The sequence below is a fragment of the Callospermophilus lateralis genome, chromosome 12, assembly GCF_048772815.1.
Source record: "Callospermophilus lateralis isolate mCalLat2 chromosome 12, mCalLat2.hap1, whole genome shotgun sequence".
Classification (NCBI taxonomy): domain Eukaryota; kingdom Metazoa; phylum Chordata; class Mammalia; order Rodentia; family Sciuridae; genus Callospermophilus; species Callospermophilus lateralis.
In genome coordinates, this window is record NC_135316.1 from 80,328,245 (window position 1) to 80,379,245 (window position 51,001).

General features: G+C 39.0%; 1 protein-coding gene and 1 pseudogene across 2 annotated transcripts; one reads left to right on the forward strand and one right to left on the reverse strand.

The window, feature by feature from the left end:
* Window positions 1-11,663: 11,663 nt before the first annotated feature.
* On the forward strand, window positions 11,664-47,430 carry Smad9 (SMAD family member 9). Of its 2 annotated transcripts, XM_076872447.1 has the most exons (7): window positions 11,664-11,709; window positions 17,990-18,134; window positions 18,224-18,591; window positions 23,613-23,870; window positions 29,246-29,467; window positions 38,923-39,179; window positions 44,144-47,430. In XM_076872447.1, the coding sequence occupies exons 2-7, from the start codon at window positions 18,007-18,009 to the stop codon at window positions 44,285-44,287; spliced, it is 1,377 nt and encodes a 458-aa protein (XP_076728562.1). In that variant the 5' UTR covers window positions 11,664-11,709; window positions 17,990-18,006; the 3' UTR covers window positions 44,288-47,430. The 2 variants fall into 2 exon arrangements, with proteins under 2 accessions (XP_076728562.1, XP_076728563.1); XM_076872448.1 differs by lacking the exon at window positions 11,664-11,709 and having other exon boundaries at window positions 18,042-18,591.
* LOC143411930 (small nucleolar RNA U13) lies at window positions 24,060-24,155 on the reverse strand (annotated as a pseudogene).
* Window positions 47,431-51,001: the final 3,571 nt, after the last annotated feature.

The following is a 51,001-nucleotide window of genomic DNA, read 5'->3' on the forward strand; positions in this document are numbered from 1 at the left end:
TTATGTTTGTCAATTTAAAATGAAGTAATTTCAAATCTATTTTATAATTGCACATTACTCTTTGATTTAGGTAACATAAAATAGGAAACTGCAATTCTTCTCTTTCTGTGATAGTGACTGGAGTCTGAATCCTTTGACCTTTGCTAAGATGGTTCAAAATAACCCAGAACCACTAACTTTCAAACTGGTCAGGAAAACGGAATTTCTTTCACATGTATTAATATATGAATATAAAACCATGTCCAAATCCTTCTAGTGTCTTTAGCTTAAATAACTGTACTAGGTAACATTCCCTAGGATAACTTTTTTAAAAAGTACTAAATTTTTTATGCCTAGAATTAAAACTTACTTCATGTGCAGTCATTAGCTGAACAAGTTCTCTCTGAATATTTACATCTACACTAAACACATCTCTTTTTCCCCCCTGCAATTCTATTTCATTTGTACTCAACAGTGATCCAAATCTAAAAGACTTTGTAGTAATTGTGCAGAATCATGATTTATGTTAAATCAGTGGGTGTCTGCAGAGGGTAACAGAAGATATTTTACAATGTCTGCAGATAATTTTAAGTTGTCACATTTGTTGGGGTGGGGTCTACTGGTATCAAGAAGGTATAGACCAAGTAGGATGCTTTAAACTTTCATCAGTGCACAGAACAGTTCCCCAGGTGAGAGACCAAGTCTAAATGTCAGGAGTGGTGAGATTGAGAAACTTGTGTTAGATCCTTTGATGGATACAGTTTTCATGGCCGCTCAGATTGCAGTAAGGGATATGGTTCCAGACAATGCCTTGTCTATGGGCAATCACTGTGCATATGAGTGTAGAGAGCTGAGGCTCATTAAAAAGAGATGAGCAGGGCCTGTGGCGTATGTCTATAATCGTAGTGGCTCAGGAGGCTGAGACAGGAGGATTAGGAGTTCAAAGCCAGTGAGGCACTAAGCAACTCAGTGAGACCCCATCTCTAAATAATACAAAATAGAGCTGGGGATGTGGCTCAGTGGTTGAGTGCCCCTGAGTTCAATCCCTGGTACAAAAAAAAAAAAAAAAAAAAAAAGAAGGGGAAGGGGAAGAGATGAGGATACAGAGGAAGATATAGGTTTGAGGAATTAGCTGACCTAAAGCTAACCAGTGCTGGCAGGAACTGACTGCAGCAGATGGAGGTTAAGTGGTAGGAAGGTAGGCAGTTTGGAGCCCCCTCCTTACCAGGCTATTCAGGAAAAACTGATAATCATCTTTCCCATGGAAACTAAGAGTAAATGACATAATAAATATGACATAATAAATATGAATGGTATATCAATAAGGGTTTTTCTCCTCTGCCATCTTTTTAATGGGTTTGCTCAGGATTCTAAGTGAGAGTGGAGGTTCAAGGGACCCCAGCCTCAGGTGAGAGGGATCTCCACTGGGTCCCAATCAGTGTGCCACAACACTGGATAAGTGGGGATGAGAATCACAAAGTGTCAGGCAGGGAGGTAACATAAAATAAATAGATCAGAGCAACTCCATAAGTGATGGGCTTTGAAGAGGGGAGAGGAAGAGATAAGAAAGCAGAAAGGCATTAAGGAAGACTCAGAGCCAGGAAGGTTCGTAGTCCATAATGAATAATTTAGCTCTTGGACTAATGGTTTCACATTAGTTTTGTAAAACTTTATAACTTGTGGATAATGGATGCTCAATAAATACTTGTTTTTAACCTTCTTGGTCATCGTTCTAAGACTATTCTGGTTATAGATTAGAATTCTTATTTTTTTGTTAATCTTTGATAGTTAAACCAAAATCTGCTAAGAAATATCCTTAATTTTATGAAAGGAACCATGATATACATGTCCTCTCAGATTCTGTTTTAATTAATTGTTTTATTTTGTAATGTTGGATGCATTCAAAAGAATATGTGCAGCATTTATAAAAGTTATAATGGAATATTATAATAACATAATATAATATAACAATGTAATATAATAATATGTTATAATATCACTAATGTCACATCTCTGCCTCTTACCCAGAAGTATTATTGTCTTGAATTTTGTATTTTCTTTGTCTTGACTTTTAAAATATAACTCAATTACATATGTATGTATCCCCATGGTACTTAGTGTTCGTTTTTGCACTTTATAAAATTGATTTTGCACTTTATAAAATTGATTTCATATTCATTACTTCTAGGCTCTGCCTTTTACAGTTAACATTATGTTCCTCAGATTAATCTTTGTGGGTTTAGTTAATGTATTTTTATACTGTATCATATCCATTATGACATTATTTCATCATTCTGTCTATTCATTATTCCAGATGAGGAATGATTAGATGATTTCTACATTCTTTCTATTTTAAAGAATTCTGCTATGAATGTTATACTGTGTGAAATAGTTTACTTAAAGAATTTCCTTCCAAACTTTTTAATAACTATAACCCAACAGGACATACACACAAATCTCTGTCTTCAAAAATAAATTAAAAAATAAATAAATAAAAAACAAAGCAAACAAACAAACAAACAAAAACTACTGTTTTCCCCTGCTATGAGAAATGACTGATAAAATCCAGTCTATATTTTAAAATGCTGGGAGAGACCTGATACATTGATTTTATTTATTATTTCTACCTGAGATTATATTCCAGGTTGTGGAATCGCTAGGTCTTATTATGATATGCAAATTTTAACTTTATAAGATGATGGCAGATGATTCCCAAAATGGGGTATCCAAGCATTCCTACAAATTCTTCTTAATTGTATCCTTATCAACACTTGGCATTTCAGACAAAGATAGGTTTTCAATAAGAAGTATTAATTTGGCAAATGATATGAGCACGTATTAATGTTTTTTTCTTATATTCTAATTTGACAACTAAAAATTTCTAGCCCAGTAAAGTGCCAGTGTTTTTAGAAGACTGCACAAGCTTGAGTTGTCCTATATTTGATTTGAGCTCATGCATAGGAATATCCTCACATTTTCTTTGCTTAAAAGTGCATCTTGTTTATTATTCTCTTTGCTTTGCTGATCAAGGGTGCAACTATTGGTATAATTCAGTTGTGGTTTTGGGCTTGATTATTTTGAAGTTAAGTGTCTCTGAAAATTATCTGCTAAGTAAAACTCAAACCTACTGAGAAAACATATTGTTCTGCTGTGGTATGACATAGGACTAAGAATTTTATGGACATTTAGTGAGATTAGTTTTAAAGCTCAAATGTTTGGTTAAATTTAAATAAGTAGGTTGTTGGATGAAATGTTTGTGTTGATTTTGTCAACACATGCACTTTTGTCTCTAAAACTTGGATACGGCTTAGTTTAGTGAGTTTATGGGACTTATCATCTTTTGGAAGACTGAGCATGTCCTTCTTGATATTTTCTTTAATCCTTTTAGGGTACGATTTCTGTAAGCTGGTCTATCCCCTCTTGGCTTCTGCTGTATTTCATGATTCTTTAGTATATAACAACTACTTGTTCATCTAGATGCAGTGACTTAATCTGAACACTTCATTTCCCTCTTCTATTTTTTTTCATATTTTTATTGGTGCACTATAATTATACATAATGATGGGATTTTGTTACATATTCATATATGCACACACTTTAACAATATAATTTGGCCAACCATTTCCCAGTATTCCCCCTTTCCTTCCCCTTCTCTCTTCCCCTGGTCCCTTTTTGCTCCTCTACTGATCTCCCTTGGATTTTCATGGGACTGTCCTTCCCTCCCTCAATCTTTCTTTTCCTTCTTCCTCTCTAGCTTCCATGTATGAGAGAAAACATTCTGCCCTTAACATTTTGAGTTTGGCTTATTTTACTTAATATAATGTTCTCAAATTCTATGTATTTTCCTGTAGATGACATAATTTCCTTCTTCTTTATGCCCTAATAAAACTCCTCCTTTGTGTGTATGTATCACATTTTCTTCATCCATTCATCCATTGACAGACACCTAGGCTGGTTCTATAGTTTGGCTATTGTGAATTGTGCTGCTATAAACATGGGCAGGCACGAATCATTGTAGTGTGATGACTTTAATTCTTTAGGATAAATACTAGGGAGTGGAATAGGTGGGTCATATGGTGGTTTCGTTCCTAGTCTTTTGAAGAGTCTCCATGCTGATTTCCATAGTGAGGTCAGCCACGACTGTGTCAGGCACTTTGCTTAACAAGTTTCTGAGCTGGGTGATTCTACTAGAAGTTATACTCCCCTGCAGTGTGATCTTTTGAGTCAGTGGTACAATCAAGCCTCATCCCCCAATTATGCCATATTATATATATTTCATCATTGTCAACAAAACTATTTCCCACATGGTGTGGCATTCTGTTTTCTTCTGTGTTTGTCCAGCTTGATAAAGTACAGAGCTCATTGCTCACTTAACGGAGCTCACTTATCCCAGTGCTATTTCAGAGTTTTGTTTTGTTTTTAATTTCTAGAATTCTTTCCCAACATTGACAATCCACACTGTAGGTCCAAAGAGGCACTTGCTTATGTGGTAGTCATGTAACAGTAAAAGGAGTGGATGAATCTGCAGTGCAGAAACATTAGGACTCCAGTTGATGTCGTTTCCTTAGTTATATCAAACCTGTGTTTTCAGGGAGTTCCACCTGGAGAAAATGGTGGTGACCTGGAGCAGTTCTGGTGCTGGTCCTGGAGTTGACCCAACTCACATCCAGGGAGCCAGGGAAGCTGTCCTGTGGGTACCAGTTAGCTAGTGGGTCTCACCAGGCCTTTTTTTAAAAAAAAATTAGTTGTAGTTGGACACAATATCTTTATTTTATTTATTGTTATGTGGTGCTGAGGATTGAACCCAGCGCCTCGCATGTGCTAGGTGAGTGCTCTACCGCTGAGCCACAACTCTAGTCTCCCTCACCAGGCCTTTATTGTAAGAAATAAACGTTGTTTCTGGACTGCTCCCAGAGTTCTACAGATGTCATTTCATTTCTACCTATAGATAAAAATTTTAAAAAGTAAAATGTAAAATATCTTCTTTTCCCCAGTAAACCTTTTAGGAAGGGCAGAAATAGCCCTCAGATATCTTTTATGACATTCTAAAGACTCTCCGTATTTGAAGCAGGTCCATGGCACTATATTCTGACTTGGATGGGGACTCTGGGAAACCATGTGCATTTTGTAGCGTGTGGCACAGCATCCAGCACATGGCAGAGCCTCAATGAGTGCCTGTGAAGGACTCAGATAATGAACGAGAGCCTTGAGAAATAGTTCAGGAAGGCTTCTGAGAGGATATTTTAAAGGACTTTTTACAAATAACCTCTACTCCTAAGCAGTAAAATGTTCTTGGTAGTACAGGCAAAATGTCCATTTATCCTTCCTGAGGTGTGTATTTCTCAGAGGACCCGTGTGGGAGGGAGGAGAAGGGAAAGGTGATGGTTGTTGTTTGCAACTGTGAACTGCAGGCTGGAGTTCAGGAAGTTAATACATTTTTTTTCATAAGTTCCATAAATGTGATTTGTGTGTTGGCAAAGAAGAGATCCTGAATAAAATATAAGGGATATTTTTTGTTATTGTTGTTCTTTTTTAGTTATACATGACAGTCAAATGTATTTTGACATATTAATACATACATGGAATACAACTTCCCATTCTTCTGGTTGTACATGATGTGGAGATACACTGGTTGTGTAGTCATTTATGCACATAAGGTAATAATGTCCAATTCATTCTACTGCCATTCCTTTTCCCAACTCCCCTCACTTTCCTTCATCTCATAGGGGATGTTTTCAAAGACATGCTTTGTCCTCGGTGTGGAGGGGCTGTGTGGCACTCTTCTCTCCATGCAGGTGGCTTAAATTCCCCATTTGGGCTGAACTACATTTGAGAAAGAGAGAAAGGAGGGGGAATACATATCTTAGAGGGGAGCCCATTTCTCTTGTTCCTACATGTTCTTCAGGGTTAAAAAATGGGATCCAAGTTGTTTTGAGGTGACTTTACAACAACCAGAAAAAAGTAAAAAATATCAAGTTATCTCCAAAACCAATTTTAAGTACTTATTAAAAAAAGAAAACTATCCATTTGCCATATTGGAGCTAAGCTATTCTGCATGGATATCATCTGATATTTAGAATAATACAGCTTATCTGTTTTCTGAAGGAAATGCTGGGAACATTTTTAAAAAGGGGGTTCGTTGATGATGGCCATAAAATAATACTGTATTGGTTACACAAAAGCTGGAATGGTTGTAAAATTCTTAAAGTTTTAAGGATGTTTGGTGTTTTGATGGGCAAAGGGTTTATAAGATAAAATGTCCTCAAAACTAATTTGATTTGTTCTACAGTTTGCTGACAATGATATTCTTTGGTGCCCAACAAAAATATTTAGATGGTAAGATGGGCATGATATAATTTTAAGGTTAAAATTATATTTGGAAGTAGAAATGTAAAGTGAGATCTCTTAATTCTACCAAAGGATCTAGATGGTTTCTGGCTACAGAGTTCAATATAGCTTTAGGAGTCAGTTTTCTAAAGCTTAGCAGTTAACTCCAGGAACTACAATGTAGAGAGCTTGGTAAATATTTACTGAATGGAAGGCTATTTATTCCTGAATGTGAATCAGGTTTTTGTAAATGGAACCATGCTTTTACATGTATTATGACTTATTTTGTAAGACAGATAATCTTTCCCAAGTTTATATTTGTGGTAAATTCGGATTTTCATGGGTCAGACATGCTTGGACGAAAGTCATCTTGTGTTGCCTAAGATATGGTTTATTCTTTTCGAGGTTGCTAAGAAATTTTTTTTTTAAAGAGAAACAGTTATTCACAAGTTTATAAACAATTCAGTAAAAATAGATTTCTAAGGATCTTCAATTTGTAATTCATAAATCATTCATGCTGAAATGCTTGGCCTTGTCTCCTATTCTCCTTGAGAATGTGGGATGTTTTATAAACACATGAAGAGTTACAAATATACAGTGCAAGAAAGAAAGAATTGCATTGTTAGTAATGGGATGATATAAATTTATGTACACATGAGATTTCAATCAAAGCAATTTAATACAAATAAAGACTGAGGTCTATATTAAGAAAGGGCTCTGGGTGACAGAGTATTTTGTTGCAATGTTGTTTGGGTTCTGCTGCTCCTTAAAGGCCATTTTGGTCCTTTTACATTGTTCCTCTGCTTAGTTCTGGCTCTCTTAACGTTTTAGGACAAGTAAGAACTCCCAATAAATGGTTTGCACACTTTTAATCCCAGCAACTCCTGAGGCCAACCTGGTCAACTTGGTGAGACCCTGTCTCAAAATAAAAAATAAAAGGACTGGAGATGTAGCTCAGTGGTAAAAAGACCCTAAATTCAATTTCCAGTTCCAGGAAAGAAAAAAAAAACAACAACAAAAAAAAACCCAAAAAAAAAAACTCCTGATAAATGGGTTGTTCCTGTGTGTGTAAGATGATCACTACTTACTGTCTATCCAGAAACCCAGAACTTATCTTGGGAGTGAAAGAAGTATGGAGTCACATTTTAGAGCAAAGAGAACATTATTTTCTGAATGGATAAGGGAAATTCAGTCTTCTATAGTCTTAGCAAGAGCTGGACCAAGATATTTGGGCACTCCAGAGACTAATCAGATGGTAATGCTTTGAAACACGTTGGATAGAAATATGCTTTGTTAAAAAGCTTATTAATATGCCACCTGTTTTATCCATTCATCTATTGAAGGATATCTAAAAAATGTGGCATATATACACAATGTAATTTTACTCAGCAATAAAAAAGAACAAAATCATGGCATTGGCAGGTAAATGGATGGTGTTGGAGAAGATAATGCTAAGTGAAGTTAGCCAGTCCCCCCCCAAAAAAACAAATGTTGAATGTTTTCTCTGATATAAGGAGGTTGACTCATAGTGACGTAGGGAGGGAGAGCATGGAGGATTAGATGAATTCTAGGTAGGGAAGAGGAATGGGAGGGAAAAGAAGGGGGCAGGAGATTAGCAAGGACGGTGGAATGTGACAGACATCATTATCCAAAGTACATGTATGAAGACTTGAATTGGGTGTCAATATACTTTATATACAGAGGTATGAAAAATTGTGGTATATGTGTGTATTAAGAATTGTAATGCAAAATAAATACATGTGTAAAGGCATATAAAGAGACATGGTGTGTAATAAGAATTGTAATGCATTCCACTGCTGTCGTATTTTTTTTTTAAAAAATAAAATCAATAAAAGATAAAAGAAAAAGCTTATTAAGAAGAAATTCCTCTATGAGTTTTCTTGTGAAGCAGAATCAGTGCTTGGCAAAACAATAGTCAAAATATTTCCCACTTTTCTGCAGACCTCTCCTCAGTTTTCCATTGTGATTTTTCTGGTAGAAGCATTTTCCTGCTGATACAGAATGCAAAGTGAAATGTTTTCTACGCTTCTTCTCCCCGGCCCCTGTGACTTTTGCAGGGTCAATAATGTGACCAGTTTTTGTGCATCCTTGGAGGGATGTGAAAGTACTTATCTTTAGTCCCTTGTTCTAAGCCATTTTATTAAAAGGATTCAGAAGACAAGTTACTCACTGCTTTCTCTAAGGAATGTGAACACCTATGTTACCATTTCAGAACTTCTGGCTTCCTCACTTGCCAGTGCCAAGTGGTCAGCTCATCACAAAAAATACTCAGGAGTGTTATTTTTTTCCCCACTTGAGGGCACCACCTACATTTGTAGGAATGTGACCAGTTTGTATTTTGAGAGTTGATCGCAGTGATATTTTTTTTATATGTATTTTCTTTTTGATTTTTTTTAAATAAATGACAGCAGAATGCATTACAATTCATATTACACATATAGAGCACAATTTTTCGTATCTCTGGTTGCACACAAAGTATATTCACACCAATTCGGGTCTTCATACATGTACTTTAGATAATGATGTCCATCACATTCCATCATCATTGCTAACCCCCTGCCCCCTCCCTTCTCCTCTCACCCCTTTACCCTATCTAGAGTTTGTCTATTCCTCCCATGTTCCCCCCCCCACTCCCTACCTCACTATGAGTCAGTCAGTCAGAGAAAATATTCGGCATTTTTTGGAGGGGATTGGCTAACTTCACTTAGCATTATCTTCTCCAATTCCATCCGTTTACCTGATGGCAGAGATATTTTTCCAACTCATTTTCCCCCCACATACTTGCGAATTCATCCAGCTCTAGCTGTCCCCTTGTGTCATGAAGGGAAGTAAGTCTGATCATAGTGGACTCTGGGACTGGACTGGGCAGGCTAAAAGGTCAGGACTCATGTTTTGGAGAGCAGAAGTACTTTTTCTGAAGGTCCTTGGCAGAGGGTGACCTTCACAATGGCTTTGTTGTCAGCAGTGCTGGCTGCTGGCCCCTGTGGGAACAAGCCTTTTGCTTCCCATCCAGAACACACTCCCACTCCCAGTCTCACTCAAATCAGCCTCTGCCCTGAGACTCTTGCAGAGGAAACGTCTCGTCTTGCTGTGACCTGATGGACACCCCGCCTGCATCTGCTCCTGTTCTCCTTTCTTCCCTTCTGTTGTCCTCCTCCCTCTTGTGCAACATGAATCTCTCCTTCTCACTGATTAATGCCTCTCAGTCTATAAGATGCCTCTAGAAGCCCCATCACATCTCCTTCACTCCCTTCCCATCCTTCCCTCCACAAGCAGCCAGTGCAATCATTTAGAAATGCAGTCAGATCACTTAATTCCTTTGCTTGCAAAACCTATTCAAAGGCTTCCTTCCTTTGCACTTACAGGAAAACCTGTTTTCTGTATGATGCCTTCCAGGCCCAGCCTGGGCTGCCTCCAGCCACTGCCTGCTGACTCCTCCTGGAACTCAGGCTTCATTTCCTTCATTTACCCGGATGCACCCAGTCCTCCCCACCCCTATGCTGTGCTCTTCGCTCTTTCTTCGGCAGTTCTCCTGCAGTGGCTGTCCTTTCTCATCCTCCTGGCTGAGTTGTTTCCCCCTCAGTGCAGTCTTCGGCCGTAGGTCCACATGAGTTCCTTGCCCCTCCATCCATCCTAACACCATGTTTGTCTCCTGCATAGTACTTCATGGATTGTCAATCCTTCCTTGTTAAATATCCATGCAAATTTCTAAGCTCTGGAAAGGCAAGGGCCATGTCTGCTTTGCATTTAGTAGTTATTCAGAGTAGGCAGAAATGTTGAGAGAAATGAAGGAACCAATGGTGATTGACAGACACAGCTTAACTCTGGTTTATCCTTTCCTTTGGGACATGGAGCCAGCCCTGCTGTTCTTCCACTTTCCCCCTTCGAATTGCCATGTTCTGGAGAATGAGGGGCCTGGAGAATGAGGGGCCTTCCTGCCATCCAGGCTCCTTCCAACATTGTCTTCCCTTTCAGTCCAGCTCAGGCCCAGCCCTGGGTGCTGGGCTCTTTCACTCTCAACCCATACCTATTGAGGAGACACCCCATGCTGCTTCTGTCCCATCTCTTTGAGGAGGAAGGTGGTGTTACAGGGGGAGGTTGAGCATCTGAGCCAGACTGCCCAGGTCTGAATTTCAGCACTACCACTTGCTTCAGGTGTGCCTTGACCTACGATGGGGTCATATCCTGATAAACCCATTGTGAGTTGATAATATCGTAAAGAAAAAATGTAAAAACACAAGACACAGTATCCCCAAAGTGCTGGCAGCATAGCATGTGGAGACTGTCAATCCTTTCCCCTTGTGATGGCGAGGCTGCCTGGGAGCTATGGATTCTGCTGCTGCCCAGCCTCTTGGCCTCTTGAGGTAGGTGTGGATGGTGTATTGCTAGCCTGGGAGAAGATCAATATTCAAGCTTTGAAGTACAATTTCTACTGAATGCGTGTCATTTTCACACAGTTACATAGTCCAAAAAAATCATAAGTCAAACTATGGTGAGTTGGACCCCTCTATAGTTGTATGATCTTGGGCAAGTTACTAGATCTCTGTGTGCCTTTGTTTCCTCATATGCCAGGACAGAGATAAGTGTACATAAGAGTAAGTGTGCATAAAGAGTAAGTGTACATAAAGCACTTACCAAGAGAATACTCAGTGGTTTTAAGCCTTTTTTTCTTTCTTTTCTTTTCGTTTTCTTTTTTTGTGGTACAGGGAATTAAACCCAGGGGTGCTTAACTACTGAGTTTGTAGTTCTTTTTCTTTTTTTATTTGAGGCAAGTAGGCTTTTTGAGGCTCTCTCCTGGCACCAGTTAGTGAGATTAACCAGCTCCTCTCTTTTGTTCCTTAGTTCGTTCACTTTCTCTCACTTTCTCCTTTTCTTCTAATTCAGTAGGTTTTAAAAATCTTTGGGGGTAGGTCACACAGGCTATTTGGATATTTTGAAGAAAAATACCTGGACTGTCTCCCCAGAAAAATCTATATTTACACTATCACCCAGTGTTATGGTTTGGATGTGAGGTGTCCTCCAAAGCTCACATGTGAGACAATGCAAGAAGTTTCAGAGGAGAAATGATAGGGTTGTGAGTATCTCAACCCAATCAGTATTACGTGATACCATTCCTGCGTCTCAACCCAACTAATCCCTGATGGGATTAACTGAGTGGTAACTGGAGGCAGGTGGGGTATGGCTGGAGGAAGTGATTTATTGGAGGCATGGCTATGGGGTATATATGTTGTACTTGGAGAGTGAAGTCTCTCTCTCTCTCTGTGCTTCTTGATCACCATGTGAGCTGCTTTCCTTTGCCAAACTCTTCCATCTTGATGTTCAGCCTCACCTCGAGCCCTGAGGAATGGAGCCTGCTCTCTGTGGATTGAGACTTCTGAAACTGTGAGCCCCTAAATAATGCTTTCCTCCTCTACAGTTGTTCTGGTTGGGTCTCTTAGTCACAGCGATGAAAAATCTGACTAAAAAACACAGAATAAGCAGATAATTCAGAGATCCAGAGGTGCCCCGAGTCCTCATTATAGTAATGCATCTCTGTCTTCTTCTTTGATGCTGTGGACTGAAGGTCTTCCAGCCTGCAATGAGATGCTCATTGGTACACCCGAGAACTGGGACTGTCCCATCACAGATTTGTAGGAAACCTTCAAATACAGGTGGGAATTTTCTTGTCCAGAATATGACATTTTGATACCATTCTTGTGTTTATCCAATTGCATGAAATTAAATTGATATGCACACAAGGTATTTTACATTTTACAGTACAACCTTATGGTTGTTACTCATTTGGAAACACATGGGGATGCCAGGCTAGACTAAGTGAGGACAAAGTTGACTTAATCAGACATTTACTTCTGTATGTGTGTGTTTTAAACAAAGTTTCTTTTAAAATGTGTACAATAATGAGACATGCTATATACATGCCAATGCTGATAATAGCAGCCACCTGTTTTCTAGGTTGGTGTTCTTTTGGATATGTTTTTAACATTTTTAAATGCACATCTTATTGCTTAAAATTACTAGTGTACAAAAAGTGCTACAGAAGCCATCAAGAAAACAGTCTATTTCCGGAATGGGATTAAATTTTCCTTTGGAAAATGTGTTCACATTCTAAGTTTGGTTAGTAAACTTTTCTAGAGGGGAGGCCAAGGTATTCTTAATGTTGGCCATGGATTTTTTTGAGGGAGGATTAGAGAGGCAAAAGTGATAAAATTGAAAAAATTAAAAGACAAAGATGTTCTGACGTGGTGGTAGTCTCTTCTTTGGGTCCTTGTAGAGCAGAATGTCACCTGATACCGGGGCTGACAGCAGTGTGTGGTCTGGCGGATGATGGACACTTCCCTTGGCCACATTGACCACAAAGCAGTGCCCATGAAAGAATCTCAAAAGTTCCATGTGCTCATTGCTTAGCCCTGCTCCAGAGAAGCCTATCAACATATTCACCTTAAATAGTTTTTTAGAAATTTTTTCCCCACAGGATTAAAAATCCTTAATTGACTCTTCCAAGGAGCCCCAGTGAGTAAAAAATAATCTTTAGTATGCGAAGGGAAGTTGGGATTTAAACTGACAACTTATTACCAAAAAAAACCCCCTGTCTCCCAAACTTTTATGTAGTCTGGTAAATTATTTTTTGTTTTTTTTTTCATGGAATCACATACAGTTAAGTCTTAGTGTGTGCATGTGGCCAACCCTGCTTTTATTTTAAGTGGGCCTGTTTATTTAAAAAAAAAAAAAAGAGAGAAATTGTTTTGCTCACTCAGTTGGAGTTTATTGTAAAACTTGGACGCCAGGAAAAGAAAGAAGTACAGTTTTGGTGCTGCAATTATGTGAAGCAAGCCACAAGTGACTCAGAGCAAGCACAGCCATGGTACTTTTTTCGTTCTGCCCAAAGACAGCAAGCTCCAATGGTCAGCAGAAGGCATTTGAGCGATCTGGGGTTATGAGTGCCAGATGACGCACCAACTAATAGCATCAAACACAGTGACACCAAGCATATGTTTTTACTCCTATCCCTTTGCAGTCACAAAAGTAATTCCAGGGCTGGGGATGTAGTTCAGTTGGTAGAATGCTTGCCTCACCTACACTAGGTCGTGGGTTCAATCCCCAGCACCATACACACACATAAAAAGTAATTCCAGAAAGAAACAACTGGAATACAAAGTAGAAACTGTGTTGTGCTGCTTGCTGGATGACATTTGTTATTCCAAGGGTCAGTTTGATGCTTGTGGAAAACAAGTTTCTGTTTTGCCCTGCTCTGTGCTTCAGAGCATCATGCATGAAAATCTCACACCAGCGGTAGTGGTGTGGCATCAACGGCAGTTGAATGAGTCATATGCTCCCATGTGGCACATCCAGCCAATAGCCATGTAGTCATGGAACCACTGTCACCCATGCAGACGCTGAAGCAAAGGCTGAGCCCATCCAGATCCACAAATAAGAAAATACGGAGCTGCAGAGAGACCACGTGACTTGTCTAAAACCACACAGCTTGTCTGTGGCAGGGTTGCACCATTCTCTTGTGAGACTAGAACTGCACAAGGAAATCTTGGACTATTTCCCTGGTCTACCAAGTCAGTTTTATTAACTGTAATTTTAATCCTTTGAAGTGCAGTTCATTTATCCTATTAGGAATCCTTCTAGAGCCTTCCAGGTTGAGTAAGAATTGTTCATACACCACCATCTCCTCCTATCTTTCATAGCTCTTGCTATCTTATGTGGGAATCAACTGGCTAGTTTCTATATAAATACCTCGGGTGCATTTATCTTTATATAAGGTGCCTTGTTTGTTTGTTTTGTTCTTCTTTATACTTTATTAAAACAGCATAACTGTAAGAGCAGAATTAATTGACCCTCTCATTTTTGCAACAGTAGTTTTTTTTTTAGCTCCTGTGGAAGTGCTCTATTTTAGTTTATGTGAGCCTGGGCAGTGGTGTCTTCAGGAGCCATGGTAGGCTAGCATCTGCAGTCTATGGGCATTCAACTCTATGGGCAAAGCTATTGGGAGCCAGGTTGACAGTACTGAGCAGATGGGGACAGTTGGAGACCTCACTGTTGATGCTAATGTTATGGCTAGTTGGGGATAAACAAGAGGCCCTTTGTTCTTTTAATGGCTAAAATATAGGAATGAGAATGAATTTATCTTTATGAAGCTTAAATGTCTCTGCCTGGATAAACAGAAGTTATTTACATAGACAAAAATCTTTGTGAGAGTCCAAATTTGATTTATTTTATAGAAACTATTAGCACAAACAAGAACCTTAGTGTTTGTGGGTTTCTAAGTTTGATTCACTTTAATACTTATTTCTTCTATAAAAAATACACAAAACGTACAAACAAGTATAGAGAATCATCTTTTCAACTTCAGTGTACCCAAAGTTTAACTTTTTACTGTTTTCTCTTCTGTTACCAGGAAGTCATTATTATGAATTTGGTGTTTATCATTCTGAGATTCTAAATTTAACTCTTGGGTCTCCCTTAATGCAAAGGCCTCTGTTTAATTGGACAGGAACTGTCTTGCAACTATAAAATCTTGGTTTTGGAGCCACTGTGAGACTACTTTAATTATTTTAAAGGGGCAGTGACCTCAGACATCAGAGAACCTAGATTCAGGAGGATTAAGAGCTAAATTAGCTTAGAGCTTTTTAGATCCTAGATTCAGTATTAACTGGGAATTCCCCAAGGAATGCATGTCACTAATCAAGGTAAACCTCAGAGAGTTTGAGGAAATGTATGGTTGAGGAGTAATGCTTTTTAAGTAGTTTTGATTGCAAGGTACAATAAGAAAAGTAAATAAATTTTGCATTTTGAACTCATATTCCACATATACCACAAATACCACACATACACAGAGCATATGCCTCTGAATGAAAAGTTGGAATGAGCTTATACACACGTACTTTATTACACTTACTCTTTCTTTGTTAGCTGTCCTGCAACATAGTCTGTTTTGTTTTGTTGGTTTTCCAAAAGCTATTTTGTTCTGATGATAAATTGATTTCACAGGCCATTAGATAGAGAGGAACTCACAGTTTAAAAAAAACAAAAAGCAAACTCAGCCCACTTTAGCAAACTGTCATTTGCTCTATACAGCAAAAGTTTTTAAGAAGGTGTATTTAGTTGAACTCTAGTGAACATTTTTATAAAAGGCTTTTCTCTACCACTGACCTAAACATAAAGATTGATGCTGCAACTTACGAACAACAAATCCGATGTAATGCTAAGCAGTATCTAAAGCTCTGTAAGGGTTCGGGTTCCTCTGTGTCATGCCAAGTCTCCTGAAAGCCCCTCAACCCTACAACCACTGCTGTGAAGCGACCTGTCTAGAAAAACGTAACTTGAGCACTCTACTTTATAAATTCACAAATTGTTGAGCCAAAAATCAACCTTGCCAAATAAAACTGGGTCTGTCAAACTGCTAACTGAAAAATAACAACTTTTGAGTCCTTAACTCTCCTTTCATCACAGCTTACTTCTGTATAATCCTAAATAAGGTCCACATGAGGAATCCAGTGATGTAAGCATTGCATCCTACTCATTAAATCTCATTGATTTTCTCCCATCGAGAAATTTCCTCTGTCTCTACATCCAGCCTCAATTTTTTTTCTTTTTTTCCCCCAATGCTGGGAGTTGAACCCAGGGCCTTGTGCATACTAGAAAAGTGCTCTACCAATAAGCAACATCCTCACTGTAGTCCCAGAAACTTGCAAGGGAGACAGGAGGCCTACAAGTTCAAGGCCAGCCTCAGAAGCTTAGAGAGACCCTGTCTTGAAATTAAAAAAAAAAAAAAAAAAAAATAGAAGAGCTAGAGATATGGCTGAATGATAGAGAACCCTTGTGTTCAATACCTAGTTTTTTTTTTTTTTTGGTTGTTGTTGTTTTTTTAAAGGCACACTATAGTACTGGCAAGGGTTCGGTTTTTCTCTCCACGGAAGCAAAGGAGAAAATTATATTTAATGCATATTAAACAAGCAATTGTCGGAGATTGTGAGCTACACTGATTCCCAGAGATTAAAATGAGTCAGCTTTCTTCAAACTGTGTCCAGAAGCAGCCACTCTGAACATTAATGAGGTGGCTGGTTTTAAAATCTGGAAGAAAGAGGAGGTTTTGTTTAAGCCAGTGCTTTCACAGAGGAGGAAATGCAGTTCTGCCCCAGGAAACTTCAATGGGTCTGTTGAATACCCAGGAAGTAGTGCCACCTTCAGATGAAAGGGTAAAGAATCCAGCTGATCTTCAGCAGAGTATCAAATGTGAGGACAGCACTTCTTGGTGTTCACATCTATGTATGTGACTGTGTGGGACTTGGAGAAAAGCACTCTTTTTTTTTTTAAATTTTTTTCTTAGAGAGAGAGAGACTTCTTTAATATTTATTTATTTATTTATTTTAGTTTTCGGCGGACACAACATCTTTGTTTGTATGTGGTGCTGAGGATTGAACCCGGGCTGCACACATGCCAGGCCTCGGAGCGCGCCACCGCTTGAGCCACATCCCCAGCCCCGAGAAAAAGCACTTTTCAACCCGTTGTGTTCTTATGACCTCTGTTCACTGTAGAAGTTATGGAGAACTCCAATAACCCGTATGTGGGTTTGTCTGTCAGTGTTTTCCATTTTCGGAATTAAAACTGAGACATTTTTAGAACTACTTATTGATTCATTAAACATAATAAATCTGGGCTGGGGTTGTGGCTCAGCGGTAGAGCACTCGCCTAGCACATACAAGGCTCTGGGTTCGATCCTCAGCACCACATAAAAATAAATAAATAAAATAAAGGTATTGTGTCCAACTACAACTAAGAAATAAATGTTAAAAAAAATAAATCCATTACATATGAACACAAGCACATTATTCTACTAAAAATTATGTTTTCAAAAGGACTTTAGTGAGAAGAGTGCCATTGTTTTCTCTTTGCAGATCTCTTTAATGCCAGGTGGAGACCCAGATTCTCATATCCCCTTCCGCACACAACCTATTGTGATCTATTGTTTTGATTAAAGAGCAGGAAGTGGATTTAGCTCACATAGATATGTAATTTGGAACTCACAGCCCCCTGAAAGAGTCTCAGGGACTCCCAGGTGAATCCTGGGACATAGTTTTGAGAACTGCTATCCTATCAGGTAGTTTGGAAGAAGATAGGTTCAAAAGTGGCTGTTCCCAGTGGGGAGACTACAGTGATCCTAATTATGTTTTTCCCTTTTCATTTGTATATATGTCATACAATGGGGAGGGGCAGATGACCTGTGCAACCTATAAATGAAGAAAGAAGGACTATATTGCTGGAAGAGCACAGGAGCTTAGAAACCCAGGTGGAGAAGTTTACACTTGGGAAATCAATGAACCGAATCATTTCTTAAATAGGAAAATGACTTGGTCCAAATTAGGTTTGGGAATAAATGGAGGAGGAGGGCAGAAGGGAAGTCAGAAGTTGCCACCATGATCTGAGGGAGTCCTTTATACCACAAGGTCTAGACCCCAAGTGTTGGGTAAATGGAGAGAAAAGACAAACTCTGAAAGAGGTTTTTAAGGCCAGTGACTAAGACCTGGATGAAGGGATAGGAGGGAGGGCAGTGTCAAAAAGATGATTGAATTTTCAAGTTAAAACATTTAAACAGTGTTTCCTTTTCTGAAAATCACCCTGATGAAGCTCACGCAAGTCTCACTTTGTTTTTCAGGGTTGGCCAACCCATGCATGGGCTTAGGAAGCAGTCAGCACAATTCCCAACTGGAATCAGTCACAGTTGCTTCCAGAAGAAAAGGCAAATTTGTACCTATGCCCTCCCTGGAGAGTTCCTGGCTGCTGACCAGCTGTGAAGGGCCGTGAGTCCGGTTTCTGTGTGGGGGGACGTCTGTGGCCCACCTCCTATGCACTCCAGCACCCCCATCAGCTCCCTCTTCTCCTTCACCAGCCCCGCAGTGAAGAGACTGCTTGGCTGGAAGCAAGGAGATGAAGAGGAGAAGTGGGCAGAGAAGGCAGTAGACTCTCTAGTGAAGAAACTAAAGAAGAAGAAAGGAGCCATGGATGAGCTGGAGAGGGCCCTCAGCTGTCCTGGGCAACCCAGCAAATGTGTCACCATCCCCAGGTCCCTGGATGGGCGCCTGCAGGTGTCCCACCGCAAGGGTTTGCCGCACGTCATTTACTGCCGGGTGTGGCGATGGCCAGATCTCCAGTCCCACCATGAGTTGAAGCCATTGGAGTGCTGTGAGTTCCCTTTTGGCTCCAAACAGAAAGAGGTGTGCATTAACCCTTATCACTACCGCCGGGTGGAAACTCCAGGTGGGTTTTGTTCATGATGTCCCAGTTTATTTCAAAGTGGAAGTTAAAGTTCCACTGGTGGAGAGTGGTGGGGTACCCACAAGACCAGGACTTCTACCTATAGAGAGAAGAGAGGGAGGTTTGAAACTTTTTAGGGATGAATCCAAAATTTTGTAGTCAGGAAAACTTAGAAAAAAATATATATTTTAATTTCAAAGTATATGGAAGCTTTATGTGATTTTGAAAAATGCATTTTATTTTGATGAACTTTGGAGAAATCATCATGACCTTTTCCTAATTCTTAAGGCCTTGGAAGGGCTTAAAGTATCCTGGAAAATGATTACCCCCCCGCCACACACACACACACACACACACACACACACACACACTGAACTAAATGAACTGAATTGATCTTTGATTTGTATTGAGCTGAACCAAAGTTGTTGGTTTGTGCTTCCACTTTGTTCAAGTTTAGATAAAGGGAAGTTAGCTCATCTCTGGATTTGAAAACAGCTAGAGAAAGAGTTGCTGAAAATTATTTCAGGACTAAAAACACCAGGGGCCAGGGTTGGGGGAGATGGGTGGTTGTTTTTAAAGACATTTTTTATAGTGCTGGGGTTTCTACCTAGTACCTCTCACAGGCTAGGCAAGTGCTCTGCCACTGGACTATACCCTCAGCCCTTAAATATGGTTCTGCCCATAGAAGAGTACTGTTCTAATACTCTTCACATATCTGTATGTGTGTTTCTGTATATTTCACCCCCATTTTGGAGAAGTCTAGTGTTTACCTCTTTGTTCCTTTGCACAGACTTCAATAGTTTTATTGAAATTCTATTTGGACTGAGTGTTCTTATGGAATTCTGGGCAGGAATACGGTTTTTATGCTTTTTTTTTTTTTTCCTTTTCTTTTTCATTGGTCATCGGCCTCATTCCAGGAAACCAAAGGGTCACATTAGCTCCAGGAGACTGTCTCGGTCCCATCAGGAGACAGGGCTGTCTAGGGAGCAGCTCGAACGTCCAGTTCTCCTTAATGCAATGTCTCCATGTCCGGCTCCTGTCAGTCTTAGGCAGGCATCTTTTCAGGGTCCCCGAATCTGCCATCATGTTGCCAGGTGGTTGTTAGGGATGTCATGACGAAGTGGCTTCTTATGGCCACCATGCAGACAGAGACCCTGGGAAGACCATTAGAAGGTCCCATGTTCTTGGCAAATCTGATACGTTTCTCCCAGATCACAGAGGTTTTTGCTTTCTTCCCTTCTTCCTACTTCTCTTGAACTCTTTGCATATTTTTAAAAATGTGGAGTAGTGTGGTGCGCTTCTAGTCCCAGTTACTCTGGAGGTTGAGGTAGGAGGATCCCTTGAACCCAGGAGTTCAAGGCCAATGTAGACAACCTTCCAGAATACAAGTTAAAAAAAAATTTATCTGAGATATAAACATTATTCCATCAAATTGCTTGAGTTAGACCCCATCTCAAAAAAAAAAAAAAAAGAGTCTGAGTTTATGACAAAAAATGGCTTGATTCTTTTTTGTCTCAAAAGATTTCTATTATATTTGGCATCTAGAATGCATATCCAAAGAACATCTCAGGAGGCTGAGGCAGGAGGATTGCAAGTTCAAACCTAGCCTCGGCAAAAGTGAGGCGCTAAGCAACTCAGTAAGAGACCCTGTCTCTAAATAAAAGACAGAATAGGGCTGGGGATGCCCCGAGTGCCCCGAGTTCATTCCCCAGTGCCAAAAAAAAAAAAAAAAAAAAAGAAATAATTTATCTTCCTAAGTAATGTAGTTATAAAACATAACAGCTTGTAAGAAGTATTTTGTAATATATATATTAAGTTTTCCTCTTGGATATTAAAAAATATACTTTTAAAGAATTACTTGATTATTTACATTTCATACCATGTGAAGTTTCTTTTAGGATGATATGTGAATGTTTTACATCTGTAGATATATTTCATATCATCTTAGGTTTGAATTTCTAGAAAAATGACTCAGGATGGTATAAATTTAAAGTAACATTTAATGTATACAGTTTTTTCACTTTTAACTGATATTTTTAATAGAACAATCAGCTTTTACATCTAGCTATCGAGCCATGTGCAGAATAAATAGTTTGAGAACAACAAAAATGTTAATCTTAACAAGTTTGTTGAATACCTAGTTGTTATAAATGGAAAAGTTTTGTCTTTGAAATCTCATTTTTTTGACTGTCTATTTTAGGTACATTGAATTTTCTTTTCATTCTGATTTTCTTTTCATTCTTATGATCACTTAAATAGATTTCTTCAGCGCTTCTCAAGCTATCTGTAGTGAGAGACCAGTTGTAGATTTTTACATTTCTAATCCTTGGAATCAGTACTTTTACAATAAAATGAGTTGCTGGACAAATGAAATTTAAAAAAGACTTCCAAAATACAAGGTCAATTTAAAAAATTATTTGAGATAGATACAAAAATTACTTCATCAAATTGCTATTGAAAGTTTCTAAACACTTAACTCTGAATTTCAATACAATTTTTTCAGACTGATATCCAACAGTTGATGAAGTGTCTCCAGTCCTCAGGCCACAGGTTGCCTGGCTCACGTCTAGTAAAAGCTGTGCAAAAATGTTTACATCGTTCACGGTGATTTTGTTCCATGTGGCTGGATGTTATTGCAGGAGTGTGATTTTTTTATATATAAAATAATCATGCTATATCAAAACCACCCAACTTTTGAATAAGAGACCAAAGTTGTTTTTTTGCACTGCACTCCATGTGCCCAGTAACTCCTGCTATTTTCCCCTTGTAGCACCGAGATATGAAGATGGCATAGTTTTTAAAAGGTGGCTCAAAATAGAAATGAAAATCTGTAATCCAGGTCTCATTTGTAAGCAGTTGTGGAGACGTAGAAATCGCATTAGCTAATTAGGGATAGCTTTGTTTTAAGTGAAAGTGTTTAAAATTATGACCATTTGCAAATCCTTTTCTTTTTGTTTTTTTGTTTTTTTGTACTGGGTACTGGGGATTTAACCCACTGAGCCACATCCCCATTCTTTTTTAAAATTTTTTATATTGAGACAGAATCTCTCTAAGTTGCTTAGGGCCTCACTGAGTTTCTGGGGCTGACCTTGAATTTGCCATCAGTTGCAAATCTAGGGTTAACCGAGTTAAAGCCCAAACAAGCCCCAAACAAAACAACCAGAATAAGACCATTAGTTTTCTTTACAAACATTCACTATTCTTGGTTTTACTTGGATGGTAAAAATGCATACTCTTAAAATATGTTTTACCCTAGAGGAAACTATCTTTTTGTTTTTGTTGTTGTTGTTGTTGTTGTTGTTTGTTTGGGTACCTGAGATCTACTATGGAAGAAATGGAAGTCTCTGCATTCAAAAGGGCATGAGGCATCATGTTCATCAGTGTTAGGAGGTAACACTTAGACATCTTACATTAAATACGAAGTCACAGAGATTATTCAAATTCTTCTTCATAAAAAAAAATGTGTGTTTATTTGAACACTGTTAACATTATGATGAAGAAATATCACTTGAAAAGAAGCCATTTGTCATTTACTGTGTCAGCCCCTCTGTTCAGGAGCTATGTCATCTTTTATCTGTAGAGACAGAAAATACATTAAAGGAAACTTCATGGTTTATCATTGATGTCACTTTTGCATGGTGGTCTTGAATGTTTGGTCTCTAATATCATAAGGCAGAATATATAAATACTAGCTTGTAAAGGGGGAAGAAATATTCTAATTCTCTGCTGCCCTCACCTATAATGATTTTAGTTTAAAACCTTTCATTTACCTGCTCGAGTTTATTTTTTGTTCATAAAACTGAAAATTATTGCTTGTTAAAAGAGATAAGTTTCTTGTAAAAAAAGCAAATGATAGGTTTTATGTTATTTTACCTCTGTTGTTACTGTCCGATATTTACTTTTATAAGACCTTATTTTTTAGAGCACTGTTAGAATATGTACATTTCATGAAATCTTTTAAAATAAATATTTGCATGTGATAAATCAGTAGTATGCTTAGAAGTTAAACCTACCCCATACATCTCCAGAAATCTTTTCTTTCAATAATTTGTTTTTTAGTTCTTTGCTTCTTTGATCATGTCCCCATTTTCTCTGCTTCTCCGGGTCCATGTTGGTCACAGGCTATACTTCAACCCTTATGGTGCCTCCTTTATGCCAGCATATGATGCTTTAGTCCCTGGAAGCTTTGAGTGCACAGAAAAAGCTTACCCTTGAGAATTTGAATTCAGTCCTGTGTTTCTTATCAGCTCAGGTCAGGGCTGGGGAGCACCCATGTATTTTTAAAGAATGGAACCCAAAAGGAAGCTACTAAAACGAGCAAATTTTACTTATGGATTTTCTTATTGTTGCTTATCTTTTACTTGTTTATCCTTATTATTTTTCACCACTTATATTTTAGTTGATAACTTTTAGTTCCTTGCCTTTAAATCTTTCCTTTAAATCTTTAAATCTTTCTTGTAAAGACAAATAGGATGTTTTTATTCCAGTAGCATTACTGAACCTGAAATTGAGGCTGATCATCTAAATAATTCAACATGGTCCCTGAAGGAAAAATATTCTGGGCATCACTTAGGGTTTTATTGCAAGCAATAGAAACCAATTGTGCCTTTAAAAAAAAAGACTTTATTGGCAGAATTAAAAAAGATGCAAACAATCAGGTCTCTAGAAAGCCAAGTATTAGGTCATTTCCAAGGTGGGAGTGCATAGGCGGTCTCTTTGGAGTGCTGACATTAGGAAGATCCTCCTTTGAACTTTGTCATCAGCTGTGACATTCTGCTTAAGATGCAGGTGGCAGGGAGGAAGGCTGTTGGTTTGGTGTGACCCACATACTCACTTCTTGGGTAGAGATGGGATCATCATGGATAGTTGTATGATGAGCACAGTGAATAGCAGAGGGGCAGTTCCCAAATGAAAAAATGGTTTTACCATCAACAAGCGGCCAAATGAGAAAGGCAAGTGTCCCCCCTGTTGTCTCCTGATGAGCAACGTTCAGTGCTCACTCTCCTGTCGCCTTCTGCTCCTAGTGCTGCCTCCAGTGCTCGTGCCAAGACACAGTGAATACAACCCCCAGCTCAGCCTCCTGGCCAAGTTCCGAAGCGCCTCCCTGCACAGCGAGCCACTCATGCCACACAATGCCACCTACCCCGAGTCCTTCCAGCAGCCTCCGTGTCCTGCGCTCCCTCCCTCGCCAAGCCATGTGTTCTCACAGTCCCCCTGCTCAGCCAGCTACCCCCACTCCCCAGGAAGTCCTTCTGAGCCAGAGTCTCCATATCAACACTCAGGTCAGTAAGAGCCATGGTCTGTGGGAAACTATGGGAAATTAGGACCCGAAGCTACTATTTATAGTGGACAACCACAATCATCGTCACTGTAACTGACACTTGTATAGTGTTCTACAGGTCAAAATAATCTCCATAGGCTGTGTTGGATCCTCTCTGTAAGATGATCAGGACATACCCATCTTTTTTCCATGTCATATGGGGAATGTGCTGACATCATGGCCATGTTTAGCGGGAGGCACATCTCACACAACAGCGTGATCATCATGCCTATGAACCAAAACGGATCAGGACTGTGCCCGATTTGCACAACATGTTTTTTGCTCTGATTCTCACTTCTAAACACTCTCATAAATGAAAAGGATTTGAACACCATTCCTGGGAATATCCAGGAATTATTATTTTTTTTTTAAGCAATAGAAATAAGTTCAGAATACATCTCTAGCCCAAGCAGAAAGACTTGACCTGAGGGTAGGCAAAGTGGAGGGTCAGGGGTAGGCCTTTTCTTTGGTGGCCTCTTTCAACCATCAAAGGGAGTCAGTCCCTGGCTACAAAAGATATGTGTATTACTTTCTTCCAGCCAATGCTTTTCACTTTTTGCTCTGTGAAGCCAGGGCACTGGCTTGAAAAGAGAGCTCTTCAGTAACTATTTGCTGAATTGAAAAAGCATAAAAAAGAGAAAGGGAGAATCACAGTTGTAGTTGCATGTGCTGCCACATCTGTGAAGTGGGTCCAAGCTGACATATGAAGAGATTTAATTACCCTCATAAATGTAAGATAAATAATATCCAGGACTAACAATTTCCTTAAGGCCAATGTGAATATATTTGGTGCTAGTGGTGGTTACAATCTGGTGCACTCATTTATTATTCATGAATTCACTTTTTTAAAAAAATATTTTTTACTTGTAGATGAACACAATACTTTTATTTATTTATTTTTATGTTGTGCTGAGTATGGAACCCAGTGCTTCACTTATACTAGGCAAGTGCTCTACCACTGAGCCACAACCCCAGCCCCATGAATTCACTTTTAAAAACAGATGTTTATTAAACTCTAAATGCAAACATTGCCTTAGGTTACTGAAAAAGGAATTAAATGTTCAACAAAAGTTGTTCCTGTTCTCAAAGACCTTGTAAAATGGGGAAAGATATAGGAGTTGCCTCTTCCCTTTCAAGGTACTTTGTTCTTTTTGCCTCCTCAGCAAGTTATTTATATACATACTTTCATATTTATCACTTTATATTTTATGATTCCTTCTTTTTCTATGTCCAACGTAGAGCTGTTCATTAGTTGCTTATTGAGTAAAGAAATTACCACACAGGTGTTTGGAACATGTAAAGCTCAGAACTATAGATAAGAGATTTCATTGACTTAGTGTAGTAATGTCTGTGCACCTGTTAAGTGCATGGCACCCAGCCAAGACTAGAAGTGCAATAATGATTACCATGGCCTCTGACCTTCACAAGGCAGTGATATGGAGAGCATCATGTAAATCAGGCGATAGAGGCTGTGACCAGCAGTGACTACAAGGACTTGAAGTAAAATACCGGTGTGGGATTGGAAAGAGGCAAGGAATTAGAGGAGGCAGAATCAATGGAACTTGATATGGGGGACAGACTGAGATCCTGGACAAAGTCTCAGAAGTCCTCACAGAGTGTGAGAGCAGGTGGTTGAAGTCCTGTACCTGGCCAAGGTCACTGAGAGGGCAGAATCCTGGTTAAGGGACAGGATAAATATGTTGCAAAATACATATTTACATAACACATCTCTGCTATAATGATTTCCTGTACGGACTTTGCATTTGACTCTGGTTACATAAGCAAGGTGATATTGTCCCTCCTCTTTCTGTCTACGAAGGGCAGAGCCCAACAAGGATGCAGAAGCTGATTAGGTTCTCACGGAAGGCATAGCACTGTGCATTTCAGAGAAAACAATTCTTCTCTGAATGATTAACCACAAAACCACAAATGCCAACCTGAATAACAGACCCATACATAAGTAAAAGGAACTTTTGAGATTAATTCATTTGCCCCTAATTTTTTAGACAGCTTTATTAAGATCTAATTCACATGCCATATGATTGATTTATTTCAAGTGTACAATTCAGTGATTTTATTTTGGTATATAAGATTAATTTTTTTAAGTTGTGGTAAAATATGCCCTTTATAAAAATTGTCATTTTAACCATTTTTAAGAGTCCCAATTCAGTGGCATTAAGTATATTCACTATGTCATGCTTCCATCACTACTATCTATTTGCAAACTTTTTTATCACTCCAAGGAGAAACGCCTTACTTATTAAGCAATAGCTTCCTATTTCCTACCATCCCCAGTTCTGGTAACCTCCATCCTACTTTCTATCTCTACAAAATTGCCTGTTCCAGGTATCTGATTATAAGTAGATGCATACAATATTTGCACTTTTGTATCTGGCTTTTTTCACCTAATGAAGTGTTTTCCCAGTTTATCCATGTTGTAGAATATATCAATACTTTATTTTTGTGATTGAACAATATTCCATTGTATGACATAGCAAATTAAAAAAAAATCATTTATCAGTTGTTAGATATTTGGCTTGTTTCCACCATTTGGCTTTTGTGAAGCATTCTGCTGCAAACCCTCAAGGCAAGTATCTGTTTGAGCCACTGCTTTCAATTCCTTTGGGTGTAGACCTAGGAGAGGACTGCTGAGTCATATGACAATTCTGTATCCAGCATCTGAATTTTCTAGATCGATTTACTCCAGGACCTATAAAAGGGCCATCTTGTTTTATAACTCTTTCACTAGGGTCACAGTTCATTTTGTCATAAGGAAATACTTTATCCATGGCTTCCTAGTGTGGCCCATAAGCTCCTGCATTAGAATTGGCAACAGGGCCTCTTAAAATGTGCATGGCTACATGCCCCTACTGATCTGATCAATCAGAATTTCTGGACGTGTGATCAGGAATCTGCAGTTTCAGCAAGTGCCACTGGCTTTTTTTGTGCATTCCTCAGTGTGAGAACTACTTGTGTAGTACTGATCTGCTCTTCTCTACTGTTGGATTCCACCATGAGCGTTTCTAGACTCTTCTGAACTAACATTAGGAATGGAAACTAAGGAATCAGTTGTTCTGAGGTCCTCTCTGAAGTTTTTCCACTGCCTCAGAGTTTTTATTGTGTTATGCATGACTTCCTGATAAGCTGCCATCTATGTAATGCATACAGTTTGCCTAACCAAGGTCACTGTCTGATCAAGACTGATACTAGAGGAGAAGGACCCTGCTCTGTGTGCCCTGGGCCCAAGGTTATAATCGATTTTCAACTCTTCTGTTTTGGAGGCATATCTTGAGGCTCCTCCGGAACAATTAATTCATTCCTGTGGCCTTTGTGCAATCCATGGCAACTTGGGAACTGAAGATAAATAATTTCAAAGAAGAGTTAGCTTTCTATGTGTTTTACAAACCAGGTAACAGACTGTTCTATGATGAAAGCTCAGAGAATAGCTTCTCAATTTGAAGATCTTGAAGTCATTTGGACTCAATGCTAATTCATTAGTCAGAGGTAAAACTAAGCAGCTTTCCAGAGGGAACCTTAGAACAACCAATTTCTTTGGTAAGACTCAAAATGTCACTTTAGAAGCATTTTGTTATGTTAATATGGTCTCTCTTTAGCAGTAACACTGCCCCCCAAGCCCACAAGTTTAACAGCAGAACAGACTGGACTATCTGCATAGTTTATCAACTGACAAAGCCTTTGTTTCACTGCTTTCCTGTCATTGACCCCCCTCACCTCATCATGCCACATAAACCCCAGGGACCCAGAATGGCTGCACTGTAGATGCCACTGCCGATAGTCTTTTAGTACAAGCAGTACCTCACGGTGGTAAATCACAGGTGAACAGCTAAATGTCTCCAAGAGAGTCTCCTATTACCCCAAAACAAAACAAAATGTGTTTTAAGAGGCAGATAGCATGGCTTTGCATTTTAAATTTGGCATTCTTCAGTGCTTGAGAATGAATGTTTTATCACCTTTGTTAAAAAAGTAAGTTAATTTTTAATTTTAACCTAGCATTTAGAAGTTTATAGGGTTTTGTTGTTGGTGGTGGTGATGATGGTTTTTGTTTTGTTCAGTCTTGTTTTTGTTTAATTTGAAGTGGGATCTCGCTACGTTGCCCAGGCTTGCCTGGAATTCCTGGGCTTAAGTGATCCTCTGTCTCCCTGTGGCTGGGCGCACATCATCTTGCCTGTCGTTGAAGTTTGTAGTTCTTAACATTTAGTATGGAATTAGGGACTTAAAAAAATTAAAGATTTTGTTCCATTGTAAAAATATATATGCACCATAAGTTTATAGGTAGAGGAGTTGTTCAACTTTAATGTTCTTACAAACCAAGTAGCAATCTGAATATAGATGCAGTTTTTGATTCTGTACATCTGGGGTGGGGGTTCAAGAATAAACACTCCCTTGCAAGATCTCAGGTGATGGAGACATAACTGCCCATGAACCATATTTTGAGTAGGAAGGGTCTAAGGGAGTTTACTATTTAAAGGATCTCTTTATTAAGTGGCGATCATTTTGTAAATCAGATAGCAACTCTAATTTATTGGTTTCACAAAATTATATTTTAGTGCATATAGAAACATATTCTAGATATGAGAATTACTAATGTATTCAAGGAAAAAATATCAATAGGAAGAGAAAGGGTGTGGATAGAAAAGAAAGGAAGAACTCGGTACTGTGGTTGGGAACCACAGTTACAGGAACACTTGCTTTAACATTAATGTGTGGGGTGAAAACATAACATTCATGGGCTTGCAGATGAAATATCCAGCTTTCTTTAAAGTACTTTTATGTCATTTGTAACTAGATATCCCAGGAGAATGTAAGCCCCTCTATGTGAAAGATTTTTTTTCTTTCTTTCTTAAATAAAATTCTGTTCATTGTTTTGATTTGGGTTTTATCATATCCAAATGATTTTTTTTTTTAATTTTAAGAAATTATACTTTTTGGCCTAGGGATTTAGTTTGGTGTAATAAGAGTAAGATGCTATCTTTCATATGTAAAGATGAAGTTACCTGATAGCTTCTTTTGAGCTGTTTACTTCAGGGGTGTTGATTTTCTACAACAGGCTGTTCATATCACCTTTTCCCTGTCCCCATCATGACCAGTAAGCTTATTTACAGATGCTATAACCATGGAAGATTAACAAGCCTCTGCTCCACAAGCTACCCCCAAAACAGCTTCCATTAGGCAGGTTTAAAAGATTGTCAAGCAGCTTCGCTAGTCTTACGGCCAACCTGCTGGTTGAAAGCATTCATCTCCATTTCCCCGTGGCTCTCGGGCTTTGGGGTCCAGGTATGACAGTCATGAAGTGCTGTCTGGCTTCCTTTCTTACAGACTTCCGTCCAGTGTGTTACGAGGAGCCCCAGCACTGGTGCTCGGTCGCCTACTATGAACTGAACAACCGAGTAGGGGAGACCTTCCAGGCTTCCTCCCGAAGTGTGCTCATAGATGGATTCACCGACCCTTCAAACAACAGGAACAGGTTCTGTCTTGGACTCCTTTCGAATGTAAACAGAAATTCCACAATAGAGAATACCAGGAGACACATAGGAAAGGGTAAGAGCAAATGTGTCATGCCTTGATGTAGCCTTCTGAGCTGAAAGAGTGGCCACAAACTGGCCCCAAACTGGCCATGTGGTCTTACGGAAAGAACCCAGGGCCGGCAAACTGTGGGCGGGTTCTTGCATCACCAAAGGAGAGAGCTCATGGGCTTTCAGGGTCCTGCTCTCTCTGACTTTGTAGTCAGCAGGCTACCTTTGGGGGTGGTGTGTTGCAAACCCAAGAAAGATGACACCTTGGAAAGAAGGGTGAGATTATTCAGTGGAGGTATCATGTGTTACTTTTGAATTGCCTAGTGATGCCAACTAGGATGATTTCTGAAGAAGAATTCTGAGTGGATGGTTATCGACATGAGGTAAAGTGATCTGCATCCACTTAGAAGTGAGGGAGTTAAAAATATGAAAGAATTATGCTTGAAAGCCTTTGATAGGTGACTGGGGCTCTCCCGTGTCTGGCCATTCTTGTGACAGCTCGTGGGTGGGCTCAGGCCTTGCTGGTCTCTAACCTGTTTGCCTTGGGGCCTATCTCATCCATGTTAGCAAGGGTAGCACATCCCAGCAGAGTATGAGGCCAGGCTGAGGGTCTTTAAATTCTTTCTTTTATTTTAGAATTGTTGGTGTCTGCCTGATACTACTCAGGAGTCACAGAGAAAGAACCTTTAGAGTTGGTTGATCTTTTCTCTTCCCATGTGGAAAAGTAGTCTTAAGTTTTTTTTCTCAGATTTCCAGGGAGATTCATTATTTCACTGTGTGATGCTTCCTGAAGTCTTTCTTGCATACCCCCCAAATGTCCCCTGTTGTATTAAGCCTACCAGCCATTGTTTAGAAACAGGTGGAATTCATTCATTGATGTTAATGCTTAATGAAGACAGTTACTTTATGTTTATTTACATTCTGATTCTTCTGTAGCACGTTTGAGGAGGCTTACAAGAAAACTTTTGAAATAATAACTATAAAATAGAAAATCAGAAACCAAGGTGGGGAGGGAGAGAATTCAAGTACAGTCACTATCTGTATTTGGGTTTTTCATATCTGTGGATTCAACCAAACTCAGATCAGAAACATTCAGAAATAAAATTGCTTCTGTACTGAACATGTACAGACTATTCTCTTTTCATTGTGCCCCAAACAATGCACTGTAACAATTATTGAGGTTTCATTTACATTGTATTAGGTATTCTAAATCACCTAGACATCCAGGGTATACAGGAGGAATGTGTGTAATTGTATACAAACACTATACCATTTTGTATTAGGAACCTGAGCACCCTCAGAGATTGGTACCTGCCATGGGTCCTGGAACCAAACCCTTCCAGACACCAAGGAACGACTGTGTTTCATCCATAGAGAGAGCATTGTGACTGTGCTTGTGATTTTTGTGCTAGGTTTCCTGAGAGGGAGTGCAGAAAGAGGAAACTCAATCTCCATGTAGTTCTTATCCCAACGGGGAAAATAGTTGTTACTCTAAGGAAGAAATAATTTTATTTGACTGAATTCCTAAACAAGTTTCTCAGGTGTGGTTCTATTTTTAAATGATTTTTGTATGAGACTCTTCAGTAAAATCTAAAGACAAAACATTAACACATAGCACTGTGGAGCTGTTCGCTGAAGGCCTTGCAGATTGATCTCCTTAGTAGACTTCTCCTGGTGCTAGTGACTCCAAAGAGAATTAAAATATTAAAGAGCTTGTTCAAGGTGTTATTGATGAGGACAAGGAGAGTAGGTGCCTATGTTGCTGACTAAGAGCTAATCTATAAAAGCAAGAGCCAGGATGTAACCTGCTCCAAAACCCAGGCTACCTGGCTCTGTTGGTGCCACCTAAATGGAAGGACAGGCTCTCCACTTTTGATTGGTCTCCAAGGCAAAGTCACAGTAGTCTCAGAAATCTGCTTAGGAATTACTCTAATATGAAAAAAAAAAAAGAGATTATTTTTAAGAGACACCATGAGGCATGTCATAAAGCATGGCAGCAAAAAGTTTTGGCTTGGGATATTTTAAATCAAGGGCCATTGATCTATGAGATCACAAGAATAGCTCTCAGGTACTGCTGTGATTATCTGCTTCTGAGCAGCATGGCTTCCTGGGGCACCAGCCCAAGTCTGTAATGCACTGCTAAGTTAGCAAGAAAGTGAACTTGCTCTGCAGAGTTAACTAATAGAGATGCAAATTTCAGAGGTATGCATTCATCTCACAAATATATACTGAGCACCTGTTCTCAGCCAAACTAGACACCAGGGGTAAGGGCAGAAGAAAAAGAAAAAGCACCTGCCTTCCTGGAATATGGGCAACTAGGGAAAGAAAGGCAGGAGATAATCTATACAGTATGTCAAATAGAGAAAAACTGAGCAGGAGTAGAGCATGGCTGAGTGTGAAATGGGAAGATAGATTTAAGCCAAGAGTTCATAGGATATAAAAGGATCCTGTGGACTGGGGGTGTAACTCAGTGCTATAGTGCTTGCCTAGCATGCACAAGGCCTCAAGTTTGATCTGAGCACTGCAAGTATATATATATATATATATATATATATATATATATATATATATATATATATAAAAAATTTTTTGAGATTAGACTGGAGAGAGGCTAAAGGTTGAAGATGGCTTAAAAAATTCTTTTTATTATAGTTAGTGATGAGCCGTTTCTCCTCTAAAGAATTACTGTTAGCTTTGCAGCCATTTTATTTTGTGTTCTTTGTTACTTAAATTTAGCCAAGCTGGCAGGCCCTCCAAAAAGAAGTTAGTGTTGTTTCCCAGGTGGCAGTGCAGGCTTGCGGGTTGTGTGCCCTCTGGTGCGGATGGTTTATGCTAGGCTGCCCAGGCCTTTTCACTCCGTTTTTCCATCCAGTGGGACATACCGTGAGGCAGTGGGGCTGGTAGGAAGCATGCATTTGCAGCCATGCAGTAGTTATCTGGTGCAAAGGGAATTGAACCCATTCTTCTGACCTCATCAGCAAAAAAGTTTCAGGTTGCTACTAACAAGCTAGCACTAGCAACCAGAGCCACCTCTTAACAGCAGAGCAACACCTCGAATAACAGGGGCAATGGCCCTTCCTGCAGAGAAGGGTATAAGCCACCTGAAAACTTAAAGTTTAAAATAATTAGTGAAGAACAAAATACAAAGAGCCAGAAATATGTTTACAAAAGCGGAGCCCTTAATACATCCAGTCCACACAGGAGCTGGAACTAGACAAATAGAAAACGGCTCCCATGGTTTATTGAAGGGGGGTCCATCAAAAGCAGGGATAAAGTTTCAAGGGTGGAGTCTTGCTTCGTGATGTCTTGCAGTCAGCAGGTTGATTGGCATCTTGGAGGTCACACACCCATCTGTGTGGTTATAGCAGCTTACCCCATCTCTGGTGCCCTGTCGGACCTTTGGCAGAGCTTGAATAGGGCTCACAATGAGTCAGGGCAGTCAACCAGAGGAAATGTCCACCTGTCATTCTCAGACGCCACATTCTCCTATTTAATAGGTTACAATGCATGGCAGCCCACTCGTAGCCCATGGATGGCTCTGGACACTCGAAGAGTCTGGAACACTAAATTCTAATCTGGGATCTGTCCACATTCTTCTTTGAAAACTAAGCAACACACTTGAATGCTTTCCAGTGACTTGCTAAAGAGTAAAACAATGATGGTAATGATGATGGCTATCCCTATTGATTTCCTCATTTCCCTAGGTGACCCTTTGAAAGAGACAGGCTCATTTCCCTTCTGCAGGTGTAGATGTGTGGCATTTGACCTATCTGATATTTGTTCTTCTCTCTGTGGGAGAAAACATATATCGTTATGATAATTACTGAGGCATTAACCCCAGCTATTGAGTTTGCTGAGGTAAATCAAGATCACCCTGTCAAAATTTCTCATGTATCCCAAGTCATTTCATTGTTTTGGGAATTAGTTTTTCACTTTTTTACGAATTTTTCACGTTTTACAAATCTTAATTTTCTTTCATGTTTTTAGTTCCATAGAATTCTAGAAATTCTTCCTGTTCATGAAAGGAATCATCCTGATGCCAGAGTCTGGTCCTTGTTAGTTCCTTGAGAGGAGGATTTTCCCTTCTAGGTGTTATTAGAATTATTTTTTTCCCCAAGGATTTAGTTTTCCTCCCTCAAAATAACCCTTCCATTCTGCTTTTGAGTATGGGTATGGCTTCTTCAACTTTGAAAAACAAATCCTAAAAAAGTTTTAACATAGAATGTCATAACTATTATAGTCATTAAACTTGACATTGCAGAATATCTGGTATCCTGGAAAAACCCTCATAATATATTACTAAATGAAAAAGAGAGTTTTAAAATATCATGTAGAGAATGATTCCAATTTTTTAAAAAACTTTTTTTTCAAAATAGTTGGACATAATACCTTTATTTTATTTATTTATTTATTTATTTTTATGTGGTGCTGAGGATTGAACCCAGGGCCTCGCACATGCTAGACAAGCACTCTACCACTGAGTCACAATCTCAGCCCCCCAATTTTGTTTTTTTTTTAAAATATACTCCACAAAAGACAAATATATATATATATCAGATGTTAGCTGTGATTGTTTTGGGGCTGTGGGATTGTGGTGGGCTTTAATTTTCCATGTCTAGATTTTCTATAGTGGGTTTCTTGCTCATGTGTAGATGGGGGTCCCGGAGGTATAAGGGTGCACTGGGAACACTGCCACAGTAGTGAGAGAGAAGCATCACGGCCCAGTTCAGCCCAGCGCAGGCTGAGTGGCTGAGTGTGTGACTGGCAGTGATGGGACATTCAGCATAGTGCATTTGGACCCAAACCTGCTTGGTCATCTGTGTCCACAAAGACTTAGTCTTCAAGTACAGACTTACTACGGCCCAGAAGTGATTATGCAAAATAGGAAAAAGTGCCCCTTCCTTAAGAGAAATCACTGTCCTCTTGGTAATAATTATGCCAAGTTTGGGAGATAATGAGGCAAACCCTGGCGTTGTGCTTTAGGAACAGTCCTGTGGAAGAAGCAGCCCTGTCCTCTGATGTAGGCTCTGGTGTGGATTTGGAAATCTGTATTTTTATTTTCTTGATCATACATCATTAAATATACACAAAATTAGAGAGAGTGGTGTAATGAGTCTTCGTGTCATCTCTAGCACCAGTAATGATTGACATTCTGTGCTCTTTTTTTTTCATCTATCCTCCAAGCTGTTTTGGCTACAGTATTTTATTATTTTTATGTATCTATTTATTTATTTTTGTGGTGCTAGAAATTGAATCCAGGGCCTCACACATGCTAGGCAAGATCTCTTCTACTGAGCTGTATGCTCAGCCCTTGCTAGAGTATTTTAAAGCAAATCTCAGACTTTGTAACCTTGTCCATCTATTTCAGTATATATCTCACTTTATAAGAAATTTTTTAAAAATATAACTATCATACCTAGAAATATGTACTTTTTTAAAGCTCTAGATGATCCTGATAATCAGCTAGGCTTTAAAATAACTGTGCAGAAGAGAAGGCAGCAAAGACAAAGGCAAGGTCAAATAACCTCCAGGGAGGCATTGAGTTGTATGAGTCAGCTTTTTGTTGCTGTGATCCAAGGACTGACAAGAACAACTTAGAGGAAGAAAAGTTTATTTTTGGCTCAAAGTTTCAGAGGTTCAGTCTATGGTGGGCTGACTCCATTGCTCTGGGCCTGAGGTCATGGGGAACATGATGGAGGAGGGACCAGGCCCAGCAGAGGAAAGCTGCAGAGCTCATGACAGCCAGAAAGCCGGGTTGGGGGGGGAGCAGGAACAGATATAGTACCTACGGGCATGCCCCTAGTAACCAACTTCCTCCAACCCTTACCCCACCTGCCTACAGTTACCACCACTCCATTCAAATTATTACTTCACTAAATGGATTAATCCACTGCTGAGGTTACAGCTCTCTTAATCCAATATTTTCACATGTGAACATTGCAGCATTCCCATTTTGGGGGGCATTCCAGATCAAATCCGTAACAGTAAGTTGAGGTTTTGCTCTTAGCAGGGTAGAGAGGCTGAGTTCTTTGAGCAGGGGGGGCATTTATCCTCCGTCCCAGTCAGAAGATCTGTGTGCATACCTACACTTTCCTGACTTCCTCCCCTGACTATGAGTAGATCCCTGGGCATTGGGGACTCTCCCTATGGTGGCATTGCTCTCCTTCCATTCTTCCCTCCTTGTGTCTCTACTTTGAGACAATAGAACAGGATTAAAGGGACACACTTGCATTCTGACCCTGCAGACCCAAATCAAACCCAAAGTGCCACCACACAAGACTCACTGTTCTCATAAAAAGTGAGTGGCAGTCCCAGACAAATGAAAAGTTTAGATAAAGAAAGACACAGCCCAAGTGTGAGCAGAACCTGCCATGGGACCACATTGCCTGGTTTCTCTTGTAACCTCTCTTTTTCCTCCAGAATTTTTTTATTAGTGCATTATAATTATATATAATAGTAGGGGTTCTTTATTACATATTTGTGCAGGCACACAATATAACAATATCAAGTAGTGCTTTTTCTTATTCCCTATTGCTAGAAGTTAGAACAAGCTATAGGATTATAACAATAGCTTTGTTTACATTGCTTTATCTAAAGCTTCTCCATGATAATAAAACTTGAAGGGCATATTTTATTGCAACGAGAATAGGTATGATTTCATCAGCAACTGACAAATGTAGCTGTAATGAAATCTGCACATGTTCATTTTTTTCCTCTACTGGCTTCAAGAAATGTCCCATAAATCAGGGAATTCACAAATAATAACCTTTTGCAATGAGGTTTCAGTTCTGACAGAGATGTGAAATTTTACGGGACCACCTGCTAGTATTCATGATCAGAATGAAATAATGAATTCTATGATATTCCTGTCTGAAAATAGTTGTCAAGTATCCCATGCTTAAAAATCCAGCCTTTCCAGTTTTGTAGACTAATCTGTAAGGTAGTCTGAGTTGCTTAACGGTGGTTCCCAAAGTGAAGGAGTGTCTGCTTCACCTGGGAACTTACTAAAATGCAAATTGTCTGCCTGATTTCAGGCTTACTGAGTCTGTGAGCTATCTGGCTTTTCGTTTTGATTTTGTTGTGGTGCTGGGGATGGAATCTAGGGTCTCCCACATGTGAGGCAAGCGCTCTACTGCTGAGGCTGAGCTATGCACCCCCCACCTCCCTGCCCAGGCATCTGTAGAATGAGCCCTCCAGGTGATCTGGGTGCAGGTTAACACTTGAGAACTGTTTCACTTTGTGGCCATCTTGAATTTGATACATATGATTGAAGGCCACAATTTTGGCCTTTCAGATGGATGCAAATAAAATCACACGTCTACTGGACTCTTCTATTGATGACACTGTCTCTGGCCAAAAGCTGGCCTCCTCACAGTGGGCCTGGGTTCTGACCTCGCCTGGTGTTTGCAGTAGTCTCCATGTTCTTCACCTTGGCTCTCTTCTCCTCTCTCGGGATGCTGGGCCACTACCCATCCATCTGCCCAGGCTCTCCTCTGCTCTTCTCTCTTGGCCAACTTGTACTGTGGTTGCAGATAAGCCTTTAACAGGATTGAAAACCACCCCCTAAATAAAGATCAGGGTCAGATAACAAAAATCTTATCTATTCTACTTAATAGTTTCCAGTAGGATTATATATTTGAAGGTCATTCAATTCGAATACATACTAAAGGCTTAGTGGGCCTCACACTGGCTTTCTCCACCTGCTTTCCCCTTTTAGGGCCCCCTCCCCAACTCCACCCTTGCCTAAGAGGCAGGCCTCCCCCCAGAGCACAGAGTGGCTAAGGGGGCCGTGCTTGCACTGCCTCACTATGGACCAGTCAAGTCACTACTTCCAGCTTCTGTCCTGCTTCCTCTCTACCTAGTGTGCCTGGGTCGTGAGTGTCAGGCCATTCAGGAAAACGAATAATAGAAATGAGAAAGAAAAGGGAGAGGAAGGCTGGGGAAATAAAAAGGGGAGCCAGTCTGACACAGGAAGTGTAACAGTGGCCTGAAAATCCAGAGCTCTGCTTTATCTGTGGGACTCTGGGTCAGTTTCTTCTGAGCAATGTGGCTGGAGAGTACAATACTGGAATTTCTTCTTCTCTACTGCCTACCTGCTCAGGCTTCTCTCTCTTCTGTGGACACAGGCAAAATCAAATTAAGGGAAAGAAGACAGGGGCAAAGAAATAAGTATGCTGGGAGGTAGTCAGTCACACAGCATGCAAAATCACCTCCCATGCTTCTTATAACCTGACACACTGAGCATCTCTGTCATAATGTTTCCTACACTAGGGTCTGAGAAGCCATGGGGGGGCGGTCTATAAACTCTTTTCATTAAAAGTTTTGTATTTTCATTTTGAGGAAACCCAAAACATATTATGGCATGAATATTCTGGATCCCTTTGACAAATTCCTCTTAACTGCATGGTGGTTGTACTGACATCTAGTGTTAGAGTTTTTCCTCCAGTAAAATTGGAGAAAAATTATTCTTGTATTTACTATTCACTAGACTAGAATGTCTTCATTTTTTTCTAACCCCAGCCCCTTGCTGTAATTTTATATTTAATCTCAAACCCTGACATTGGGTGGGAAAGAATCAAATAAAATTTAATATGGAATAAAAATTCACATGAGCAGCAACATTCTTAGGGTGCTCTTTAGAATCATATCTCTCCAGTAATGTTAGGTAAAGTGGTATAAGCTGTATTTACTTGTGAGTTTTTGTATGACTATGTCTGCAAGTGTTGGGAACATCATTGTTTACAAGTCATATAGACATTGTATGAACTGACTTATAATAGTGGATGAAATAGGTTGCTTTGAACAATAGAACCTGCTTTGAAGTTTCTATTAAGAGAAAAAGATTTATAACTGTTAGTAAAATAAACTTTATTTATTGTTTCCTCTGGAGTGGGTTTATTGCATCTACTTAAGTAACATTTTTGTGATATTGTCATTTAAATTTTTGTTTGCATATGCATATGAAGGATTATTTTTTGAATGATGTATTTATTTTGTTTCTAATATTATTAAACCTTATTTTGGAACAAATAAGCATGAGATTGAGAGTGATGGAAGCAATAGTATATGAAAGTCTACTGTTGACATGGGTTGCTTTTTTGGAGGGGAATTACTGGAGATTGAACCCAGGGTGCTCTACCACTGAGCTATATTCCTAGCCCCTTTATTACTTTTTAAAAATTCTGAGACAGGGTCTCACTAAGTTGCCCAGGCTGGCAATCCTTCTGCCCCAGCCTCCTGGGTTTCTGGGATTACAGACATGTTCACCCAGCCATGGATTGTATTTTTAAATGGACTTGTGGAAATGACAGAAATGACAATGGGAAAACAAGTGGGGATTTGGGTCACATGTCTAACTCAGACATCTGTGATTGGTGATAGGAAAATGCACCTGACAGCAGAGGCCCATCTTTCCAGCAGGTAAGAGTCACTGAGAAGAGAACAATGTTTGCAGGCCGCGCTGTGTTTTTGTGTCCACAGGCGTGCATTTGTACTACGTTGGGGGAGAGGTGTATGCCGAGTGTGTGAGCGACAGCAGCATCTTTGTACAGAGCAGGAACTGCAACTATCAGCACGGCTTCCACCCAGCCACCGTCTGCAAGATCCCCAGCGGGTGCAGCCTCAAGGTCTTCAACAACCAACTCTTTGCTCAGCTGCTTGCCCAGTCGGTTCACCATGGCTTTGAAGTCGTTTATGAGTTAACCAAGATGTGCACTATTCGGATGAGTTTTGTTAAGGTAAGGAGTAATTGCTTTTGGATTATAAAACCAGAAAATAAAAAAACTGAACAAACTTCAGAAGCATTCTTTGGTGGATGTGGCAATTGTACAACCAATTCAAGTAGATAACAAACTTCTTTTTTTTTTTTAAATTCTGTTAATAGTTTTTAAGAAGAACTCTTCTATGAGTATGGATTGTCTTGTTTAGCAGTTTTGTGAAAGTTCCTAAGCATGTTATTTTTGGAAAAAAAAAAAAAACAAGTTAAAGGAGCTGATTTTTATAAATGCAGAAGATAAGGTGACAGTAATACAGTTTTGTAGGACTAAATGCTCCAGCACTGAGCTACTTCATCAGCCCTCAGAGTAGATTTTAATAGCCCTTTAAAGTGACCAAGACAAAAGATTGTTCTCTTTTTTTTTGTACTCAAATTAAATTCTTACTGTTTTTAAAATAATTTGAGCAATTATATGAAAAGCAAATGTTAAGAGTACATAGTTTTAAATTTTAAAAAATGGTTTATTGAAACCATTTCTCTTTCATGATGACAAAGCAGCTTTATTCACATTCACTGTTTGAATAGCATTTTTGCATGTAACATAATTAACAAATTTCAGAAATCTTTTCAAATGCTCTGTTGCTTTAGAGCCAGCAGAGGGCATTGAATTGCTATTAATGAACCATCATTCCAATTCCAATCCTATGGCTTTTTTTTTTTTTTTTTTAAATCCAGGTCTATTTTTAAATTAGGATGGAATGCCAACATCTCATAGAAATCTGAATTTGTGTAAGATCAACTAGATATATGTCTCAGGTATTCAGCTTTTAAGTTTGTAAAGCTAGACAATTTATTAAAAAAACAAACTGTTGCTAGTATTATATGACTTTAAAAAATATCTAGGGGCTGGGGATGTGGCTCAAGCTGTAGCGCGCTCGCCTGGCATGCGTGCGGCCCGGGTTGAATCCTCAGCACCACATACAAACAAAGATGTTGTGTCCGCCGAAAACTGAAAAATAAATATTAAAAAATTCTCTCTCTCTCTCTCTCTCTCTCTGTTCAAAAAAAAATTTTAAAAAAATCTAGAAAATATAATTATATATGATTAGTTTAAAAATTATAGATCACTTGGGGCTGGGGTTGTGGCTCAGTGGTAGAGCATTCGTCTAGCACATGCGAGGCCCTGGGTTCTATCCTCAGAACCACATAAAAATAAATAAATAAAATAAAGGTATTGTGTCCAACTACAACTAAAAATATTTTTAAAAATTATAGATCATATAAATAATATTTTAAAAAATTATAGATCACTAAACATTATGGGGGTGATAGTTCAGATCATCTCTTAAGATCTTTTTGGCTCTGATGTTTACTGATCAATCCAAGGACTCCTTCATTCATTCAATCAACAAATACTTACTGAGCACCTGCCGTGTACCAGGCCCAGCGCTGTTTTAGGCATTGGAATATTCTGATGATTACTCATGGATCTCTGCCCTTATGGAACCAATATTGTAGGAGGGAGATAAAGGCAATAAATAACAGCCACAATAATGAGAAAATGTAGAGATAGGTAAAGGGAATTGGTTGCTGTGGTTGGAAGGTGTCACATGATGTAGGCTTCACTGAAGACATTTCAGCAGAGACTTGAAGATGATGGAGTTAGTCATGGGACTCTCTGGGGAATGAGCAAGCAAAAAAGTCTAACACTACAGGTATGCCTGGACATTTGGAGAAACAGGCAGGCCAGTGTGACTGCAGCCAACTGCGTGTAGTGGGAGGAGATCAGAGCAACCCGTCATAAGCCACCACAAGGAATTTGGTATTTACCTGTGAAGAGGTGACCAGGCTTTGCTGAGATTTAAACAGAAGGGTTTCATGGTCTGACTTACAGTTTTGAGGATCACTCTGCTGCTGCATGGATAATAGGTATGAATGCGGGAAGGCTGTTGCAATATTCAGGTGAGAGATGATGGGTGCGCTCCTGCCAGGAGAGCTCCAGGAGAAGGATTCCCAGTTGCGAAGGCAGATTTGAGGTGGGTGTGAGGAAAGACAATTAGGAAGATGAAATGTTGTCTTCGACCAAGATGGAGAAGATGCAGGCAGTTCAGGCTTATAGATAAAGTTCAGTTTGGGTAACAGCAGCTTTGAGATGTCTGTCATACATTCAAGCAGAGATGTTAAGTGGAGAGTTAGAGGTAAGAGTCTGTTTGTAAATGTAAATGTGGAATTGTCTGCATATGGATGGTATTTAACTCCCTGAGTCTGAATGAGATTTGAGTTTAAACTGAGAACACAGGAGGTCTGCGACTGAGCCCAGGTACTTCAGTGTTAGAAGGTGAGGGTGAATCAGGCAGTATAGCTATACCAGACTTCAAACTATACTACAGAGCAATAGTAACAAAAACAGCATGGTACTGGTACCAAAACAGGCGGGTGGACCAATGGTACAGAATAGAGGACCCAGAAACCAATCCACAAAATTACAACTATCTTATATTTGATAAAGGGGCTAAAAGCATGCAATGGAGGAAGGATAGCATCTTCAACAAATGGTGTTGGGAAAACTGGAAATCCATATGCAACAAAATGAAACTGAATCCCTTTCTCTCGCCATGCACAAGAGTTAACTCAAAGTGGATCAAGGAACTTGATATCAAATCAGAGACATGGCGTCTGATAGAAGAAAAAGTTGGCTATGATCTACATACTGTGGGGTCGGGCTCCAAATTCCTCAATAGGACACCCATAGCACAAGTGTTAATAACTAGAATCAACAAATGGGACTTACTCAAACTAAAAAGTTTTTTCTCAGCAAAAGAAACAATAAGAGAGGTAAATAGGGAGCCTACGTCCTGGGAACAAATCTTCACTCCTCACACTTCAGACAGAGCCCTAATATCCAGAATATACAAAGAACTAAAAAAATTAGACAATAAGATAACAAATAACCCAATCAACAAATGGGCCAAGGACCTGAACAGACATTTCTCAGAGGAGGACATACAATCAATCAACAAGTACATGAAAAAATGCTCACCATCTCTAGCAGTCAGAGAAATGCAAATCAAAACCACCCTAAGATACCATCTCACTCCAGTAAGATTGGCAGCCATTAGGAAGTCAAACAACAACAAGTGCTGGTAAGGATGTGGGAAAAGGGTACTCTTGTACATTGCTGGTGGGGCTGCAAATTGGTGCGGCCAATTTGGAAAGCAGTATGGAGATTTCTTGGAAAGCTCGGAATGGAACCACCATTTGATCCAGCTATTCCCCTACTCGGTCTATTCCCTAAAGACCTAAAAAGAGCACACTATAGGGACACTGCTACATCCATGTTCATAGCAGCACAATTCACAATAGCAAGATTGTGGAACCAACCTAGATGCCCTTCAATAGACGAATGGATAAAAAAAATGTGGCATTTATACACAATGGAGTATTACTCTGCATTAAAAAATGACAAAATCATAGAATTTGGAGGGAAATGGATGGCATTAGAGCAGATTATGCTAAGTGAAGCTAGCCAATCCCTTAAAAACAAATGCCAAATGTCTTCTTTGATATAAGGAGAGTAACTAAGAACAGAGTAGGGACGAAGAGCATGAGAAGAAGATTAACATTAAACAGGGATGAGAGGTGGGAGGGAAAGGGAGAGAGAAGGGAAATTGCATGTAAAGGGAAGGAGACCCTCAGGGGTATACAAAATTACATACAAGAGGAAGTGAGGGGAAAGGGGGAAAATATAGGGGGAGAAATGAATTACAGTAGAGGGGGTAGAGAGAGAAGAGGGGAGGGGAGGGGGGAGGGGGGATAGTAGAGGATAGGAAAGGCAGCAGAATACAACAGACACCAGAATGGCAATATGTAAATCAATGGTTGTGCAACTGATGTGATTCTGCAATCTGTATATGGGGTAAAAATGGGAGTTCATATCCCACTTGAATCAAAGTGTGAAATATGATATATCAAGAACTATGTAATGTTTTGAACAATCAACAATAAAAATTAATTAAAAAAAAAAGAAGGTGAGGGAGAAATAGCCAGTGAAGGAAACTGAGAAAGCCCAACCAGCAAAGCAGTTGGACCAAAACTCTAATAATGCATAAGTGGATTAGTGAATCTAATAATGGGTACATGGATGGGCTTATTTGGAAACATGATTTATCTATGATAAGAGGTAGAAAAGCCATGTTAAGTGGGTGGAGAGTCTCATTTCCAATGGCTTCATTTTTCTTATGAAAATAAGAAAAAACAAGATCATCAGTTTCAAGTGCAGACAGGGGAGCAGGTGCTAGGGGCTTTTGGGAATAGGAGTGGGGGTGAAGCAGTCAGCTGGAAGGGCAAGCAAGACTGGGGAATGTGGTGCCAGGTGGCAGTAGAGGGCCACTTTAGAATCATAGTCACAAATATAAAATGTGACCAGGCATTGTCAAATTCAATTTTTAAATAACTCTACCAAGAATAGATTCACTGTTCCCAATAACAAAATTAATACACTTGGGTGTGATCTACCTTTATTTTTAAAAATAACTTTCTATTGATATGTAAAATACAGATATAGGTAAGCAAGTTTTGGTAATCAACCCTGAAAGTTAAGAGGGCCCTCTAGTTTTCTTCACAGAGATTACTGGTCTATAAGCTGAAACCATTCTGTGCAAAATGCACAGGATAAAAGAACGTATGGTGGCATTTCTTCCCTTATGGGAGGGGAGATGACTTGCCAGCATATCCTGGGTGTTGGGCCTGGAACCCCAGACCTCCAGGTTGGCATAGAGTCATGTGAACCCAGAGCAAGTGCGCTGATTCAGACTCCTCTGGTATCTGGTGGATGCAGTGGTCTGTCCTTACAGGACGATGTAGCATCCTCTCTGGCTCTCTGTTGTCAGGACCTGCCCAGTGTGTGAGTTCTACCAAGGACCCTGTGCTCTGCCTGGGGGCATTGGAGGCTGATACAATCACTCTGGCTCTGTTCTTGCTTTTCAGGGTTGGGGAGCTGAGTATCATCGCCAGGATGTCACGAGCACCCCCTGTTGGATTGAGATTCACCTTCATGGACCACTGCAGTGGTTGGACAAGGTTCTGACTCAGATGGGATCCCCGCATAACCCCATTTCTTCAGTGTCTTAACAGTTATGTCTTAAGCTTCATTGCTATAGAATAGATGCTATTGCAGACAGTGGCTTATATCATTTTAGATTTGCAACTAACCCAAGTTTCTAAATACATGTGTAAATACATATAATATACACTATACATATTTTTTATCACCATTTGTTTTGTGCTACCTAGTTAACCTGGGGCCTGTACAGTGTGATTGGAAAAGCAGGGTTTTCAGTCCCATGCTACTTCTTTTGTGGGAGAAAACAAATGAAAGGTAACAGTATCAGCAACATGTGAGGCCTTTGATGGAGCCCAGGCAACTCAGCATGTCATATGGCCCAACAGAACCGCTTCATATGGCCAAAGTCAGGTTTTGGTAGCACTAGAGCAAACAACACTTTTAGACAAAGCCAAAACCAAGCAATTAAAACCGTATGGGTTAAATGATCTCACTTTTAGTGCTATTGGTAAGGGGAAAAATAATCAAGTTTGTACAAGGAATTATGTGAGGTAAGCTACAGCTATTTTATTTTTGCTGGACTATTGTGCTGATATCAATGGTACATTTTAAATGAATTTAAACCATGATTAGAAAAGAGAGAAACTGTGAAGCCAAGAATCATATTGCCTCAACCTATCACTGTAAAAAACAAAAACAAATGAGTCCAGTAAGGGAAAATAAATAAGAAAGTTGCACGGAGTGCACTGTAATCCCAATTGTGTAGTCCAGAATTTAGTCCAATAACCACCCAACAAGACCCCTGGTTTCCATGTTGGAAATCAGGTTCTGGTCTTCCTAGTGATTCAACTTCTGAGATTGTTGCTGTGTGGGACGCTGCCGTGTGTTAAGTCCCGTGCAGAGAAGCAGCAACATCAAAGGGTTGAACAGGAAATCATAACATTTACTCACATTCCCACATTAAAGCTTCTATTTCAGGGAACCCTTCTGCTACATTATCCTGCCGGTTGGCAGATTTAACGATTTACAGATTATTGAAATAATAGTAGCTCTGAAGACATCTAGACACAATGTTGGATGAAGTTTATAAATTAATTACCTTTGTGCCTATATTGACTAAATTATCGACTGTTTACATCTGGTAGCCTCTTCTAAAGCTAGTTTCCTACTTGGAAATAACTTCACAAGTAAGGATAATTTCATATATGGTCATATAATTTTGTGGGAACAGTGGTACAGAATAACAGGACATCTTTTAAAATATACCTAATATTAAAAACATATTCTTCTTTGGATGATAAAGGGAAATTTTTAGATACTTGCCACCCACAAAACACCCCATTGCTTGGAAAAATATTTCACACCCTCTTAAAAATGTTTAAGTTAACATGGAAGTTATGCTCGTAACAGACAGCACTTCAGTAATCCAGGAGATTGTTTCATTTAGGCATTCTATCTAGCATTAGTGCACATGTAGCTGTTTCTCATTAAATTGTAGTCAAGATAGAAATGATCATGTGAAAAAGATATGAGTGAGTTGCTATTTTCACCTCTTATAATGACTAGTATTATATAATAGAAACTCCATATATATAATAGAAAGTAATTATTCCACTTTACATTAAAATTAGATGGCCCATTTAGTGTTTAGAAAACCCATAGTTTATTGGTTCATCAACTCTGTATTGTTCACCTATATGTGCCAGGTACAATGTCAGGTACTATGGAATTAAAGGCAGACGAGACAGTCCCAACCTTTGTGGAGCAGAGAGTCTAATAGTAAAATCTTTGCATAGACGTTTGCATTTTTATGTTTCAGAACATGTTTTTTTTTTTTGTTTTAGAACAAAACATGAACTTCTTTTTGCTTAAAAAAGTGTAACTGATTTTTTATTATCTCTATTTTGAAATAGGCACTTGCCTCCCCATTTTCTAATCATTCCCCCATTTTCCCTTCTTGGAGAGGTCAATAATTATGGTGGGTCTCATATTAGTACCATTCTATGGGGGAACATTAAGAATACATAGCTTTTGATATTAAGATCAAACACAGTTTTCTTGATCTTCCCACAAGTTGTCAAACTCATCCTCTTGTAATCCATACCTTCACAGAATTAATCAGCAGTAATGGCTTATAAATGACATTTACAAGACCAAGAATATAAACATTTCCATGCAGCTTTAAGAAACTAGGACAACTTATTGCAGTGCACCTGAACTTTTTCCGTGAAAAATAAATTATGAAATCGGCACATATCACCCAAATGTCACACCAAAAGCCTTTATTAGGATATTTTTAAACTCAGAATTGAGAATTGATAAGTAAACCCTCTGTTTATTGTAATGGTCACATTTTAATCAACTTTTTTTTTTTCTTTTGCTGCTAAGAGTTCCCCAAAATTGTAATTTAGTGTTTAATTTTAGATTTTTCAGTGTGGTCATTTAGCATTCATTCTGTGAGTTAGAAAAAGCCAAAAAATTGAATATAATTCTTTTATAGGATAGTGAACAAAGTGGACAGGGTAGGCCTTTGAATACATCACCGCCACCGTCATGTTTCAGGTTGCAATAGACAAAGATCATGAGACAGAGAACAGTAACATCTAGGCCTGCTCACAAGAAAGCCAGTATTTTTTATTGTCTGTTAAAAAGGAGATGTGAAAAGTTTGTTTTAGCTAGATGATATGTTAATAGCTACCAGGGCTTTGGAACCAAAAAGATGTCACTCCTTAACACATGTACTTGATATGTTATTTTTTTATACTCAGCATAAATCAGGAAAAGTTGGCCAACTGCTAGCATTTAGGATCCTTTTTTTTATTCTCTCCTGTGGATGTGGATATTCCCATAACAGCAAACAACAACAGTAACCAAAGCATCTTATAAATAGACTTGATAGACATTAAGCTCCTAACTTTGTGTCCCAAATATTTGGTATATACATTCAATAAATAAATAATCAGAATATAACATGCATTCCAAATTGTCATTCCTATTATGATTTAACAGCTGAACTGTATGAGAAGGTTAGGTGATCCTGGCACATGTTAAAGATAAGTTCCAATGAATGTAAGACACACCAACAAAAAAAGAAACTATCTCTACTTGAGTGGAGCAACACTTTTGATTATAATAACCTTGGCCTCGATTATCCTTCAAATCATACTTATATTGTCATCTGATTGTTTATAATAAAGAATACTGTACCCGATATGTCTTTTCGCTCATTTTTCCTACAAACCTCATACAAGGATTCACTGCACATGGACCTATAGCTTCCTAAGACAATTCGTCTCAAACTGTTCTAATTTGAAAGTGGGATATTAAAAAATTCACCATGCTGTCTAGAAATTAGGTGGTGGTTCTGAATTAAGCATCTTGGGATGACTGGCATTGAGAATAGAATCTTGGGGCTGGGGCTATAGCTCAGTGGCAGAGCGCTTGCCTAGCATGCATGAGGCACTGGGTTTGATCCTCAGCACCATATAAAAATAAACAAAATAAAGGCATTCTGTCCATCTGCAACTACAAAAAAATTTTAAAAGACTCTTGAAGATATTTTGCAGAAATTTTATAGATGATATACAGATACTGCTCAATTTATGATGGAGTTATACCAATAAACCCCTAAAGTGTTGTAAGTGAAAAATGCATTTAATACACCTAATCTAAAAACAAAATCCTCCATTTAGCAGCACAGCACACTGTGGAGTATTGGTTGTTCCCTGGAGATCATGTGACTGGGAGTTGTGGCTTGCTCCTGCTGCTTAGCATTGCAGGAGTTTCATACTGCCTCTAACTGGCCAGGGAAAAGGGCTAACTTCAAAATCTGAAGTGTAATTTTTTTTTCAGAATACATATTGTTTTCACACCATTCTAAAGTTGAAAAATAATTCAAACCATTGTAAACCTGGGACCATTTATACATAGAAGGATTTTTTCGGGTTAGTAGCAAATATTAAGCAATATACAATGTATAGGAAAGAATGATGAATTTTACTATTATAAACATCTTTACAATGCTATACATTGCCTATTAAAAAGATGCTAAGGAGACCTGGTGCTGTGGCACACACCTGTAATCCCAGTGGCTGAGGAGGAGACTGAGACAAAAGGATGGAGAGTTCAAAGCCAGCCTCAGCAAAATTGAGGTGCTAAGCAACTCAGAGGGACCCTGTCTCTAAATAAAATAGAAAATAGGGCTGAGGATGTGGCTCAGTGGTTGAGTGCCCCTGAGTTCAATCCCACAAAAAAGCTACAGAAAAGATAATGAGGAAAAACTTAAGATGAAGTCCATATCTAAAAATATAATTTTAAAAATCCCTCCATATAAATTTCCATGTAGTCTTCAAAGACAGGAGGAAAAATAAATATTTTGTAGACATTTCTAAAAGATTAACTTTCTTATTAACTTGATCAGGAATTTTCAATTTTTTTTTAAAGCACTGGAACCCTTTATTCAAAAGAAATATTTTGTGAAACCCTAAAACATTAATGTTGAAAGGCAAGTCATGCAGGTTCAGAAACAGGTGGAGATAATGAAACTTTAAGTTTTTGGAGGACGGGGGATATAGCTCAGTGGTAAAACACTGGATTAGCATGGGCCAGGTTCTGGGTTCAATCTTCAGTACGAAGAAAGAAAAAGTGGTAAACCTGTTTCTGGAGAGCAGGAATGGCTTCTCTGTTCCTGTATCTCCATAGTTCCTGACCCTGTTCTTGCAACTAATATTTGACTTTCAAACATACCTTCTCAAACATATCTTTTAAAATACACCATGGTATAGACATAAAATACTGTCGTTAAACATATCCCATCTTACAGAAGTAATATTTTCATCATTCTAGAAACTTCCATATATTCATTCATCAGATTGCTTTTATGCAGCTGGTACAATGATAATAAACTTTCTACCTTTAAGGAGCTTACCACTTTGTGAAGGAAGATAAATATGTAAATCATTAAAAATTCAGTTTGCTATCACCTATGATAGGCTGCTGGGGGGATCAGAGGAGTGATATCTTCTTCAGGCCTAGGCTGATTCAACTTCTCTTCCTGCCATCAGTTCCCTTAGCAAGTCACCCCAGACATTCATAAGCCAGGGTAGGTGATTGGCCTCTGTGCTCCCATAATAATTAAGCCCATTAATGGTTAGTTATCTGTTCCTGTGCCATATTGTTTATTTGTACATCTCTCTATCAGCTGGGAGATTTTTTTTTTTTTTTTTGATACAAGGGGCACTTAACCACTGAGCCACATTCCCAGACATTTTTATTTTTTATTTTGAGACATGGTTTTGCCAAGTTGCTTCGAGCTTTACTAAGTTGCTGCTGAGGCTAGCTTTGAACTTGTGACCCTCCTGCCTCAGCCTCCTGAGCCCCTCGGATTATAGGTGTGCAGCTGGGAGGTTTTGAGGGTCGGGTTTGCATCTACTCGTTTTCAGCATTTTCCAACTTTGGTTAGAAAGATATTTGGGACATCTAAAGGCAGAAATGGTATTGGTATCCCATTCCCTTTTTAAAAAATTAGTAAAGTATTAGATTTCTCACCTTCAAAATAATAATAATTGCAAATCTCCAATACATGTCAATTGACTATGCACAGCAGGTCATCAGGTAAGTCTGCTTATGATTCAGTTTGAAAATAGTTCTTCAGCTACACATCAATAGCAGAAGTTTTGACAACTCTAAACTGGCTTATTCTAAGTGTTTATTCTCAAAATATGAATCTGAAAATAGCAAGAAGCACCAGGAACTCTGATGTTGCATCGCTGAGTTAACAAAAAGATCTTGTTGATTTTAAAATTTACTTCCTCATGGTCACCAATGGCTCCACGATTTGCTTGCATCTGATAAAAATGTTAGATGTGACCTCAGAATTACACTAGTAATAAAATGAAAAGTTGTGTTAAAATGGAGCAAATATAATGAAAATTATATTCAGTTTGGCTTTTCAGTAAGAAACTATTCAGACCTGCAATGTGTTATTTAGAGATAATTCTTGCAAGTGGCAGGCTAACTTCATAATTTAGAAAGAAAAAAACACCCCAAATTATCAGAATAACCCACTGATGTGTAAAAAACAATTTTAAGAATCCCAAACATCAAGTTATAAAGGTATTTTGTTAATTCTGATGCCATGAAACAGTTTAATCTGTATTTTCTTATATATATTTAGTTTTCAGACTAAACATGATATCATCTTACAATTCATTTGTTAACAAATTTGGTTTTCTTGACAAAATTACTTTAAAAAGAGTTAAATATAATTCATCACTATATGAATGTTAAAAGTAAATCATGTCTAAGTAAATGTTAAAAGTAAATTTTATCTCAATATAATGTAAAATAGCTCAACTTAAGATCTTTTGGCTTTACAATTGTGTGAAAGCCATAGCATTCAGCTAAAACTTGGATTTGCAGTAGTTTGCATATGCAGACTAGCAATATGTAGCTTGCTGCTCTCTGGTGATGCTGGGCAGCAGCAGAGAGACACAGGTCCAACTCAGTCACATGATTATTGGAAAACAATGGACACTCTACACATTACTGTGTTTTTAAGCTATAATGTTCCATATGTGTTATGGTTTGGATGTGAGGTGTCCCCTAAAAGCTCATGTTTCAGACAATGCAAGAAGGTTTGGAGGAGAAATGATTGGGTTATAGCCCTAACCTAATCAGCAAATTAATCCCTGGTGGGATTAACTGAGTGGTAACTGGAGGCAGGTGAATTGTGGCTAGAGGAAGTTGTTCATTGGGGGTGTGGATATGGGGTATATATTTTG

Bases quoted from the DNA above. Each gene is read 5' to 3' on its own strand.
- Smad9 (XM_076872447.1), top strand. From the start codon at position 18,007: ATGGGCTTAGGAAGCAGTCAGCACAATTCCCAACTGGAATCAGTCACA. The intron at 18,135-18,223 runs GTGAGTCCGGTT...CTCCTTCACCAG, and splicing joins CTGACCAGCTGTGAAGGGCC to CCCCGCAGTGAAGAGACTGC. The intron at 23,871-29,245 runs GTCAGTAAGAGC...CCTTTCTTACAG, and splicing joins GTCTCCATATCAACACTCAG to ACTTCCGTCCAGTGTGTTAC.